Below are 72,089 nucleotides of genomic sequence, written 5' to 3'. Positions count from 1 at the left end.
GGCCGTAATAAAATTACATTCATATTCACATTCACACACTCACACCATGATCATATCAATGGATCCCATGTGCTCATCCCTATTAATTTAGAGCTAGACTTGGGGGCTTGATCCCTACATCATTAGCCTACCTAGCCTAAGAGTCACCATTATTTGACTCTTCTAAACATAATATTTTCCACACACTTAGCCCTTGCGGCCTAACTTTAGTGTCACTTTCACACACATCACAGATACATGACCAAATATACCTTCCATTAGGAACCCTTTGTCATGGAATCTTAACACAACGTTGAAGCATGCCTTGTCATATCAACATTACTCATCAATCATAATTGTCATTGCATCGAAGTATGAAGTGCTTAGCCTCCGTGCCTAAGTTACCCAAATACTTTCATCATGGAGTCAACAATTGAGATAGCCTAGGATAAATTAATCCTTGCACCTTGAGAGATATTATCAAACAACATTTGACTAAGCTCATTCAACATGCATTCGAAAACTTCGATTCTTTTTTCGCGTCTTTCTTTTTCGGGAGAAAGTCGGTACCCTCCACAAAAATGACGGAAATTTTTTGTTTTTTTTTTGCATTTTCGAGTCGCACGATCACATTACAATGCACACACGAGCCATGTTCACATTGAGTCTTGTCGTGTCATATAACCTTGATTTGAGTCTAACACATGTGTCAAAAACTTTGAGTCGAGTCTACCTCGAGTCAATCACAGCGAGTCAAGTTTATACCTTGAGCCCTATCAAGTCAATGAGTCAACGCTAAACCTTAGGTCAACCCTAAGATAATTAAAGAGATTAGAAAAGTTCTATAGTAAAAAATAAATACAGGTGCAGCAGAATAGGGAAGACCCGACTCCAGCACCAGACGACAAGGTTGTCGTCTGGAAACATCATTTAGCGTCTGGCAATAGATTTCAGCGCCTGGCGCTAGATCTCAGCGTCTAGCGACAGAGCCAATTCTTGGCGCCAGAGATATTTCAGCAGCGACAGAGCTCGAAGCCTCTCAGAAAGGTGATTTCGACCTCATACAGAAATTTCGGGTTCCTTGGTACGCTAGTTAGCCCCTATAAGCAATTTGACATGATTAAGTAGTCGGTTTGATTACAATCGCAATAAGTGATCGACCTGACGAAAGATCGTCTCACTTAGCTTAAAGCGCCTAAGCATTGGCTCATCACGGACATAATGGTTCACAAGCAGCAAACCGCCAACATACTGGCATAACGGAAGCAAAGTTCAAGCGAGCTTTAGAGATCGGAAAGCGTTGGTCTTCGGAAATTTTTCTTCAGAATATTATCGCAACAAACATTCAAGCATCGAAGCTCTTTTGTTCAGAGACGCGTGGACATATCATTCAAAAGCTCTATTGTTCAGAGACGCGTGGACATATCATCAAAGATCTTTTGTTCAGAGACGCGTGGACAATCCTTTCAAGCTCTTTTGTTCAGAGACGCATGGACAATCCTTTCAAGCTCTTTTGTTCAGAGACGCGTGGACAATCCTTTCAAGCTCTTTTGTTCAGAGACGCGTGGACAATCCTTTCAAGCTCTTTTGTTCAGAGACGCGTGGACAATCCTTTCAAGCTCTTTTGTTCAGAGACGCGTGGACAATCCTTTCAAGCTCTTTTGTTCAGAGACGCGTGGAAAATCCTTTAAGCTCTTTTGTTAAGAGACGCGTGGACAATCCTTTCAAGCTCTTTTGCTCAGAGACGCGTAGACAATCCTTTCAAGCTTTATTGTTCAGAGACGTGTGGACATATTAAAAAAGGAAGCTCTTTGTTCAGAGGCGCGTGAACATATCCAAAAAAAAAAAAGAAGCTCTTTGTTCAGAGACGAGTGAACATCGAAACAGCAAGATGGCATTCCCTAGATTGTGGAGAGTTGTCACAAACAACTGAAGGTGATTTCAAGCGAAGTTGTCTTCGATCATGTTCCCTTAGACGTGGAAGATGGTCACAAAGTGGAAGAGGATTGTTTCAAGCGGAGCAATATTCGATAGTGTTCTTTTAGACGCGGAATATTATCAAAGCGGAAGAGGATCGTTTCAAGCGAAGCAATCTTCTAAATAGGAAGCAGTTACAAGCGTAGCGGTTTTCAAGCGGGATGGCATTCTCTTGGCAGGAGGTCATCAAAACAACAGTAATGCGGCAGCAAATCGGTTACTTTCATAAACGAGTGCTCGACGGTGCAAGATACGCGTTTCTTAACTCTTTTATCTGTTTTAACTAACGCTAGTTTGTAGGTATCGGCGTTACAAGTGTGATTAAGGATCGCAGAACGTTCTGAATCATTCTCCGTCCCTATCAATACTTTGACTTTTGTTTTCGAAACTTGCGTTTCTCCAAACTCAGTCAAAGTGGGGGCTTCTGTAGACACCCATTTGTGTCTCCCCAAAACCAAACCCGGTGATGAGTACCTTTCACGTCGAATCATAATCGAATGAAGTGAAAGTGTGGAAAGTTTAGTGTTGCGGAAAGTTTTAATTTCTTTTCTCTTCTCTCTGTTTTTGAAAACTTATTTTAAGAAAACAGCCAATCCAGTTTGGTTGGTCCATGATATGGGTCCAATAATGGTGTAGTTGGATGGGTCTTGAAAAGAGTTTTCCAACGATATATTATAAGCCCAATTCCGATGAATATTGAGGAAGTTATGGCCAAATTACTAAACTGGGCCTGGTTTGAGACTTATATGCGGCCCAATGATCTAGGGGAGGGCCTAATATGGATTTATCATTCCTAATGCAATTAGGAATGGTTTTGGTCTTCTAGATTCTTCCAGAAGGTTCTTTTCATTCCTAATTCAATTAGCATTGATAAATTGACTTTGGTTGACTTTTTAGAGTTTTAATCAGAATCAAAGAACGTTGTTTGAGGAAAATACGATTTTATCCTCCTGTAAGGCAATTTCTATCTGATTTTAAGAAAATGCGTGAATTTCTAAGTCAACGCCAAACGCCAGTTGTAGCGCCTGGCGCTACGCTTGGCTCCTGGCGCTAGCATTGGCGCATGGCGCTAATGTTGGCGTCTGGCGCCAATGGCCGGCGTTGGTGCTAACAACGTTTTATTCGCGTCAGAACTCTGTTTTGATGTTTTATCTTTTTGGCAGATTTTCTCTATAAATAATGTGTTAAAAACTCCGTTTTCATTCACCAATTCTCATCAATTCTTATTCTGTCTTTCACTAACTCTCATCAAGATTTTCTTGATTACTCTCTCTCTCTCTTTTTCTAAACTAGCCTTCTCTCAAATATAAAAATTCCGCACTCATTAGATCTAGATACACCTAGCCATATTCGAAGTTGCCTTCGCCCTATACGTGAATGGTTTAATTTCTGAGGGTTTGGTCCCAAATCTCTATTTCAATTATTTAATTTAATTGTTTTATTATTTTCCTTGAAGTTACTAACGTGTGTATTTTGTTATTAGAAAAAAGTTCGAGGCATCAAAGTAAGTATTTTAATGGTTTTTATTGATGTTATGATATAGAGTTCATGCTTAGGTTGTTATTATGATATTCCTAGTATCATGTATAGGGTAAATTTAATACTAAGTATGATTGTTATGATGCCTTCTATTTTCTTTCATAATATTCATGTTAGTATCATGTTAGGGCTAAATATATGATTTTTATTGCTTAGTAACATGCTAGGGTTTGTTATTAATCTTGTTAGTATCATGCCTAGGATCTTGCTATTATTATGCTTTAACATGAACATGTTTATGATTATAATTTTTATTATTTCTATGATGATTATTATAATTATTGTTATGATGATTATTATTATGTTGTTTGATGATATTTATTTTTATTGTTATTGCTTGATCACACCTTTTGTTGCATATTTAAAGGCAATTTGTACTTGTAATCACGCTTAATAAGATAATTGATAATCTTGTTTAGGGTTAATTTGATTATAATACAAGTGATCGCCAATAATAGATTTATTTGTGCATATTAATATTCAACCAACATAGATAAATAGGTTTAGGGTTAATCCTATTGATTGTATGTTAGTCAGAAAGCGCACATGAATACAATAAGAATAAAGTAGAGGCCTATTATTAGGGCAGGTTTAATCTCTTTTAGGTTAGATTTGTACCTTCATCCCCGAACCCTATTTGGTTCAAGACCTTATGGAGTTGACGATATCTTGGATCGTTAAGGGGTGTAACCTTCACATCGTGAACGGTTTACAAGTTCCTAAAAAACTTGTTGGCGACTCTTTTGCTCTATCTTCTTTCCCTTTGGACGCCACCGTACTTTAGTGTATGATCACATACAGCAGGGTTCAAGCTAGGGGATTAACACTTGAAATATTCCCTACAACTAATAAGATTCGATTTTTGGGTACACCAACAATTAAATTGGGGATACCTAAAAGCAAAATTTACATATTCTCTAGGGTTATGATTTTTGTTCTACACAAGGTTAATCCGTTGCAAACAATAGGATTAATAGACGAAATTGTTAGGATTCTTGTGCATATGAATTTCGATAATTGTCCTACGAATAAAACCAAACTTATATGTAGCGTTACATTTTGGGACTAACTAGTAGTCGTGTGGGACCGCCTAGTTGTGTTCTTTGTGTACGTACTACGTATATTAAAGTATATTTTTTCTTGATCCCTAAATAAATTTAACATAAGGGGGTTTCTTAATCTAAACCAGGATCATATCGTTATGTTATAGGCAATGTTTTGGATGAGTAACTATTTTAAGCATCTAAAATTGGTCTTTCAATTTTAATAAGAGTCGTGATTAGTTAATAAGACCTTGGTTAGATAGAGTGACAATAAATCTAGTCATCAAAAGTACTAAAAACGAATGTGATTATCTAAAATAACCTTAAACTTTTGTATTTTTTTTTTAAAAAGAATTGAACCACTTCGTTTTAGGTATGCCCAAATATAACTTAGGTATACCCAAAATAAGAAACATTTTATACACCGTGATCTATGTCTTAGTCAAGTCTTATCTTTGTCAATCGTTCTAATTAACTAAAAAAAAATTGAATATGCCCAAAATTAAATAATTTAGGGTATGCCCAACATTAAATTGGGGATATCTAAAAGCGAAATTTATGTATGTATGCTCTATAGGGATTGATAGTTTTTTCTATGCAAGAGTAATCCTTCGTACGTTGTGAACAAAAGGACTAACAATCAAAATTGCTAGGATTCTTGCGAGTATGAATTTCAATAATTATCCTTCGATTAAAGGCAAATTAAACTAATCTTTAGCGTTTTATTTTGGGACTAACTAGTAGACGTTTGTGACCGCCTAATTTTGTTTATTATTGTTGTGTACTGCATACATTCAAATATATGTTTTCGTGCATCCTTAAATTAATCTAGTATAAGAGGGTTTCCCAATCTAAGGGCATGTTCACATTTACTGAACTGAGCTGAGCTGAAATGAATAGAGATGAAATGAATTTTTTATGAGAGAAAGAAATTAGGAGCTAAACTGAAATGATTAGAGCTGAGCTGAACTGAACTGAACTCAAATTAAGTTGAAGTGAACAGGTTATGTAATAGGTGACGTTACTACTGTTTCATCTACTGTTTCAATTTAATTATATCTCCATTCTATACTGGTCAATATGAATTATAAAAATAACTATGTTGAAACTAAGGTCACAATGTTTAATATAATATTAATTATATCATACTTCAAATTCACAATAATAGTGTCTTAAAAAAAATCACAATAATAGTAAAGGTCACACAATAATGATAAAAGGTTCCTTCCAAAAAAAAAAAAGGTAAAAGGATACTATTAAAATTAGGGTCACCATGCATATTCAATAAAATATCAATTATGTGACTACGCGATTATGGACCCTGCGTTCACAAGTGCACATAAGTTTTTTCGTAATATTTATAGGAAAAAAATACAAAATAGTTTTTGAACAAAAAAATGGTATTGCATTTACATGACCAAACTAATCATTTAACAAATAAAAGATAACACAAAAAAATTCGGATGAAGAATAATATTTGAGAAAAAAATTTGTATACACCCGGTTTACACTAATATTAGTGTACATCGAGCAGTATAAGGGTAACCTTTAGCTAATTTTAGGGTAACTTTTTGCCTTTTTATGTTTAACTTTAAACATAATACATTTTTTTTATATAAATAGCTAACAAGAAAAGTTTTATAAAGGCAATTTAATTACATTCAATCACTAATAATTGATTTTTAATCATTTAAAATGTGACTTTTTACTAATAAAGCGTAGATAATTTTTATTTGTATTGGGGTAACTTTTATTCATTTCAGGGGTAACTTTAACTCATTTTAGGGTAACTTTATAACGGATGTACAATATTTTATTGTACATCAGATTTTTTTTAAAAGTTTGATATGGTATATACTCTTGTCAAAAAAGAAAAAAAAAAAAGATATGATATACATATACTGTATTAAATTTTGCAGTAATCAAGCCATTTCATTGGAATATTTAATGATTGATATAATATCTTTGACATTATTAGATTTTCCTTGACAAAATTAGCGACCAATCCGACCATTCGTATCAGTTTATTTTGTAGAGAATGGAGTAATGAAAATCTAATGAAGGAAATTTGATATTTTGGATATTTTTTTGGTCAATATAAATCAATGGTTATAAATTTATAATATACATAGTGATAATCAATTGTATAGATTTTGTTTTTATGATGGCTACAATAAACAAGAGTAAATTTAAGAGAAAATAAGTTAATTATTTATTTCTGATAAAAAAAAAAGTTAATTATTTACTTTCCTTCAAATAAAAAAGTTAATTATTTATTTTGTCATGCATAACCTCCCTAAATAACTAAATAACGCCCCTGTCTTTTTTTTTTTAACCAAAAAAAAAAAAAAAAAATTGAATAAAATTGTTTTTTTTTTTTGGTTGATGTTGTTGTTGTTAAGAGGCGACATTAAATAAATACGAGTATAAGAGCAACTCCAACAGTGTAAAATTAGGACTAGCTTGCAATTTATGAAACTAATAAATAATTAGCTTAACCATTGGAATTGCATTACCAAATTAGCTGGGCAAAGCTATTCGCTTAGCTAAGCTAATTAGCTTAGCAAATTGTGGGAATTAAAAAAAATTAAATAAAAAAAAAATTATTAAAAATTAGCTTAACCATTGTGGGATTAATTAGCTACAAAGTAGATTAGCTTTGCAATCCTAGGTGGCATGGCAAGCTAATTTCACAATTAGCTTACCATTGGAGTTGCTCTAATTGACATTGATGCAAGACTAATTTGCTAGAAAGTAGATAGACTTGCTATATGGGTCGTTGATCTAGGATATACTAGTATATATTTAAAAAAAAAAAAACAAATTAAAAGAAAAGATCTTTAATCTAGGATATTAGGATATATATTAAAAGAGTCCGAAAAATCTTGCATATATTCCACTTTTTATTGTATTTATCTTTATTTAGTTATATATAGCAAATTATATAGCAAAAGTCCTCCCCAAAAAAATTTTAATTAAGGAACAATAATGCAAATCAGTATTTAGTTATTTTGTTTTATTTTATTTTATTTTCAACAAAAATTCACTTATTCACATGCTCAAGTTTCAACATTCAACAATGGCAGATGATTACTCTGGAATTCATATGACTGATCTAAATTAAACTAAAAATCATTTCAATTCTAAAAGTTAATCCCAAAATATTATAATCCGTAATTTTCCATCGAATTTTTTAATATAGATAGTTAAATTGATACAAGCTCTGAAATAAAAAAAGTTAAAGCATATATATGATGATTAAACATTAATTTTATTGATTCAAAATGTAATTTGATAATTTTTGTATGTGTTTTGGATGATTAATAAATATTGAAGGTTGAAGATGAAATCTTATTTCAATTTTATAGCGTTGGCTGATAGTTGTTCATGGATTATAATATTATAATTTGGAAAAAAAAAATTACCCTCTAAAAGTAACAAATCAAACAGCACTTTGCTGACTGGTCGCTGACTTGTCATGACTTAAATGATGTGTAAATTAATTTTTTTTAATATTTTTATATATGAAATATTCAAAGGCTAAGATTAAGCAATAAATAATATCAACGGTTCATATTTAATCTCTTATTATAGTCGACCATAGTCGTCCGTAGTCGTCCGTAGTTGACGACTACGCTAGAATCATCCTTGCAGGTAACAATTCCTTTCACAGAATTAATTACTCAAGTTCCTGCATATTCTAAATTTATGAAAGAAATTTTGACTAGAAAAAGATCTATTAGTGAGGTAGAGACTGTTGCTTTTACTGCAGAATGTAGTGCTATATTACAGAATAAATCTCCACCTAAACTAAAAGATCCGGGTAGTTTTTCTATTCCATGTCATATTGGTAATTTGATGATTGAAAAAGCATTATGTGGTTTGGGTGCTAGTTTAAGTGTTATGCCATTATCTGTGAGCTCTAAATTAAATATGGGTAAATTAAAAAATACTAATATTTCTCTGCAAATGGCCGATTGTTCTGTGAAATACCCTTTAGGTGTTTTAAAGGATGTTCCTGTTAGAGTAGGTAAATTTTATATACCTGTTGATTTTATTATTCTTGATATGGAGGAAGATTTGCAAATTCCGATTATTTTGGGTAGACCATTCCTTCATACTGCAGGGGCAATAATAGATGTCAAAAGTGGTAAACTTACATTATGTGTAGGGGATGATAATATCACTTTTAATTTAAATAATATCCCTAAAAGTCCCATGTTAGAGGAAAAGTGTTTTAGTATTAGTGTGGTTGATGTACATAATTTTTCTAATAAGCCCCAAGCTCCCGTTAGAGATCCCTTGGAGGCGATATTTTGTGTTGCATCTTCCGCAGGAAAAACTAATGCATAGAAAGATGAAGTCGATGCTATAGAAAGAGCTCTAAATTGTGTAGGACTTGGGTTTGAGGATGAACAAGTGGAGAAAGAGAAGCAAGTTGTAGAGTTTGAGCCTGTAGTGAAAGTCCCACCTGATCGGGAGATAAATGCTCAATCTTGTGGAAAAACGAAGAAAATCAAGTGTAAAAAGAAATTTCGAGCAGCAAGTACCAAGAAGATACCTGGTCGGACGTGGGAGACGGGCCCGATCGGGCCACGCACGCCCGGTCGGGCGCGAGAGCGAGACAGCAAAACTGGCCAACTCCAAAACGCTATAACTTTTGCGTTTCTAAACGAAATTTTACGTGTGACCTATCATTGAAAAGCTCTTCAAGTCTACTTTCCAATTCAATTAGAATCACTGAATTATAATTTGTATAAAAAAAGTTATGAGCAAAATAGTGAACCTGACTCGTTTTTGCCTCTTCTCTTACTAACACTTTGTTTCTTTTTTGTCCAAAATTGCACCAAGGTGATGTATTACAATGTTTAGGATGGTGGTGGATACAAGTACGTTGATGAAGGGTAGTCATTGGGATTACTAACTTCCCTTTAAGCCAATGAGGACATTGTCTGATTTAGCTTGGGGGGAATTTCTTGTATATATAGGCACTCTTTCTTTTCCATTTCTTTTTGGTGTGCTTTCTTAGACTAGATTTATTGCTTTATGGCATAGTTTTACTGCTTTCCTATATGAAAAATACAAAAAAATTGTAAAAAATTGAAAAATTAAAAAATCCAAAAATATGTTCCAATGAATTATGAATCATGCTTCAATGTGCCCCTTGTTTAAATTTTTTGAAATTATTTTGATTCTTGGTTATTGATGATCAATAATGTGGATTAGTTGATCATGATTTGATATTTGATTGTCTTGGAACCTTAACATGCGTCAATTTTGCCCAACTACTTGTGAATATAGTGCTTGACTAGTTGATTTGGTTAGGAATGTGTGTTAGTTCCTGGTATGTCAATGAATTTGAGTATTGGTTTGCAACGATGAGTACTGTTTCATGACTCATTATTATGCACATGTGGAGGACAAAGTCATTTGTTCTTTAGGTGGCCTTCAGATGATTTTAGATACATTTGTTCCCTTCTTGCTAGCTACCCATTTTGTTGCCTTGACTTTTTGTTGTTTATTAACCGCATTACAAGCCATGTTTGCCCCATTGGTTACTAGTCCCAAGCTTGGCTTGAGGGAGCTATTGGTGAGTGGGGTGAGGGAGTTTGTAGTGTGCTTATTATTTGCACAATTTGGGTGGATTTTGAGAAGCCATTTGCTCTTGATCGTATTTTATTTTTGATGAGTTTGAAAGTTGAATTTTCTTGAAAAAAAATAAAGTATGATGGTATGAAAAAAAGAAGTTCGAAAAAAAAATGAAAAAAAAGAGTGAACTTCAAAAGAAAAAAAAAAAGAAGAGCAAAAAGAAAAAAAATTTTATATGTTCAAATGTTCTAAGTGAAGGTTGATCAAAAGAAAGAAAGAAAAAATTGAGTTTCAATGAAAGATCAAGTTTGAAGAGTTAAAGTTTGTTATTCATTCATGTTCTACATTATTATATTTTTATGAGTGAAATTGTAAGTGTTGGGATTGTTTGATATGTTTGGAGTTGTATTTGGTGAATTTTGTTGGAGTTGAATATGTTGGAGTTGTATGGTCATCATTTATTTTTGATCATGGGTTTATTAGGATTTGGCTCCCTTTAAGCATAGCTTTTCTCTTACATTTTTTCCAAATATATCTTACCCTTTTCCCTAGCCTTACGTTACAAGCTTTAAAGACCTTCCAACCTTGTGCATAGAGTTATGTAGATGTGAAAGTGTTGCTTATCAATGCAATTTATGACTTGACATATTTCGAGTCGACTAATAGGTTGAGTGTATGTCTTTTTAAACACACGAGTGTTGTGAGTTTGGGAGGGCATTGTTCACATAAAGGGGTTGGTTGGAGAGCGATCGAGTACATCTTTTACTCGCCACATCAATGAGATTTGAGTGTGTGAGCACTAGTCTTGAATTCTATATGCTCTTGTGGTTTGCTCTACTTGACAATTGTTAGGAAAGTATGACAGTTGGATGAACTTGATTGGTTGACTTTGATACATGTTTGTCAGATTTACCTTGAATTATTTTTATTGATTTTACTGGTATTTGGGGTGAAGTATTGATTTATTTATTCATTGCTTTACTTAGGGACAAGCAAAGGTTTGGCTTGGAGGAGTTTGATGAGTCTATATATATATATATATATATATATATATTCCCCGTCCCACGGTCATATTTGTGCTTATTTGAGCTCTACGGAGCAATTTTTATTATTAATATATGTTTTTTAGTGTTTTTGTAGAGTTGGTATTGTTTTGCAGGAATTTGCATGTTTATGTCAATACCCGAGCTTATGTAGCCACTGCGAAAATATTAGAGTCGAATCTTATTATATGACCGTATATTAAAGCCCAAGACCGAGTTAAAGGAATTTAGTTCGGTGAATAAGGGCTCGATTAGAGAAGTGAGTGGTCTACATTATTATTATGGATTAATGGACCAAGAATAATAGAGAACTTGGACTCAAGTCAAGAAGCCCAAGTCCAAGGAGAAGCAAAGCAGTCCAACTTCAGTTGACCGGGCCCGATCGGGCAAGGCCTGGCCCGATCGGGCGAGTTTGTTGCTATTTGTTGGTTACTCGTTTTTTTGTGGGTTAGATATGTAGTATAAAAAGCCCATTAGTAGGCTAATTTTAGGGAGTCAGACTTTTTCCTTTTAGCTTTTAGTTTTGTTTCCCGCAGCTTTGGATTAGATTTTAGTTATTAGTTTTTGTTAAGATGACTTTGGGTTTTATTTTTTACGCACTTTAATTGCTTCCTTGAGTAATTTAGTTTTGTTTTCTTTAAGCATCTTTATAACATTCATTAGTTTTATTTCGCTTTTCGTCAATTTTGTTTCTTTTCTTCGTCAATCTTGTTTCGTTCTTTAGTAGTAGTTAATTTCATGTTTTATATATGACCATAAGTTGAAGCTTATTATTATTTTCTTTAAGTTCTTGTTCTTGCTTTTAATCATGTTTTCTTTAATTATTTTGATTAGTTTAGATTTTATTATGTGCGAGTAGTTTTTTTTCCAGGGTTTGTGGGGATCCATGATTAATATGAAAGGGTAAATTATTGTTGTTCATTGTCAATGCTTAATTAATTTCCTATTGATTGTTTTAACGCTATGCAACTAGATTTGCGCAGATCTTTTATGTATGAGTTTAACAATATTAATTCGAGATTCGAGAGATGAGAATTGATGTTTAGGCTTAGTTTCAATAGGCAGGCTAATTTATAAATGGTTAAGTCGAGATTCGAGAGATGAGATTTAATACCGGTAAATTAACTCTGTGATTGTAATACGTAGCGAAAGCCCTTTATGATCTGATTAACTGATGCATTGATGATTGATTATTATGTCTTACCCTGGAATATTGTTTATTGGTGAACCTATGCCCTAGGCTTTTATTTCATTGATTTCCCTCTTACTTTTATTCCTTCCTACTCTTACTTTTATAGTTTAGTTACCCTTATAATAATAATTTGGTTACTTGATAATTTAGATTGCTTTTAATTAATTAGAAATATATTGTCTTGTTTCCATGTGGTTTGACCCTTTTCCCTATCTACATAGTTAGTGGATTTAGGTATTATTTTTGATTGGGTGATTACGACTTGAGCCTGTCATTCTCACATATATTTCCATCACCATAACCCTTGCAGCCAGCCTTAGTATCACATTCACACACTTCACTCACACATCCTTATCTATATCAATCATCCTTCCCTTTAAGAGCTCTTTATCATGAAATCTTGTTTAAACACTGTGCATGTTTCATCGTCTTTCAGGACAACATTCATTAAAAGAAACATTGTATACTTGCTTAGCTTCCTGACTTGAGCAATGTTCATTGTTTCATGTGTCGCATAATATGTTGAGCAACATTTATATACAAAGCATATCGTTCTTAGCTCCTTGGCCTAAGCAACGTTCATTATGCAATAATCACTTCATCTATATACGGGCTTAGCTTCCAGACCTAAGTGACGTTCAAGATCGTTTCTTTACACCATATATGATGCTTAGCTCCATGACCTAAGTTCATTCATCGTGTCACATGATGTAATTGTCCTTAGCCTCCTGGCCGAAGGACATGCATCATGCATACATTACTTTCAAGAAAAGCAATTCAATTTGTACGATTCATTTTATCTTGCTCAAGGAGGAAGTTAAAAAATTCTTCCCTTTTTCATGTCTTTTCTTTTAAGGAAGTTCAAAAAAAAATTTCAAAATTTTCTCATCGAGGGAAGTTCGAAAACAAAACTTCATTTTTCACACCTTTCTTTTTCGGGAGAAAGTCGGTACCCTCCACTCGTCTCATGACAAAAATGACGGAAAATTTTTTCTTTTTGCATTGTTGATTGCTTGTGTTTGCTCATACATTTAAATCATACTTATGCATACACAATCACAAGTCATACACATGGCATGTCGTGTCAAGTCAAAGCTTGGTCAAGTCACTTGGTCAAGTCAATCATAGTCTATACGAGTCCCTTGGCAAATTTTATTTTGCAGGTCTCAATTACATCCCGCGTCTGGGGACAAGCGGACCATTTACAGCCCACGTCCGGGGACAAGCGGACCATCTACAACCCACGTTCAGGGACAAGCGAACTAATTACATCCCACATTCAGGGACAAGCGAACCATCTACAGCCCACGTCCGGGGACAAGCGGACCATATACAGCCCACGTTCGGGGACAAGCGAACCAACTACAGCCCACATTCGGGGACAATCGAACCTGCCAAAATCAGACAAGTCTTTCATCAAGCATGGAAAGTGTCACCTGGTGGATTTCTTCAAGCATAAAGCCGCCAAATTCATATGTCGACTTTCCTTAAGCATGGAAAGTATTATCCGGTGGATTTCTTCAAACATATAAAACCACCAAATCCATAGGTCGACTTTCCTCAAGCATGGAAAGTATCATCCAGTAGATTTCTTCAAGCATAGAAAGCTACAAAACTCATCTGTCGGCTTTCCTCAAGCATACAAAGCATTTCAACGAACGTCATCTGGTGGATTCCTTCAAGCATAGGAAGCTGCCAAACTCATTTGTCACCGATACACTGGTGTCAGATACGTATTATATCCCTTTACTCTTTTATTTGTGGAATTAACATTTTTCTGCTGGTATCGGCGTATACAGAGTGATTTAGGATCGCAGAACGTCTTAAATCATTCTCCGTCCCTATCGACTACTTTGACTATCATTTTTTTAAATTCCCAAAACTGACGTTTCTACAAACTCAGTCAAAGTGGGGGCTTCTGTAGACACCCAAAAATGTCTCCCCAAAACAAAACCCGATGATGAACAACCTTTCACCGCCATTATTGGTCGGGTTGAGTATTTATTCTTTGGAGTGCTTAAATCCATATATGCATTTCATAAAAAAACCAATTCCTAGCCCATTTCCCCAAACCTTCACTTATTTTCCTCTTTTCGTGCCTTTAAACCCAAAATAATTCATTTTGTGTCCTTTAAAATCATTCATTTTGTGTCCTTTTTATAAAAACATTTAGTCCAATTTATTTTGGTATATAATCTGGGTCCAATGATTCAATAGTTGGATGGGGCTTTAAAAGAGCTTTCCAACGATATATTATAAGCCCAAATCCGAGTTATAACGAATAAGTTATGGCCAAAATATTAAATTGAGCCCAAACCGAACCTAAGCCCACCTTACCTACTACCCAATGATCATGTGGAGGGTCCAAGTTATTTTATCCCATTCCTAAACCAATTAGGATTAATTGGAATCTTCTATAAGTTTCTAATAGATCTTAATTATCCTTTTTGAAAAGATAAGATTAAAGAGTTTGAAATTGAATAAAACTCCTTTTTTGAAAGTCCTAATTTTATTCGAATTGAAAGACATTCAAAGATAGACAGATATTATTTTCGTGCCTCATATTTTTTATCCAAATTTTATATGGTTAGATATCCCTTGAAATTATCTTTCCAATGATATATTATAATATCAATTCCGAGCTATAACGGAAAAGATATGAATAAAATGTCAAACTCTATCCAAAATTGACACCGTCTCACTATTTCGGCCATGTCTTTTATTATAAAAAATATTTTAATCTGATTCTAATTGGGTTATAAATTATACTTCAAGATCTTTTCAACGACTTATTTTTTATCTTATTCCAATTTTTGGATCAAAAGATATGATAAAAACAAAAACCGGAAAAACTGCTGTATATCGCAAGAGTTTTATCCGATTCGAATTCTTATCTTTTCTCGATTCTTCGACCCTTCTTTTTCCTTATAAATAGAGGTCATATCTCCCCTTTTTCAAGGATCAACAAGGTTGATCATCAAATAATTCTCTTCTCTCTCTTTAGCCTAAACACTAGCCACCCTATTCTCTCAAAATACTTCCCCTAAGCACTCCAACCAAGGCGTGAAAGGTATAATTAACTGAGGGTTTGGACCAAATCAAATCTACATTTATTTAATTTAATTTCCATTTTATTTATTTTTATTGAAGTTACTAACGGTTTATTCATGATGTAGCAATTCAAGGAAACACGGAAAGTGAGTAATTGATTCACTTAATTACTCTTATTTTTATTATTGTTGCTAGTATCATGATTAGGTTTATTTATATTTGATTTGACTAACGCTATTATTGTTGAATTGCTTCCAATATTAATGTTCATCCTATTATTATTTATGATCACCATATTGCATGTTTAAAGGGAATATGTAATTGAAAATCACGCCTATTAAGATAATTTGGACAACCGATTTAGGTTCCTTTTTAATCTTGTTGTTTAATCAAGTGATCACAATAATTTAGAATAATGTGTTGCATTAATATTAAACCAATTTAGCTTAATAATAGTTTGGAGCAAATTGAACATTTGTTTATATGCCTTTGAGATCGCAGGATTCACTTTTCACTATAAGAATCGAGTAGAGGCCAATACGGGCGATACGGGCGAATGTGACTCCATGACTCACTTCGTACCATCATCCCCGATCCTCCTTTTTTGGTTTTGAATCATATGGAGTTTGTAATCTCATGGATTATGAATGGGGTGTAACCTTCACGGGTCAATCATTGTTGCCTATTGTTGTCCCTTATCGTGGTTGCCTTTTTATAATCCGTGAACGATTTACAAGTTCCTTAAAAACTTGTTGGCGGCTCTCTACTTTCCTTGTCCCTAATCGTATTATGTCAATTACCACTTCCTATGAGTGCCAAGCATATTCACAACATGCTTTAACGTAGGCGCACTTCGAATGACGCCTACAAGAACTATTTGACGATTTGGCCCCAAATCAACCTTAATTTAATTTAATGTCAATTATTGTACATTAATTTCTGAAAGTTACTAACAAGTGTATTATTTTGTAGTTGCAAGCAAACAAAATCAAAGTAAGGAATCATGTTCCTTTAATTTCTATTATTTTTCTAACAATTTTTATAATGTTTGTCATATATTAATTGTTGGATTTATTGTTAAAATGCTTCCAATATTAATGTTTATTTTATTATGTTTGTTGATCACCATATTGCATGTTTAAAAGGAATATGTAATTGAAAATCACACCTAATAAAAAAATTTGGACAAGCGGTTTAGGTTTCTTTTAAATCTTGTTGTTAATTGAAGTGATCACGATATTTTAGAATTATATGTTGCATTAATATTCAACCAATTTAGCATAATAATTTTTTGGAGAGAATTGAATATTTTTTTTGTATTCCTTTGAGATCGCAAGAATCACTTTTCACTATAAGAATCAAGTAAAGGCCAATACAAGCGAATGTGACTCCATGACTCAATTCGTACCATCATCCCTGATTCTCCTTTCGTGGTTACGAATCATATGGAGTTAGTAATCTCATGGATTATGAATGGGGTGTAACCTTCACGGGTTAATCGTTGTTGCCTTTCGTTGTCTCTTTATCGCTGTTGCCTTTTATGATCCGTGAACGGTTTACAAGTTCCTTAAAAATTTGTTGACGTCTCCCTACTTTCCTTGTCCCTAATCGTATATGTCAATTCCCACTTCCTATGAGTGTCAAGCATATTTACACATGCATAACGTAGGCGCACTTCAAACGACGCCTACTCCTAGCCTTATGTTATAAACCATGAATTGAAAGACCCTTAAACCCTTGAGCGTTAAGTCAACACCGGTGGAGGAAGATAGACTTCAAACTTATGGAAAGAGTATGAATAGTTAAGATGTCAGGATAACCTTCTCATAATTTTCATTTCATTATATTTTTTCCGGTTCCTTCAAGGAATTATGAGAAGCTAGCTTGAGGGTGATTTGAAGGTAATGGAGAACACGCGGCCCAATTGGTTTGGACGAGGGTGGATTGAGTCCTCATTATTTTTCTATGCTTAGCATATTTTATTTTTCTATCAACCATTGACATCTTGAAACGTGCATACATTTGTCTATTTAGAAAGGTTTGCATTCATTGGTTCTTGTTCCTATCTCTTCTCCAAATATGAACTTGTGTTTTCTTTTTCTTTTTTATTTCTCTTTTCCTTTTCATTCTATTGCCTTGTGTTGGTGTATGTCAAGAGTTGTGGGTTAATCTCTTAGGAAACCGTCACAATAGCACACTCGTCCTCTAAGGCGATGTAGGGGTTTAAAGGGCTTGTCTTTAGTTGCTAAAATTGACCGTGATTCCTACGAAAGTGAGTTAGTGCACATTGTCACCTCCTTTAGGGAATACCTCAAATGAGTCCCATGAAACTTGATCCCTAGACCTCAGGGACACAAGGTGGGAGCAATGCCACTACCCCATCACCTCAACCTTATGGGGATATGGTTAGAGTTAAGGAAAAGGTTACTCGTAGATTTGTACTTGATACACCACCTCTAATCTTTTGCCACCCAAGTAAATCCCACTAAAAGAAAAGGCAACGTTGAAATTACATGGGGCAAAATTGGGAGGAAAAAATTAGCCTTTGTAGCGAGATTACTTGAATGGGCACCAATAACATTATGTAAGGACTAAGGATCTGTTCTTTTGAGCTTCAGGGTAGAGCAGAGCAGAGCAAAGCAGGTGTCACCAGAGTAGAGCGGAGCAGATTTCAGCAGAGCAGAGCAGATTTTTAGTAGAACAGAGTAGATTTTAATAATAATAAGGATATTATTATTATTACTATTATTATTATCGCATTATTATAATTATAATAATAATTATTATTAATTATTAATTAATAACTATAATTATCATTAAATATTTATTAATATTAAATATTAAAACATTATTATTATTATTATTATTATTATTATTATTATTATTATTATTATTATTATTATTATTATTATTATTATTATTATTATTATTATTATTATTATTATTATTATTATTATTATTATATCTCAAAAACAAAAGTCATACAACCTACAATAAATTAGTAGAAGTCGAGATACAATCTGGGCCTCCACTCCTCTAGCAATAGCAAAGCCTACCCTAGTAAAAATATGAGTTGCATCACGTGCTCCAATGTCTTGCGTCGTCGAGAACCTCTGAATTTGCTTAAGACGCAATAGCCTCCTTCTCTAATTCACCAAACGAAGAAAAGGAGAAGGGAATGAACCCATATCCAATCGCCTGACAACGAGCCTCATACTTAACCCGCTTCAGATGAGCTGCATCGGCCAAAATCCATCTAGGAATAAAGTCAGATAGCCCTGACTGTGTCAAAGGAGAAGATCCTGTCAAATCTACACAGACATCGCGACCACGATCCCAGGAATAAAGTAACACATCACCGAGGGCCTCGTCGTTCCCTTCAGACAACCCAATAGCAACCTCTTTCCTTGCCGAAATCCCAGAACGATAGCAAACATCAACTAGGGTATATCAATTAAATTTAAATATCAATTATGATTATCTTTATATATTAGTTATTATTATTATTAAATATTAATTATTATAATTATTGTTAAATATTAATTATTATAATTATTGTTAAATATTAATTATTTATCATTATTAATTATTAAATAATATTATTAATAAATATTATTATTATTATTATGAAATATTATTTATTTATTTATTATTATTAATTATTAATTATTATAAATATAAAATATTAATTATAAGTTATTATAAAATATTAATTATTATTATCTTAAATATTAGTTATTATAAATATAAAATATTAATTATTATTTATTATTAAATATTAATTATTATATTAAATATATTATTATCAAATATTAATTACTATTATTAAATATTACTAATTATTATTATTTATTATTTTTAAGAAGAGCAGAGCACTTCAAAAGAATAGGGCCTAAATGAACAGGGCCTAAATGAAATAAGTTTTTAAGTCCATTATTAGAGTAGTTTCAAGCACTTTCAATTACTCTTCAAGCATCTCCTCTAATATCCAACCTCGAAACGGAGGAAGTTTGGGAAGGGGTAGAAGCATAATGCAAATTGCAAACTATGTTGTCTCTGCCACTGAAACCACCACGCATGTTCTGTATAAATGCGCTAGAGAAAGGTTAGTTTAGAATACAAGAAAATAAAAAAGATGTGGATTTGTTGAAATATCCCAACAAAGATCAACCAACCTCATGGCCTTTCTGGTTTCCCTTTATTCTTTGGGGTACATCAAAGGGAAGAAACAAATGGAAATCCAAGGAGTTGTATAATACCAATTCCTTGTTTAAAGTCAAATGAACCTCCAGATTAACATTTATGTGGATGTCGATCATCGTTGGAATAGTTTCGATCATGGGCATCTTCCTATGCACCAAAGCAACTATGGCTAACGGAAGCTGATCTAGAGGAGGGCTATTATTAATTATCATTCCTAAAGATATTAGGATTGATTATAGTCTTCTAGAATTATCTAGAGGGTTCTCTTAAATCCTAATGGAGTTAGGATTGATAATTGTGTATTTAGAGTTTTACTCGGATTAAAATAAGTGTTTTTATGAAAATACGCTTTTACCCTTAAACACGGATTTTACGACTTAATTATATTGAGAAGTGGATTCCGTGTGGAAAACGTGTTAAATTCCAGAGCATTGCCTGACGACAAAGTTGTCGCCTGGCGCTGCAGTGCAGCGCCTGGCGACATGATGAATTTTATTCCTTTTGAAACTCTATCTCTTTTCTTTCGGATTCCGGACTATTTTCTTATAAATAAGGTCCTTGGACCTCCGTTTTCAATCATCAACTCTCATCAAGAATTTCTTGATTCTCTCTCTCTCTTTCTAAGCCAACCCTTTTACAAACACAATTCCGCACTCATTAGATCTAGACACACCTAGCCAAGTTCAAAGTTACTTTCGCCCTAGACGTGAAAGGTTGATAATTTCTGAGGGTTTGGTCCCAAATCAAGTCTAAACTTTTTGACTTTTTCTTTTAATTATTTGATTTAGTTCTTGATTTTATATTTTCTTGAAGTTTACTAACGTGTGTATTTTTTTATTAGAAAGAGGCAAGAGACGTCAAAGTACGCAATCTTATTGCTCTATTCTTGTAGAAAGCATGCTTATTATTTTATTAATTCCTAGTATCATGTTAGGATGTTATTATTGCTTTCTAGTATCATGTATATGATGCTTTTTACTCTTTCCAATTGTATGTTAGTACCATGTTTGGTTTAAAGCTTTGATCTTTATTGCTTAGTGACATGCTAGGATTTGTTATTTACCTTGTTAGTATCATGCCTAGGATCTTGCTAATATTATTATGCTTTAATGATGATATTATTATGATTGTTATTATGATTGTTGGGAAAACTATAATTGTCATTAATATCATGTTGCTTGATATATATCATTGTTATTGCTTGATCACGCCTTTTATGCAGGTTTAATGGGAATTTGTACTTAAAATCACGCCTAATAAGATAATTAAAATTAGGTTTAGACTAATATGATTTTAATTCAAGTGATCGCCAATAATAGATTTGTTTGTTCATTAATATTCAACCAACATAGATTAACAGGTTTAGGGTTAATCTGATGATTGTATGTTAGTCAGAAAGCGCACATGAATACGAGTAGAATAAAGTAGAGGCCTATTTTATAGAGCGGGTTCTTTCTCTTTTAGATTGGATTCGTACCCTCATCCCCGAACACCAGTCATGTTTTAAGACCTATTGGAGTTGACGATCTCATAGATCGTTAAGGGGTGTAACCTTCACCTTGTGAACGGTTTACAAGTTCCTAAAACTTGTTGGTGACTCTTTTGCTCTCGTTTCCTTCCCTTTGGACGCCACCATGCTTAAGTGTATGATCACAGTGGGGTTCAAGTTTGTAATAATGCTTGAAATATTCCCTACACTAACTATGGGATCAATTTGCCTCTGATGGTACCAATGACTGCTAATAATATGTTGAAAGAGTTTTTTTTTTTTCTAAAATTTTTGTTTTAATTGCAACGTGTCAACACATGAGTGATTCAAAATTATAATTTTTTAAAAAAATATATATTAACCAATAAAAAAAACCCCAAAATTTCAGCCACCCATTCCTTATTCCACGCACCAACACCACCGTTGTTGCTACCACTTGCCACCACAACACAACAACATTATGCCACCACTGATGTTGCTATCATTCGTCATCACTCCATCCATCACTCCCCACCACCGTTGCTATTACCACTCGTTACCACCGCAGCTGCTACAAATCACCATCAATCCACCAACACTACATCCCACCAATAGAAGCCGTACCACTAACCGCAACCCCTATTTTCCACACCATCCACCACAATTTAACAACCACCAAACACAACCCCTCGCATCTCCCCTTCACAATTGTCAACCTACTACAGCTCGTAACACAAAATCAATCATAGGCAACACCACAAGCCGCACCTACCAGCCAAACCGCCCACCAAAAAACAACAACCCCCTAGTAGTTCAGTTCGTCAATAACCGCACACCATCTCAACTACAACCACTCAGCTCCATTCCACATCCATAACAACAATCGCAAGCAACTAGTCAGAGATAAGTGGTAGAGGACTTTTGTGGTTTTGGGAGCCAGGGATGGGTGGTGTAGGGCGGCCGACTGGTTTTGATTGTTAAGGGAGGTGGGCCGACCGGTTTCAAGCGAGGTTAGGGGTGAGGAGAGGCTAGGGTTGTTAAGATTTTGGTTTCCTTTTTTTTATATTTTTTTTATTGACTCATCGTTGTTACCTGATATAACAGGTCATTGACTCATCTGGTATAATAGGTCATTCACTCATCGTTGACTGGTTGGGACTATTGGTGGCAAACTGAACCTATATTTAGGATTATCATATAAATAATATATAAAGCTAAACTCTTAGGCAAGTTGCGAAACAACGATACTTGGCGTTGTAACTTTTCGCCAAGTGTCATGCCACGTGGGCAACAATTAAATATTAGTATGATATTTATTTGAATATATTTAATGTAGAGTAGGATAAAAAGTTATTTTAAATTTTAATAAAACTTTGATTTGAATTTTTTTTTTTTCAATAAAATACAAATATTTTCATACAAAATGGCAGATTCAGGTACAAAAGGAAAACTTAAAATCAATGAGACCTTTTATAATATACAACTGTTCTCTTAAGTATTATAGTAACATGCATGCAACCAATCTTTCCCTAAATATTTAGAGAAAATTAAAATAGATCACATACAGATTCAGACAACCACTGGCGAACCTAGGAAGTAACAATATAGTGCTGATCAAAGAGACCCGCTATTATGTATAGGTGGTCTCTTTGATCAGCCAATAGGCCCAATGCATATTCACTGTACCTCGTAGGGCCCATACCACCAATTTCCTTTGCTTTCAGTTTTATAGTAAAAGAGACCAGTTGTGTCTAACAATCGGTCTCTTAGGTTGTCTTGTTTTTATTTTTATTTTTTCCTTTTTTTTCCAAACTTTTGCTTATGAACTTCTACTTTATGTGAGCATAATTAATTATGCATTCAACCATTTTTTTTCCTGAAATCTTTCATTTAATTTATGAAAAATCAAGTAATAAAATTTATGATTTTAAACTTGTGAAAGATGGATACAAAATACATAAAAAAGGTAATTTATTGAAAATATAGAATACTTTTAATTTAATCATTGTATTATATTGATAACTAAAATATAAATTATTCCATATTTGCAAAATGAAAATTTAACTACCAAAATAAATGTTTAAAATTTAAAGGCCAATTAACGATAATATACCATACGCTTTTTTCTCTCTTATTATTCAATGGCTCAATGCTACCCCTAGTTCAAAATCCTGGATTCACAACTGAAGACAATCATTCTTTTTTGTTTCACATTATTAATTACTTCTAAATATTTTAGACAACCTAATATGAGCATTATTGGGGAATTTGAGAGAAAAGATGTTCCTGTTGAAGAAGTGTTAGGAATATAATTAGGAAATCTTATCATATCTTTGTGATTGTTATCATATACTTAGTTTCCTAGTTTATAGGCTTAGGATATATCTTGAAGATATTATTTTGTTATGCTTTAGGAAACTATGTACTCTATATATTCGAGGATCAATCAATGAACAAGGGCAAGCTTTAAGCCCTACTTTGACATGGTAACAGTCGCCAGAGTATTCTAAAAAAGCCCTACTTTGACATGGTATCAGTTGCCAGAGTATTCTAAAAAAAAAAAAAAAAAACCATTATTCTAAAACATCACCATGGCCGGTGATGATGTTCCACCACCACGAATTGCACTACCTCACCCTATTACCTTGGTCCTCATGACAGACCAGGGGACTTCATAACCCCGACCCGACTTCGTGGAGAAAATTACGATGAATGGGCCAGTGATATTCAAAACACGTTAGAGGCACGCCGTAAATTTGTTTTTCTTGATGGGACTATCACCACTCCATCCTCTCCGTGTACTCAAACGGATTGGAATACAATCCACGCTATGTTGATTTCGTGGCTCATGAACACCATTGAACTCGAGGTAAAGAGCACTCTATCCAAGTACAAGGATGCGAAGCGATTGTGGGATACTCTCAAGATGAGGTTTGCCACCATCAATGGTCCTCGAATTCAACAGTTGAAGACCTCAATTGCAAAGTGTGAGCAGTCGAGAGATATGTCAATTGCCTCCTATTTTGGTAAACTGACTGCATTATGGGAGGAATTAAATAATCATGAGCCTAGTATTACTTGTTCTTGTTGTGAGAAGTGCACAACGGGTTTGGAACAAGAGAAACATTGCGAGACCACTCGTTTACATGAGTTCTTGATGGGTTTGTATACAGATTTCTATGCTTAGACTTTCACTAACATATTGTCCCAATATCCCCTTTCATCTCTAGATCGTGCGTACCAATTGACCTCGCAAGATGAGCGAGTTCGTCTTGCTAAACAGGTCCCTAACGAGCAGCCCCCTGAAGTAGTAGGTTTCGCCCTTCGCACGAGCACAGGGAAGACCAGGACAGCATCTACAGAGGACAAATCTGATAAATGAAGTCTTCAATGTACCCACTGCAAGAAGAACGACCACTTAGTTTCTGGTTGTTTCGAATTAAAGAGCTTCCTCGGAGTGGTGGACGAATCCTTCTAAGCGTGGTAAGTCACAACAGTCAGGCACCAAAGGGAGACCTCAGGGCCGAGCAAATGCAACTGCAGCAGGGTCTTCTAATGCAAGTAATTTAGACTCTTTGGTTGGCTCCTCACAAACATTCACCGCAGAGCAATGGAAAGCAATTGCCGGATTTCTTGGTAATACAAAAATTCCTGATGATCGCTTGAATAATGAGTTTGATAACGAATTCTGGATTGTTGATACAGGGGCATCTAGACATGTCACAAGCAATGACAAATGGTTATTTAATACTCGACCCATCTCTCATTGTCCGGTAGGACTTCCAAATGGCAAAACTGTAAACGTCACAAAGGAAGGCTCGGTTCGATTGTCATAAAAAATTGTTCTTAACCATGTGTTATTTGTTCCTGACTTGTGTTGCAATTTAATTTCCGTATCTCAATTGATTGATGATACAAATTACACTGTCTAATTTAACTCAAATATGTGTGCTATACAAGACCAGTCGAGGGAGCTGATTGGAACGAGTGTTAGGCGGGATGAAATGTTTTATTTCGAAGGATGAGCTTCAGTACAACATGTGGCTGTTTCTGAATCTTCAGCATTATTAGATTTATGGCACAAGCGTATGGGTAATCCGTCGGAACAAGTTGTGAAACTTCTCCCTCTCGTTCATCATTGTAAGGGTAGTTTAAATAAAGCATGTGACATTTGTTTTCATGCTAAACACCCTAGATCTAGTTTTCCTTTAAGTGAGAATAAAGCCTCTAGAATATTTGAAAAAAATCATTGTGATATATGGGGCTCTTATAAAAATACATCGTCTTGTGGTGCTCGTTATTTCTTGACTATAATTGATGATTTTTCTCGTGCTGTTTGGATTTATTTGCTAGTTGATAAAACTGAGGTTTTCCGTATGTTTATGTCTTTTGTGGTAATGGTGGATAGACAGTTTTCTCAAACAATTAAAATAGCTTAAAGTGACAATGGCGCCGAATTTAATTGTTTGCGTTATTTGTTTACTGCAACTGGCATTTTATTTCAAACATCATGTGTAGGTACTCCACAACAAAATAGTTGTGTTGAAAGGAAACACAAATATATTTTAAATGTGGGTAGAACTTTGAGATTTCAAGCTAATTTGCCTATATATTTTTGGGGTGAGAGTATTCTTGCGGCCGCACATTTAATAAACCGAACTCCTTCCCCTCTCTTGAAAAATAAATCCCCCTACGAAATTTTATTCGGCACACACCCATATTATTCTACCATTCGTACTTTTGGATGTCTTTGCTTTGCTCACAATAAAAAAGCTAAGGGTGATAAATTAGCAAGTCGGAGTCATAAATGTGTTTTTGTCGGCTATTCGTTTGGAAAGAAAGGTTGGAGATTATTTGATCTTGATTCAAAGGAATTTTTTATGTCTCGTGATGTTAAATTCTTTGAAGATGTCTTCCCTTTTCTTGATCCAATTTCCACAAATATCATTCCGGAAAAAATTGTTCTAATACATTTGGATGTGCCGTATGACTTTGATGGTGTGAGTATGGGGGAGGTTGGTGAGAGTTGGGGTAAGGTGCCTTAAGTCGTGAGCAACCCTCACCAGCAACAAGCACTCACGGACATTAAGCAGACTAGTCCGCAGTCAGCCCGCGGCTAGATGCTGCTGGCCGCAGAGAGGGTGCGGAGTCTACTGCTAGGCTGCGGCAGCAGGTGCCCAAGACACGTTTCAGCATCATGATGCAAGTAGGGAGGGCACGGAGCCCACTACCATAACTCGACAGCAACAAGAAACCGTACCGCAGCCTATGCACACCGAGCAACAGGGAGAATTAGGCCGAGGTATGAGACAAAAATTTCCAAATGTCAAACACTGAGACTTTGTTACGCATACAATTATTACAAATATCCCATCTCCATCTCACTCTCCTAACACTTCGTCTCCACGGCATCCCTCAGGTACTCCCTACCCTATAGCACATTATATTAATTGTGACAGTTTTTCTCCACATTACAGAAATTATATTACAGCTATTACTTTTGGGAAAGAGCCACGGTCTTTTAAGGAGGCCATGAAAGATGTAGGTTGGAGACGATCAATGCAAAATGAAATTCAAGCTCTAGAAAAAAATGGCACATGGACAATGGAGGATCTCCCTCCCGGCAAACGACCTTTAGGCAGTCAGTGGGTGTATAAAATCAAATATAACTCCGATGAAAGTATTGAACGACTAAAATCCAGATTAGTCATCTTCGGCAATCATCAAAAGGAGGGTATTGATTATACCAAAACATTTCCTCCGGTTACTAAAATGGTCACAGTTAGAGCTTTTCTTGCTTTTGCAGCTTCGAAAAATTGGGAGCTCCATCAAATGGACGTCCACAATGCCTTTCTTCATGGTGATCTTGCGGAGGAAGTATATATGAAACTCCCCCAAGGTTTTGAATCATGTCATCCGAATAAGGTATGTCGCCTTCGGAAATCTTTGTATGGTTTAAAACAGGATCCTAGATGTTGGTTTACCAAACTAACAAAGTCGTTGAAGGCATATGGCTTTCAACAATCGTATTCTGATTATTCATTGTTTATTTATACAAAGGGTGTCGTGCAAATTAATGTCCTTGTATATGTGGATGATCTCATTATTTCTAGTAATAATTCCGCTGCGTTTAAGGGTTTTTAAGGCGTATCTTAGTGATTGTTTTCATATGAAAGATCTTGGTACTCTGAAATATTTTTTGGGAATTGAAGTGGCTTGTAGCTCTTTAGGCTTGTTCCTATGCCAGAGAAAATATACTCTTGACATAATTACAGAAGCAGGATTTTTGGGATCAAAGCCAGCCGTCTTTCCCATGGAGCAGAATCACTAGCTTGGCTTAGCAAGTGGTCCTCTTCTCGATGATCCGGAACTGTATCACAGACTTGTTGGTAGGTTGATTTATCTTGATATCACTCGGCCTGATTTAGCATATTCTGTTCATGTTTTGTCTCAGTTCATGCATGCTCCAAGAACTGAACATTAGGAGGCAGCTCTGCGAGTTGTAAGATATTTGAAAGGAACTCCGGGTCAAGAAACTTTGCTACGCTCAAACAGTGAATTAACCTTGCAGGGTTGGTGCGATTCGGATTGGGCTGCGTGTCCCTTGACACGTAGATCTTTGACAGGGTGGCTAATATTTCTTGGTAAGTCACCTATTTCTTGGAAAACTAAAAGCAGAAGACGGTCTCTACAAGTTCTTCGAAAGCCGAATATCGTTGTATGTGCGCTACCACAATGGGGTTGAAGTGGTTGAAACGGCTACTGTTGAGATTAGGAGTACAACATCCTAAGTCTATCAAGCTATTTTGTGATAGTCAATCCGCTTTGCACATTGCAAAGAATCCGGTTTTCCATGAGCGGATGAAGCACATTGAAGTTGATTGTCACTTCGTCCGAGATGGTATTTCAGAAGGTTTGATTGATCCATCCTATGTTCCTACACGTGAACAACTGGTCGACATCTTTACAAAAGCTCTCGGCAAAGCTCAATTTGATCTACTGCTTGGCAAGTTGGGCATCTTCACTCCACCTGCTCCAACTTGAGGGGGGGTGTTAGGAATATAATTAGGAAATCTTATCATATCTTTGTGATTATTATCATATACTTAGTTTCCTAATTTATAGGCTTAAGATATATCTTGAAGATATTATTTTGTTAAGCTTTAGGAAACTATGTACTCTATATATTTGAGGATCAATCAACGAACAAGGGCAAGCTTTAAGCCCTACTTTGACAAGAAGTCATCCGCAAAGCTATGAGCATTATTGGGGAATTTGAGAAGGCTAATTCCCATTTACCTTCTGAAGTGACTGATAGACTGAATGTCAATTCATATATGGAAGCCTCCATCATCAGGCTACTATAAATTGAACACTTACGCAGCCTGCTTTGCTGATGGTGTTGTTAGCATGGGGACATTTTGGTTGCTACTTGCCACAAATTGCAGGATGGATATGAGGTGGAGATTTCAGAAGTCCTGAGCGCCAGACATTCTCTTAAAATTGCTTTGGAAGCAAGCATAAAAAAAAATCACTTTTGATTCTGACAATTTGAAGCTTATCCAGCATCTCAAGAACAAAAAATATGATTACACGCCCTTTTGTTTAATTGTCAATGACATATTTCAGCTTGCAAATGAATGCCTGCTCATTCATTGAATACTCCCATGTAGGCAGAAAGGGCAATTGAGTTCGTAAAGGCTACATATACACTAGGTGTATGTGGGCCATATATTCACTTGGAGTGTGTCAACTGATGATAGGTGGTTAATTTGGGGCCCAAAATAAAAATTTCAGATTCTTTTTTCAAATTTAAATGAAAATTTTAGTTTGAATTTCAAATTATATTTCTATTTTCAAGATATAATTAATAGTTCCAAATTCTCAACTACCCCCTTCTCTCTCATCTCATTTTTTTCTGTAATTTTTTTTGCTTCCATTTTTGTTCTCACTTCTCTCTCTTCTGTTCATCATGTTCTACTTAGGTTTTTTTTTTTTTTTTTTTTTTTTTTTTTTTTTTTTTTTTAACAGAATTTTTATGTAATTGCTTAACGAAATCTATTTTCAAGTTTGCTTCAATAAAATAAATTGAATTTAGAAATGCTTAAACAAACTAATCTATTTTACAGATTTCTTTATGTTCTTGTTTAACATGTAAATTATTTATTATATACTTTCTCCATCTTTTACTTAAAAATTTGTTTCTTTTTACAAAGATTATGTTGAATATGCAATGTTTTGACAAAAAAAAAAAATTATTTTATAAAATTTTCTTTTGTTTAGACTTGTACGAATCTTATGTTCGAAACTAAAAAATTAAAAATAATTTATTTTTCCAGATTGTCTTAAATTTTTGCTTTCATGTTGTTGATTTCTAATAAGTTTTTTTTTTTTTAATGTTTTGTTTTTCATTAAGCAATTTGTTTTTAGACAAATAGAAATATATTGTCATCCTAACAATGTAAATTAAAATCGATTATAATTTTTCAATAATGTTGTATTATGAAATTGAATTATCGTTAATTCTGATGCTCTTCATTTTTCCCAGATTATAAAACATGAAAGCTTTATATTTCTTCAAAATTAGATTATTGAATACTTGATTCTTCACAAAGACAACACATGAAGCTCCTTGATTTATCATAATAATAGATTAGTAAGAAATTAAATCCATGAAACGTTTAAGTCCATTATTATATGATAATTAAAATTGAAATTAAAACATAAACTGGGCAATAAATTTCAACTATATTATTAACGAAACGATTGTAAATTTGTATTTTTTTAGTAACAATATTTATTTGAATAGTATTCGAAGTTATATTATAGTTTGTAAATAAGAGTGATGTATACTATAATTATTTGGGGCATCAATTTGTTAACATGGTGAATATCCCGCAATCTTAGTTACAACTGCAACATTCAAAATGAGTTCCATGTATTCAAGTCTGGAGTTCGAATCTTATATGTTTACAATTGCCACTTTATTAATTTGTTTAGTAATAGTATATATTTGAATAGTATTCCCTTTATTTGTTTAGTAACTATAGACATTATACAATTGACACAATAGGAGAACATATAGGTGTAATTATAAAACAAAGATAAGGGTATGTTCAATTCACCTTATTTTTACTTATTTCGGGTGTAATAAGTTCAGATAAATTCAGTTAAGTTCAGATAAATTCATATAAGGGTTAATAGTTCAGATAAGTTCAGGGTTAATAAGTTCTAAATTAACGTTCTCCTCACCTTATTTCCACTTTTATATTTATATAGAGTTATTACTAATCAAGATTGCTTTTCACTTTTTTTTTTTTTTTTTTTTTTTTTTTTTTTTTTTTGTAAAATTTTATGTGTTTTATTATCATGATTTCATATAAGAATAAAGTAACATTTGCATAAAAAATAAAATTAAAGTAACGTTATACTCATAAATTATGGTAAGACTAGATAAATTTTGCTTATATAAAAGTTAAGCAAATCAACAAGTTTATTATTTTTGTGAAAAAAAAAAAAACAAAGGAAAATTAATGAGAATGAAAGTTAGATCAACAACAAAACCAAAGGAGAATTTTTACTATTTCTAAACTATAAAATAGTAGAGGATGATACAGAAGAAGGAGATGATGAGAATGATGATGATGAAGCATTAGAAGATTAAAATTTTATTTGGTATTATTGCAACATACACTTTTGCTTATTTCAGTGTTTATTTTTTTTAATATTTGAAATTATCAAAATGCTAATATTTTCATATTTTATTGCTTTTATTTTAATATATTGTTATATATATACTCATATTACCAATATGTTTCAAGAATGACAAATAATGTCTAATAAAGTCTTATAAGTGTTAATAAGGTTTAATAAGGTCAAATAAGTGAAAATAAGTGTTAATAAGGTGTAATAAGTTCAGATAATTTCAAATAAGTTCAGATAAGTTCAGATAAGTAAAAATCAGGTGAATAGAACACACCCTCAGATCAGATTTGATAAGTTCTAATAAGGGTTACCCAAGTACAAATTACAACAAAAATAAGTTTTAATAAGGTTCAGATAAGTTCAGATCAGTGAAAATCAGGTGAATAGAACACACCCTCAGTTAGAGAGCTTTTATGTAAAAATAAAGTATAAAAAAATATAAGTTTTCTTGTGAATATGCTATTTGAAACTTTCTAGTTATTTGTATTTTATTTCACATAATGCCATATTTATTAGTAACCTATATCTATTTTATGAATTTGATATTTTATTATTTTTTAACCCTTCACTATTTGATTTTAATCCTTCACTTTAATCCTTCACTATTTAGTACGTAAAAAAAAATTCAAAATTAATAATTGGCTTGGTGTGCCTTATATTAATCAATTATACTACCTCGGTTTTTTTTTTTTTTTTTTTTTTTAGTTGCAACTTTGGGGTATTATTTGAGAGATATAAATATTCCAAAGTTGCAACTAAAAAAATCGGATGTAATATAATGAGACCATTACTAGTAATTGATGTAAAAAAAAAAAAGTAGTAATATTTCTCCTTACAAAAAGTAAACAAAGTATTGAAAATTAGAAGTTTTATTGTAAATATGATTTAAAACTTTTACTTTTTTTTTTTTTTTTAGGATATTTAAAAATTTTACTTAATTGCATTTGTATTATATCTTTTGAAAAAAAGGATGATAAAACGAAAAATAGTTAGAGATTTTTTTACATAAAACAAAGTATAAAAATATAAGTTTTATTGTGAATGTGTTATTTAATTGGTGCTTGAAGCAATATTGAGTATTTCAGCGGCTACTTCTTATTTTGAAAATATTTAGTTTTGCATACATAATTCAACTTTTGATAAAACAATTGATCGAATAATTAGTTTTTATATATTACAAGATTAATTAAAGTGTCAAATAATAATCTATTATCTAATATTAATATTAAGGAATGAGATCATACTAGCAATGCTAACAAAGATATATAGTTTGAAAATATTTAGTTTTGCATACATAATTTAACTTTTTGGTAAAACAATTGATCGAATAATTAGTTTTTATACATTACAAGATTAATTGAAGTGTCTAATAATAATCAATTATCTAATGTCAATATTAAAGAATACGGTCATATTAGTAATGCTAACAAAGATGTAAAAAGAAGGATTATAGAGCAAAGATTAGTTTAACAAAGTATAATTTTTTTTATTATAAACATATTACAAACTTTAAATTCTTTTTTTATTTATTCGTAACCGATTACTATATTTTATGTATACTCCAATAGTTATTATTTTAACCTTCCACTATTTAATTTTAACCATTTACTTTCTTTCAAAAAAAAAAAAAAAAAAAAAAAAAAAAAAAAACCCTTTACTATTTGATTTTAGCCCTCCAACTTATAAGAGTTATTCCTTACTTTATATATATATTTTTGCATAAATACATTACTTTGTTACTAATTTAATTTGGTGGTTAGTTACTTAGTTACACACTTTGTTACTAATTTAGATACAATAAATACTTAGTGAACCTAGTTCATTCACAATATTATTGTGGACTTGAGAGATCAATGTCTTAACATTTAAATTGTAAGGAAAAAATAGCTTAGGATACAAAAATAATGGTTTTGTCACTACATTTTTTTTTTTTTTGAGGGATTGTAACTAAATTAATACCAAGCTTATTAATATATTATAAACTTAAAAAGGTCATAAGACCAACTAAAACTCATAACGTGTCCTTGTCATGATACTAAAATAATTTGTTCGTTACTAACTTAACATTAATCTTATTAAAACCAACTAGAACTCAATACACGTTCTTATCGAGTTTCTCTGTCATCAAATAATGTTTTGTATAATTCCAGAAGTTTGTCAAAAATAAATTAGTAGATTCAAATAACAAAACAAAACTAATAAATTAAGTGGAATACATATTTAACGATTATTTTTTACACAAATATATATTTAACGATTATAGTTGAACTAATTAGAGATTACCACACTTTGGTGATAAATAACAATTCAAGTTATGTACTGTTGAATGTTTTCTTTAGAAATGAATAAAAAGGACTGAAAATTAGTTTAATTCGGGTATGGAGTGTATTAGTTTAATATGAGTATGAAGTACTCAAAATACTATCGATCTTTAGAGCATTTAAAAAAAAAAAAAAAAAAAACCACATTGCCAAAAAATTTCTCCTTATTAATGGCTTCCATGTTGAAGTTGTCTACTCCGGCCAATTATATTAATACATGGAATAGCCTTTTGGTTTTCAATTGAAAAGAAGTGGATTAGTGGAGGGTAGTTATTTCCACAATTAATGCATGTTTAGCACTAAGGAATTACTCCCGCCTAACTTGCATTGTAGCGCCATTTTTCCCAATTAATTTCCCTCTCATTTTTCCCTCTTTATTTTTTAGTTTATGTTGATGTGGCGGCTTTTTATTGGGGGTGTATGTTTACCCCACATACACCTAGTGTATGTGTATCACTTCTCAATTGAGTTGTACATATTGGCTCAAATCCGCAATAATTAATTATGAGGAAATGTGAGTTTGGTATTAGGAAGTTCTTAATAATTATACTGATGCTGTCTTGTAAAGTTGTAATGTACTTTATTAGTTCTTAATAAAATTCCTACTTTTCTCGTTTCCAACCTCTATTACAACCGCTCAATTACGAAAGAAAAAAAAAATTAAAAATAAATAAAAATAAATAAAAGTATGTATCTTCGAAGACTTGAACTGGCGCCTAGTCCAATTTAACTTTCAAAAAAGAAGTTGCATTAGGTATATAATACTAGCTAGTATGAATGCTCTTCAGCAGAAACTTTGTAACGACATTAATAAACAAGGTGACCTTCAATAAAAATGAAAAATAAATAAAAGCAAGTATTAATGGATTATTCGGAACAAAACGTCCATGAAAATTTAAAGTGAAACAAATATTTTCTGAGCATTATAAGCTGGTACAATCATACACTATGATTGATCATCTGAAGCAATAGCATCTGAGGATGATGGAATCGAAGCTACAGGATGCCCTGCACGTTGGTATTGAAGATTCCAGAACCTTGGTTGAGCAAGGGTCTTGGTCTTTAAGTTGCATCCAACAAGATAAGACCCGTTTTGGCCACCAAGACGAGAGCTAACTTGCAGCTTCAAATAAGCAATATGAGGGTCACGAGGATGCATACCAAGCACGCTACAACTACATTTTGGTCCCCATCTAGGCCCCCCTGTTAGGTCCAAAACGTTGATTTTACATATTGGTTTCCAGTAGCAACCATCAAGATTACGGGTATGCATATCGTATCCTTCAAGTTGCCAAAATCGAAGATCTAGGGATAAGCCTGCATATTGGCTGATCCACGAGGAGCCATCAGATACACTTAAACCTTCCATACTAGGTTTTTGGCAAACTTGTTGTCGTGATGGAGGGTGAATGACACCGAGGAATACCTTTTCGTAAGGATCGTAAACGACAATGTTATTCCCAGAAGGCGACGTCTATTGTGAAGTATAGACTGAAAGTCATTTATACATGAGGACCACCTCATTTCTTGTAACGCGAATACTGTTTCAATAGTCCATTCACCAGAGTGTGATGAGTAGGTCTCCACCTCATATTGGGTACGCGGGTGCATCTGCTGGCACTGATGTTCATGGTGAAACCTTACAACCTCAAACCTGCAATCGCTGCAGAGTGGTTGCTGGCAGTAGTTATTCCCGCAGGGTTCGACAATGAAACCAACATGAACACGATGATGAAGACGAGGGGCAGGAGGGAGGGCTACCCATCGCTTGCTCAAAGGATTGCAGACGTAGTATTGGGATTGGTTGAATCTGCCGGTGGTGCACAACAATAAACCACTAGACGAGCCCGCAGCAATCCAACCACCCTTATAAGGATCTTCCACAGGTGTTTGAAAGCAAGGCAGGAAATCAAGTAACAATTCGAAACCTATCGGAGCATTCTCGGTCATAAGCACTTGAATCATGCTGGTATGGAGATAAACCACCACACTATCTCTCACACGAGTATAATCATCCTCCTCGTCCTTGACTTCAAGGCTCTTTTCCCTGCCACCGGTCAATTTGCAAACTACACAACAGTTTTTATAATTATTGATATCGTGATTATTTCCTGCCATATGGAGATTTTTTGCTTCAATCAAGAACTATTGGTTTATTTTATTAAAACAATCAAGAACTATTGTTTCTTCCTTCCTTTTCTGAAAACCTAACAATATATATACAACTAATACAAGTTGTGTTCTTTTATGCTTAGGATTCTCGGTGACCGTTCACTCAGGGAAAAGAAAAAAAAAAAAAAAAAAATCTATTATTATATACGAAATAAAATAAAAGATAGAAGTTGTGTTTGCGTAGGTTTAGGACGATTTGGTTTAATATTCCTAAAATAACACAAGTGAAAAGGAGTAATGTCTTTCCTCAAAAAAAAAAAAAAAAAGAAAAGTAATGTCGGCAAAATTTACGAACTCATCTACGAATTTTTTTTTTTTTTTTTTTAATCCGTAAAAAAAAGTTGAGATTGCCTTTTGTTGCAATTACAATCGATACTAAAGGTTAAAATAATCGCTACGAAAAGGTTATTTTCTTGTAGTGGTTACCCGAAATGACCTGACCCAAAGTTGACCCGATACCCGAAATGACCCGACCCAAAGTGCACCGACCCGAATTTGATCCGATACCCGAAATTACCCGACCCTAATCGACATGATTACCAAATCAACTTGGCCTGAATTTAACCCGAATTAATTGAATCGAACATACCCAAAACCTAAACTGAATCGAACTAAAACTACCTTATACGCAAAATGACCTAAAACAATGATATTAACACAAACAACTATATTTCCTGTAAAAAAATAAATAAATAAATAAATAAATAAATAAAAACTAATAATTAATCCGTATAAAAATTACTCCATCTGTTTTTAAATACTGCTCCACTTTCCTTTTTCGACCGTTTTTAAATACTTGCGTCATTTCCTCTTTTGGAAAGCTTTTACAATATTTAATTCATTTTTCACACTTAGTAGACCCAACATAATACTCTCTCTCCTCCTATTCTTCCAATACTTTTGCTTTTTACAATTTTTTTATTTTCTCAACTACCCCACTACCTCCATATAATATTACTTTATCTAATTTCTCCTAAAACTCCGCGCATGGAGAAATGCCGCGCATGGAGAATTGGAGCAAGTACTTAAAAACGGAGGGACTACAAATCTACTAATTTAAGCTTAATTGCTTGACTCAAACTATCGACCCAAATTGACCCGACCCAAAGTCGACCAGACCCAAACTTGACCCAACCCGATCTTGTCCCAACCCAAACTTGACCCGATAAATGGACTCATAAACTGACCCGACTTGAAATCGCCCAACCCGAACTTGACCCGATCCAAAGTTGAGCCGAAACCCAACCCGACCCGATAATTTATAGACCCGAACTTGACCCGAAACCCAAAATTACCTGACTCGATCCAAACCCGACCCGATCATTTGCTGACCCGAATTTGACCCGACCCAGAATGACCCAACCGGAATGACCCGTTTGTCAGGTCTAATATGAAATCTCACTTATCTGCCTACTTCACCTGATACATTCCCATTCATTAATAAACCTTTGAAAATAAGTTTTTTTATGAATTACAAATTTTAAAATTAATGCATCTTACAGTATGACGAAAGCTCAATGAACTCAACTATTACTAGTAATTGTGTAAAATATTCACAGGCACAAATGGACCTACGCATCACCAATCACCATAATAACCACTTGCCAATTGCAATAAATTAAGGTTTAAGACAATGCCCATGGATAATGCTGTGCAAATTCACAGGCATACCTATTTGAAGGTATAATTAGCCTACGATTCTTTCTACTCTCCCAATTTACTAGCAATTTCCATTTTCCAATCAACATACAAGAACAGCAGGTCATTAATCACCCTTGCAGGCTTTCGCATGAACTTTAAAAGGAAAAAAAGAAGAAAAAAAAAAGGTAAGGAGAATTAAAAGAACACCTTCTCTTCATCATTCCCACAAAATCAAGATAATGCCAAGTTGATCAAGTAACCGGGCCATCTTTACCACATTTATCATAGATTGCAAGTTGCCAATTCTCAAGAGCTAGAAAAGTCGTGACTCAACCTATACTGCAACCATTGGTGGTGTGGATGGAAGCTGCTTTCAAAGACTTGATACCTACTTGATTTCTTTAACCAGAGCAAAAACAAATCACTGCATAACAATTACAAAGTGTCAGCTATTTTTAAGAAAGGCAATATCTAAACAACTTCAACGATTATCAAGACAATGAGCAAAATCTAAATTTGGCAGTCAATACTCACACCTACTTTGACAATCAACAATACGAAATTATTGTTGGTTTACATAGATTGAAAAATAAAAGGATTAAAATTACTTTCTTGATCACCATCAGAGAATATTTTAGTCAATATTTGACATCTGAACACAAAAAATGAACATTTTTACACTAATAATAGTATATGTCACAGCCACAGTTCAATAATTTTACATCTAATGTTCATGCATAGATGGATCAACCAGAACTCCAGATAACAAGAACCCTATGAATGATGTTACAAGGGGATCCCAACTTTCTACCACAAATTATTTCATTAAACAGGGGCCATGATGTGCGAATGAACATACAGTACAAAGGTAAGAGATTATATATCATCTCATCTTTGTTCATAAAAGAACATACAGTTCAAAATAAAAGAATATACTGACCATAATAAATAAACATACCACTCACAGTAATAGTGAACATGGAAGTATGATAAAAAAAAATTAATGAATAATGAAAAGAACATCAGTCTGTATGGTAACCCAAGCTATTTTTTTCATATGGTAACCTTAATTGCTTAACTCATATGATAACTAAAAATTACATAGGACAAATAGAGGCTTACCTAAAATCACTTGGATGGTTGGAGTTTCTCAAACTTGCTTTCTATGACAACCTTCTTTCGAGTTTCAAAATCCACTTTGTCTAGGTCAGAGGCTAGAGCAAGATATCCATACAGTATTCTTCTCCTTTCACCTGTCCTCTGATCTACCATCACAAGATTTGGATTGTTCTCCTCATTCTTATCAGTAGTAATCGATTGTACACGGGTCCAATCTCTACGCCCATGGTGATCCTTCTCAAAGTGGTCAGCCAATCGCATGGCCTCCTTCAGGCCTGACTGGTCACTTGCAAACTTAATAAGAGTAATGCCAAGATGGCCATCTCTACTGTATAAGGACTTCGATTTGCCACCAGAGAAGCCAAGATCTGTATAGAGGGAGTAAACCATTAACAAATATGACCTAACCATAACAGTGAAAACAGAATCAATCAATCAATCAATCAATCAAAGCCTTAATCCCAAAAGTGGGGTCGGCTAACATGAACCAAATTTGATTATTCCGTGTAGTCATCAACATAAATCTTTCTCCTCCATCCCTTACGATCCAAAACTTCATCCTCACGTAAATCCATGCACTTCATATCCTTCCTCACTCCTTCCAACCAAGTCATCTTTGGTCTCCCTCTTCCTCGTTTAATCCCTCCATGGTCCCACTCTTCCACTCTTCGCACCGGTGCACCCTCGGGTCTCCGTCTTACATGTCCAAACCAACGCAGACGATTTTCCCTTAATTTATCTACAATGCCCGCCACACCTACTTTCTTGCGAATAACCTCATTTCTGATTCTATCTCTTAAAGTGTTTCCACACATCCACCTTAACATGCGCATTTCCGTAACCTCCATCTTTTTAATATGCTCTTTCTTAGAAGCCCAACATTCTGTACCATAGAGCAACACTGGTCTTATGGCAGTCCTGTAGAATTTTCCCTTCAACTTTAAGGGAATGCTGCGGTCGCATAACACTCCCGTGGCCGCTCTCCATTTAAGCCACCCTGACTTAATCCTGTGGGTCACGTCTTGATCAATGTCACCATTCTTCTGGATGATCGACCCTAGGTACTTAAAACATTCACTCATGGTCAAATCCTTTCCATCCAAACTCACCACTTCATTGCTTGTCCCCCTCTGAGTGCCAAAACGACAAACCAAATATTCAGTCTTACTCCGACTTAGCTTAAACCCTCTAGATTCCAACCTTTGCCTCCATTGCTCCAACTTGACATTAACCCCATCCTTAGTCTCATCCACCAAAACGATATCATCTGCGAACAACATACACCATGGAACCTCATCTTGAATTGGTCTAGTTACTTCATCTAGAACCGTTGCAAAAAGAAAAGGGCTTAATGCAGACCCTTGATGCAATCCGATTGTAATAGGGAAATCTTTTGTCAACCCTCCGCATGTCCTCACATTTGTTGACACATCCCGATACATATCCTTAACTAGGTCTACATACCTTCGTGGGATACCTTTCTTCAACATTGCCCACCAAAGTATCTCTCTTGGCACCTTGTCATATGCCTTCTCTAAATCAATAAAGACCATATGAAGATCTTTCTTCTTTACCCTATAAAACTCCATCATTTGTCTTATCAAATGGATTGCCTCCATAGTAGATCTCCCAGGCATAAAACCAAATTGGTTATCTGAAATGCTTGTGCATGCCCTCAACCTTTGTTCAATCACCCTTTCCCACAACTTCATAGTATGGCTCATAAGCTTAATTCCTCGATAGTTAGAACAATCTTGAGCGTCTCCTTTGTTTTTATAAACCGGGACCAAGGTGCTCTTCCTCCAATCTTGTGGGATCCTTGTAGCCGTCCATATCTTGTTGAAAAGGTTTGTTAACCAATCAATACCAATCTTACCCAAACACCTCCACACCTCTATCGGTACCCCATCAGGGCCAACCGCCTTCTTAGGTTTCATCTTCCTCAGTGCAATCTCCACCTCTACTCTCCTAATCCTTCGCACATACTCCATGTTGATTTCTTCATCACTCATAGAGGTATCTCCTATCCCAACTCCATTACTTCCATTAAATAATTCATCGAAGTACCCCTTCCACCTGTCCTTGATGCCCTCCTCTTGCACTAGGACCATTTGGTTCTTATCTTTGACACACTTCACCATGCCAATATCCTTCCTTGCCTCTTGTCTTCTCTTTGCCATCTTATAAATGATCCTTTCTCCCTCCTTGGAATCAAGCTTTTCATAAACCTCCTGATATGCCTTTTCTTTTGCTTGGCGAACAGCTGCCTTTGCCTTACTCTTAGCCTCCTTATACGCTGCAAAGGTTTCATCACTCCTACATTTTCCTAAGGCTTGATAGCATTCCCTTTTTTGCTTAATTACTGCTTTCACCTCTTCATTCCACCACGAAGTATCTCTCTGTACCGAAGTTCTTCCCCTTACTTCCCCTAAGACCTCTTTGGCCACTCTTAGGAAACAGTTCTTCATTCGTAACCAAGTCATGTCCGGATCCACCTCTCCATCCCAATCCGCTTCTTCAATTACCTTTTCTGTAAAAACCTTAGCTTTTGCATCCCTTAGGGTCCACCATCTTATCCTTGGTTCTTCTTGTCTAACTTTTTTCTTCGCCTTCTCTTTCAGACGAATAGTCATTACCAATAGCCGGTGTTGGGTGACCACACTCTCCCCTGGGATAACCTTACAGTTTATGCAACTTTGTCTATCTATGCTCCTTGTGAGCAGGAAGTCTATTTGAGTTGCATTTGCTCCATTCCGAAAAGTTATCAAGTGTGAATCCCTCTTCTTAAACCAAGTATTAGCCAAAATTAAATCATATGATTGGGCAAAATCCATAATAGCTTCACCACCGGCGTCCCTCTGCCCATACCCAAAGCCTCCATGGACACTCTCATAGCCATCTCGGCTCGCCCCAACGTGCCCATTTAGATCCCCTCCAATATATAACTTCTCTGAGTGGTGGACACCCTGCACCACCTCGTCTAGGTCCTCCCAAAATTGTCGTTTCTCTTCTGCATCTAAACCCACTTGGGGAGCATAAGCACTGATAACATTCACAATCTCCTTGCCACATAGCAACTTCAGCCTTATCAACCTATCGTTCTTCCGATAGACCTCGATCACCTCTTTTGCCAACCTCTCATCGAGAACCACACCAACTCCGTTCCTAGCTCCACCATTCCTTGTTCTGTGGCTCGTTTCTTGCCCAACATACCATACCTTATACCCCAAAACCAAGCCTCGAGCTCCTTCTCCTGTCCATCTTGTCTCTTGGAGGCACATGATGTTCACGCGTCGTCTTTTCATTACTTCTACCAATTCTGCTGATTTTCCCGTAAGAGACCCCACATTCCAAGAACCAATCCGCAAACTAAATTCTTTTCTCCCACGCTCCCTCCTGATCCCAACTCCAAGCCCTTGATTATTTGACACCACAATTGGGCAATATGGCGCGTCGCTTCTGGGCGACGACCTAGCAACCCTTACATACTTATCACTGCACCCGGGTCTGGGAAGTGCAGCGCGTCGCTCAGTAGGGAACGCCCCAATGGCACGCCCTTGCTCATTTGACACCACACTCGGGCAATGTGGCGCGTCGCTTCTGGGCGACGACCTAGCAACCCTTGCATACTTATCACTACACCCGGGTCTAGGAAGTGCAGCGCGTCGCTGAGTAGGGAACGCCCCCACGAAAATATCTGTTTGGCTCATGTCATGGGATGTGACGAAGTTTTATACTGGCTGTCACTGGCCTACCGTAACCCTCCTCCTTTATCCAGGCTTGGGACTGGCAGCGGGAAACCCACTGGCGGAGTTAGTGAAAACAGAATGACCACGTGATAATTTCGTATTCTTTTATGTAATACACCAAATGTTGTGTACACATCAAAGTTCAAGCTAACAGATTATAAATTGTGTCAAATGAAAGGTATAGTGTTAGAGGCTTAGAGCAGACAGCATACCACATCGAAACAGTAGGCCATAATCAGAAACACGATCTACATGTTAAGTTCTTAGTAATGATAGGGGTGTGCACTACTTGAATTAACACTAATGCATAGGTAGGATATATGGAGAATAAAAATTAATTATGGGAAGTAACGATATAAGTACCCTACTGTACATATTTGCTTAAACAGAATCCTTCAAAACTTTTTTTAATACCAAAAAACAGCTGTACAAGTTTGTAATTGAAAGCTATCAAAGTCCACAAAAACACTACTTGTGGGGCATTACAAGCAAATGCATGTCATCTTTTGATTTGTATTTGCCTCTGATAAAGTCAAATAGGGCTTAATTATTGGGAAAAAAAATAATAAGGTGCTCTACAAAATGACCACTAAAATTAAACCTAAAGCAGAAACTATACACACCTGCTACTGCACCTAGGAAAAAAAGTTCTTTGTGAGAGCCATGGACACTGGACCAAGTTACCAGAATCATAAAACTGGATCAATATAACATATATCAATCCCTAGCTAACATTGAACATTCACTGATGCCAACAAAATTCAAAATATATGAATGGTCACTTTTTATTAGAGAATGCAGACCTCATTCACCTCAAGCAATTACCAAAGACAACCCTTGTTGCAATCTTTTTTGTTTTACTAAGATTATACCTTGGAAGGAGACAAATCAAAGGCTAAACACAACCTGCAGGAAAGCTAACCCTATACCCAATTCTCACAACTAAGGAGAAACAACCAAAAGTATAGTCACCCTCATGGACATCAAAAATGAATACTCTAACCATACATGGCCCTGTCGTAATAGGAAAAGCTATGTTACTTGGACTCAGATACCCATGTCTGACACGGATACGTGTTTTAAGTGTCCGACTCGCCTATTTTATGAAAAATTTCCATCATTTTGAACTAATATGAAGTGCCTAAGTGTCCTACCCATGTCCGAGTGTTGAGGGTCCGACATGGATACTTGAGGTGAGATGAAGAGTCCGAAGAGTCCGAGGAAAAGGCAACCATCCATGCCTTCAAGTAACATAAATATATCTCCTAACAGCCAATATGATGAATAGATGTAGATTCTATTCTCCCATTTTCTCCAAATGAAGACTCAAATATGAGAGCAATCCATTACTTCATATAATTACAATCAGATTACTCACACACAAAATAAACAGTACATTGAGACCAAAAGATGCCTCAAAAAAATCAGTTTTCTCATGTTGTAAATAAGGAATGCAAATTGTAACAGACCCAAACAACAGAATAACCAAGGTGTGTAAGAACAACAAAGAAAACATGAGGTACAGGACTATTAAAATGAATCAAAATCACCTAATAAAATCAAGAAACATACAAAACTCACAAATCACAATCACAAAAATGTATAATTCACTAATCTAGATAAGACTTCACTTATCCAACTCAAGGCAATACAGAGTAGTTGCAATTAAGACAATCAAAACCCTTAACACACACAAACACACACAAACACCCACTACCCCACCCCTCTCCCCCAACAAAAAAGAGAGAGAGGGGGGATGGATAGGAAAATAGAGAGTAGGCACTAAAGGAAAAGAAGACGGGAGATAAAAACCCATAGTTTTGATAAGTAAATCAGTTAACACTCTTGCCAGTCAGGCAGTCATCAAGAAGGAAATCCAACCTCTAGGTTGAACTTTATTCAAGGCGATATAACTAAGTATTTCAACTTGATTTCATATTCCCTTTATAGAACCATAATTTCTCTCAAGCAATATGTCTCAAGAAAAATGCTATAAATAGCTCACTTTTAACAGAAAGTGTCAGTGATAGGGAGGGAAACAGAGAAGGGTTTCATTCCTGCACCAAGGATCAGAAGGATTCAGAACCTTATTCACCGGAGTTGAAGGACAACAGCGGTAACAAAGAATATGCCCGCTCACTAGAAGTAATAAAGCAAAAGGAGAAAGAGGGGGGGGGGGTTCAGTTAGAGTTTTGGAGGCCTAAAAAAAATAAAGAGCAACCTCTAGTCGTCCTATGATGACTTAAATAACAACACGCAATTTGTTACAAAGAATACATTAGAATAGAAGGAAATCCCTTACATCCTGTAACTAAGAAAGATCCCAAAATACTCCAACGATTGGAAATAGTACAGACAACAATTATTCCTGAGTTTGGTATTAAAAGTACAAGTTGTAAACCAGTGAGAGATACTGCTGACAGATAGAACATGTCATTAATATATCTTGTCACATGTAAAGATTACAAGGAATCTAGTTTCTGTGTTGCAAATTAATAGAATAGTAGACAGAAATTAGAGTTGAATGTAGATATAGCATAAACATAGTGAAATCCTTAAATGAATATTAAAAGGGTTGAGCATATAGCAACCCCTCCACGCGGGGACTAGTAACTGCAATCATTTATCATACACAAGGAAATATAATACTCTATCCCCAAATAAGTCACATTAGCCTAAATCACAAGTTTTTAGGGAGGTGAAGAATAAAAAGATAGTGGGGTTTGATTGATTAAAAAGGGTTTGGAAGATTAAAAGTGTATAAATAGATACAAAGTAATAAATAAATTTAAAAAATAGCGGGGCTTGCTAGATTGAAAGTGAATTAAAAGAAAATGTATAAAGGTGATATTGGAATTTTATTTAGGGACAGGTTTTGGGTAATAGAAACTTTATTTCAGGGCAGAGGGAGTATCAAGTTCTAGAAAACATAAAATCAATGTCAAATTACTGTTATCTTTTTTAATTTAGTATCGGCTAACAAGTAGCTCATTAATTAGTACTTACAAAAAAATTTCAAAAGAAGAAACCTACTCTAGAGCTTCTCGATTTGAACACTTATGAAACTCTATAGACCATCAAATCTAAGGTGTAATAAGAAATTAAGAGCAATATGCCCTGTTGGAGTCATAATAACCATAAATCCCTATAGCACTCTTAGCATATTTAGTAACACTAATATTGCATTCTTTGGCAATTCAAATCCTAAATAAAACCTGATACCATAATTGATTGACTAACTGCTTCAACCAACATAAAGAATGACGAGTCCTCAAGGAGGAGGATGCTAAAAATAGCAAGTAGAAGCAGGAAGAATTAACATCCAACCACATGAATACATGATACATTATCAAAAGAACTAGCTTTAGGTTTTCCAGGTTAGTAATCTCAACTGTAAGACAATAGATGTGCAACAGCGCAATTAGACGCCGAGCATAAATAATCAGCGTCTAATCTATAGAGTTTTCTGCATAGTTAAAGAGTGCTCAATCACCCCTTGTTTTCTCACAACTAGCACTTAAAGTTAAAACTCAAATTCAGACACAAAAAAAATACACATTGGATGACAGTTTCTTCTAAACAGTTCATTAAGTTTATCCATGAGCTCAGAAGTATGTAATATACACTGCAGTCAAGATTATACATACCATCTCTAACCTACAATCTGCTTATGAAATTAAAATTTACACAATAGCATTAGAGGGCTCCACAAAAGAAATGATGGAAGCTCTGGCACATACAGAGGTAGAGCAAGAACGCTTCTAGGAGGTAAAAAAAAAAAAAGTGGTGGCATACACAAAGATGTCTAAATGACTTAAAGAGTATACAGGACTTTTCACAATAATATTCTGGACAATGAGAAGCTTGACGTATCTGTTAAAAAAACGCAAGTTTCAATGTAGATAGCAAAAATTTTGCTTCTCGGTAAAAATGAAAGTGAGAATGCCAGCCATCAACAAAAAAGAGTTTATAACCCACAAAGGTAATATCTGGATGTCAAACGGATAAATCCAGATCTCCAGTATATCACTAGAGTATAGATCTCATGGATTTAGTTATGTAAGATTACTCCACATGTATGTCAATATAGCAAAGAACAAAGTGGATATGTTATAGCATCCATATTCTATATAGTAAGCTGAGGGCAATACCTCTAAGTTTACTATCCATTGCCTTATTTCCCAAACCCTCCATACGGCCATCTTTACCCTTGCCGGTATTTGTGTTATTAATAATCACCATAGGTGGCCACATGATCAAGTCATCCTGGTATGCAGCTGCTTCTTCGGCAGGCATATGTTGATAGGCCCTGGAAGAATCAGGAGGCCTCATAAAACTCCACCCCATTATGGCACAGAGAGCTTTGTGCAAGCCCAGGTGATCCACTCGCAAATCAGCATTATCTGAGTTGTAAGTATGCATAACAAGAGCATGCATATCTGGAAACTCTTTTGAAGACCTGTAATTTCCAATACCAAGAGAGTCGGACAATGCATAGCTCAAATTTTTCTGACATAAAATTAGTTCAGATACATTCAAGGAAAGATAAAGTTCATATACACAGGCATACAGCCCACAACTATCACACTAATTATATATTTAGCTGGTTGGTAGGCCAATACAGGCAAGTAGACACTGAGTCAATAAGAAGTTACTTTTTTTTTCTTTTTTTATTTAAGGCTAAAAATTTGTCAAAAGTCCCACTTTACTACAACTAAAAGTCTACAAGTAGGTTCGTAAAGCCCTACAAGATAAGCTTTGAAAACAATTTATCTAAACTAATATGGATTTTAAAGTTGGATTTTAGACTAGAATAATACTAGATGCTCACATCAATGACTGACATAACAAAAGCAACACATCATAGGTTGCATCTCTAGTATACTGCCATAGTAAACCACTATAATGCAAGAAGCATAAGCATAGCTGTCTCCTCAATGGATACAAAAGAAACCACACTTAACAGAGTTGGAAATATGCTCCTCAAGACAGCAAATTAAAACCAAGCCTCCATTGCCACTTGGCAAGGTTGGTCATCCAAATTACAATGTTACTATTGAATACATAAGATTGAATATGAGCAATAAAAAGAACACACAAAATTAACAGCCAAGTTTCATATCAATGATGAGACCTATAGAACTAAGTAAATTCACATAATTACAGCAACCCAGTGAAATGAGGTTGAAGACAAAAGCACAAAACTCCTTGTCACCATAAAGTTAATGAACCCAAATGGTCCAAATACATCTCTTATCTTGATATGCAGATAAATCAAAGAGAGATGACAGGAACATAAAATCAACAGCCAAGCCTAAGGTAAATGAAAAGACCAGGAGAATGAACCTAGTTCACTTCAACAAACTACAACAATCATCTATGGAAGACCCTCTTTCAAAACCATGATAAAAATAAAAAAATAAAAAATAAAAAACAAAAAAACCTCCTCCGTTCTAGAAATATTGCATCATTCGCAAACTTGACACTTTTCAGACAATCTTCATCAACCAAATATTGTGATTAATACAAAAAGAAATATAGTCATGTGGGGTCTTGTTAGAGATTCGTCTCGGCATGTTTCATAATATCAACTATGGTGATTATTAATAACACAAATACCGGCAAGGGTAAAGATATAAAAGAAAAATATTACAAACGACAAAGGTGGTCATCCGAACATATAATAAAACATAAGATCCTTCAAATAAAGGGCATGCAAAAGTTCTGATTTTGTAACTAGAGCAGATCGAATGAGAGTACAACAAGTATACTTCAGGACCCATCATTATAACAAAACATCATACTCAACAAAATCTGCAGCTGGTCAGTAAAGTTAAGAGCCGCAATTATACAATACACCAAATGCCCACCACCATGCTCACAAACAGTAATGAGAGGCCATAGATTAATCCTCTTTTGCAGTATGATGAATTTAGCAATCCAACATTCCAACCTCTCCATCTCCCCACTTAACGCCAACTGCAGATATTATATGCCTTTTTCACAACCTTTGTTCTTCCATTTTCATCTTTTTGAAAGCCCAAACTCATTCTTATGGAATTTCCATTGTTCTCTGAGAGACCAAGAAGTTGAGAAGGCTGTGAAAATAGCAATCCGTAAACAATGACAATTCACTGCTAATTAAAGACCTCCTTCCTAGTCTCTAAAACTCTAGATGCCTATTTCTCCACCTAAAATTGATAAAATCAGTTTGCATTTGCAATTCCAGATTCTTTGTTGCAGGCTTGCAGGATAAACAACTCACCTGGCACATTGCCAACACAACTATTTTGAATTCCTACTAACATTTGGTACCCCAGTCAATTCACATTAATTTTGGCATCAATATTTCTTGATTTATAATCTAACCTCAATTTGTGTGCCTAAGATTCTAATATTCTTGTCAGCAAGGTGTTATTAGAAAAACCAGCATGAAAAAGATAAACCCAGTGACAAAGGTATTACCTCTGTAACCCTTTATTACAATTAAACCATCCAAAATCAGCCAGCATAATTTTTAGCAAGCATACAGAGAGAAAAAGAACAAATCTTCAATTGGATTAGCAGGAGAAGCAACAAGGCAATAATAAGAGTGTCATACTTGTACAATGGTACAAACCAACACAAATAAAAGATATTATATAGATCTAGCACAGGACCCAACCAACCAAAACATCTAACAGATAATGTTAGTATATGGACATGAATATGACAGATAATGACCACTGATAAAGCTGCAGAAATTATAAGAGGAACAACTTCAATCAACCATAATTGACTGAGTTTGACGTTCAAGCCTTGTTGAAAGCTACAGGAGCTATGCACAAATTACCTAAAATGCAGACAACATTAATCATGAGATCTACTATGACTTCAAAGTCAAACTAGAAATCAAAAAATAAAGGACCTTACTGCTTCAAGATCCTCAAAGTGACGATGAAACAGGGATTTTTCCTAGAACATGTAATCTAAGGGGGATCACAGGTCCATGTCAATCCATGATCCTAAAGTCATATTTACCTACTTCTTTGCTTACCTCAGTGTGCAACTTCTTTATACTTTGTGTTGTTTTGCATTTGCCATCCTTAACTTCTATTTGTTTTCTACCCTTACTAATATTACTATAAAAAATGGCTTACATCTGCTAGGTGATTAAAACATATCGTTGGGTCTAAACAAGGGGATAGGGATGCATATTGCATACAACTTGGATACCTGACAACATTGAATTAAATGTTTGAGAGCCTATAACTTATCTCAACTCTGCAAAATCAAAATTGTTTAAGACCTCTCACAGCACTCAACGGAAGACTTTGGATAACCAGAAACAAAGACATAGCACGTGATTCCATATCTAAGACCATCTTCAATTCAAGACATGTGTGCATCGGTTAGTTAAGGAGCTTTAAAGAGAAACAAACATAGATGCTCAAAGAAGAGTCTCAGCATTAAGCCTAGCACATTGCCACTGATTTCAATGGCACAAAAGGCTCAAGGCATGAGAGATGCCTTTATGCATATGTTAAAATTTGATATTTTGATTGAAAAATCTAAATAATTACATTAGATTATATTATTTTAAAAATATAGCTTCTACTCTAAGGGCCTATGTGTTTCATCTTTTTACAACAAAGCCTTAGTCCCAAGATGATTTGGGGTCAGCTAACAAGAAACATCATAAGGAACCATCCGCCAAAGAAAAAAGGACATACAAGATTACTAGTTGGAAAGTTGGAAAAAAAAGGTGTGTAAAGTGAGAAAAAGAAATAACATCCAAGTAAAATTAAGGAGAGTTTTAAAAGAGTACCGGGAATAAAATTTAATAAAGGTTAAAAAGGAGTGGTAAAACGTGCAAGTAAAAAACATAATGGTTTAATAAAACTTTAGTAAGTCTAGATAAAATAAGTTAAAATGGAAGAAGTCTTTACTCACATTTTCAGATAAGTTCAGTTCAGACATAATAAGTTTGACAAAATAAGTTTTAGATAAGTTCAGATAGAATCACATAAGTTCATACAAAACATAATATAAGTATAAAATACAATAAGGTCACATGATATAACTTCAATATTATATATTAAAAGACACACCAGCAATGACATGTGTCATCTCCTGGTGTGTCCTTAATTATTATTATTTTTTCATATAAAAAAATCTACTTCCTCCGTTTTCTTTTACTTGCAACACACCTTTTAGGCACGCAATTTTAGGAGATGATTAGTGAGGGTAAACGAGCTATTTTATCAATATAATTTTTACACGAAGATTAGAATAGGGTTAAGTATCATTTGTAAAAATTATAATGAATAGTTTATCCGTTTACATTACATAAACCCGACCTCAAAACACGTGCCACAAGGCTGTGTTGCAAGTAAAAAGAAACGGAGGAAGTATTAATTAAGGAAACAAATCAATTTCAAAAATAATATTATTTGTTGTACATATTCCATATTAATGTAGTATATTTAGAATAAAAAGATTCACAAATAATTTTTCTAAAATAGAAAATTGGACAACTATAAACCAAAAATTATATTCTTAAAAATATTTGTGATCTGTTTTACAAGAAAAAAAATAAAACATTGCTCGGATTTTTTGCCTACATTTATTTTTAATTGTGTATTAAAGGCTACAATTAAAATTTAACATATCACATACTTTTATTATTCCTCGACTAATTTATGATTATAATATTTATCTATTAATAATCTATAACGATCACCGTGCATGGCACGGGATCTAAGCTTAAACATTTTAAAACAAAGAACTAATTAAAAAAGATTTTTTTTTTTTTAAAAAAATGTCAAATAAAAAAGGCTTAACCCCACTCAACTTACATAATGAAATTAGATTTCCACTCCCCTACTATTTATGGCAGGTTACTTAGATTTACATTTCTGTTACATCATAAAATCAAAACCAGTAAAAGATGTGAAGTATGTTCTGACAGCCATTCTTTTCACCATAAAAATAAGGGCCAATAGGGATGAATAAGTTCATATAAGAGCTACCAAGTTCACTTTAGCAGATAATAAGTTCAAATATGATAGGAAAGAACAAGGTGAAAACAACCTACTCAACTGAACTCTTTTCTTTTCAATAAAAAGATGATGAAAGAAAAAGAATGAAAAGGAGGGGAGATGAGAAGACAGAATCAGCAAAGAGGCTCTCCTGTGAGAAAAAACCAAAAAGAGACAGAATGAAGGAAAGACAAATTAAAGAGAGATAATTTTAAGCAAAGTGAGGAGGAAAATAAATGAAGAGAGAAAAGCTAACATGGTTCCACACCCACATGGAGCAATATTCCAATGAGAGTATGAAGCTTTCATATGGTAGGATTTTAAACTAAATTTTTCTAGTTTTAGGTGTTTGGGTGGGGAGAGGGGAGATTGTGTCAAGGTGTATCTCCAAAGCTAGGTCAAAACCCTAAGCAACACCTCTTAATTAATATTTCAAACCTTGATAGTAAAGGCAAGATACTTTGCGGTTATACTTTCTCTTTTTTTCTTTTTTTTTACTTGAAACACTTTGACTTTTCAAAAGCGAATGATCGTGCATGCTAAGGGTAAGTCACAAGACTTCAATGAGGGAGGGATAAAAGATGAAAGTAAAACTAGAAGAAGAAAAAAGTGTCTTTGCCAATGTAGTACACAAAAAACAATAAGAGTGTAGTAACACACAGCAGTCACCGATGGAAGCTAAATTAACACCCTTCGATGCCAACTACGAAGCAACTTGAATTGCACAGTTCTTTAATAGAGTGGAATGACTCAAACACATGCATTCGTATTCACTCCACCTCCATAAACCCTAAAGAAAGGTAGCTCCACTCATGCTCAATTTGTGCTTAAAGGCCTACATCGAGCATTAATATTCAACCAAATCATGGCATCAGAATATTCAATAAATTGCTCCCTCCATCCCAATTTCATGTGCCCAATTTTCAGGGCACATAGTATTAGGAGATTCATCAATTGTTATTATAATTAAAAAGGCAGAAGTGATGGGAGATTGTGGGGTAATCTTATACTAAAAATATAGGAGAAAATAGATGTGGTGGATCAAGGGTAGAAGAGAGAAGTTAAAAAAATAAAAGAGAGTCATTGCTACAAAAAAAATGGACAAACTTTATTAGAACGGGTGAAGAAGGGCAGTGGGAAAAAATAAATAGGGACGAATGGAGTGACAGAGTAACAACTAGAGTGAGTCTGCATTTTGTACCAGCAACATTCAACTTTGAAGTCAATAAAAGAACTTGACAATAATAAAGAATATTAACAATAGGAAATAGTACAGTAGAGTGCTCTATAAAAAAAGAAGATAGTGGATTATAAAAGAAAATGGAGGGCTTGGGTGAATGTGGCATGAAATATTATATGGTAAAATAAAGTTATAAAATAACATAGAACATAAAAGAACTAAATATCTCTAAATATAGGTAGCCCTCCGTTAACAACTATCTAGTTTTGGCATGTTGATCATTTGGCATCTAAGCTCCTTCAGTATGACACATTGATTTGTATTAGGTCATAAGTAAAAATATAGATTTAATAGGAAGGAGGGTATACACGATACTAGAAAAATGTCACTTATAGCTGACACTTATAAGACCTCACAAAACTAGTCCTAACCAAACAAATAACAAACCCCAGTGCTTAACAAAGCATGTGGTTCCAACTAACATTTACAAAATACATTTAAACGGCACAGTCAAATGTCTTTTTATGGAATTTAGCCAAAAGCCAAGTTGTCGAGCAACCTCAAATTCATTAGGTCCCAATCAAACAAGTTAAAGTTTTCACTTTTCAGTATGAGATGTTCTAATAAATGCATGCCAATGTCAGACAAAAAAACACCATCTCAGATATACAAGTGGATGCCTTCAATGTAAGCAAACCTCCCCAAAGATTGCATACAAGCTGCAGCATTGGGCAAAGAACAAAATGATGGCAATCAAAGATCAATCAGATGAGAGCTTTGTGCATTATTGCAACCAGTATAAATATACACTTTGCGGCCAAAGTTAATTAGCCAATAAAAGTATGAATTAACGGCACATACCAAGAGCCCTACTAGCAAACAAGTAACACTACTTCTAGTTGAGCAATATTCTATTTGATGACTACCTTGCTTACCTAATTGTCTGGTTCCCCAAAATACAAGAGCTTTACTAACCGGTATATCACATCAAAGAAAGAACACATCTTAGAAAAATCATATCCTCTAATGTGAGACTAAAATGCTTGAAAGTAAACTTCCTCACTGTAATACCTTTAAAATATATCACCTGAATTGCACTTATACAGGTACGGAGAGGGTACAAATACAATAGAGACATGAAAGCAATATATTAAAATAAAAGACAAACACAGCTATATACTACATATATTTGGAAAACCAAATAAATTATAAAACTTATAGATAACCAAAATTAAAGGCACCTATTTTCGCCATTAATTTCCATATATCTATCGTACCACTCTTCTATCCCATTAGTTACAGAATTTCAAGAATCTGAGAAATGATAGAGTCGGGTTCAACACATGTCTAAGCAAATCTCATTCACGTACAAACACATTCAATAGAACCATATTATAACAACAAAAAATAATTAAATTAAAGCATAAAGAGTAGTTTCCAATCAAACCTGCCACAGACGAGGCAGTGATGATGCTTGCCATTCTCTAAGTAATTCTTTTTCTGATTAGGATTCTCGTAAATCAACTTAATAAAATGAAGATATGCCTTCATAATAGGAGGATCAATCCGAACTTCCTGCCTCGCACCCACATTATTACTACCACCACCACTATCAAACCCAGCACCAGCCCTCATAATCTTGGAATTCCGAAACTCATCGTCGCGTCTAAAGGGACTACTAGTACCCGAACTCAAATTGGCACCAGCACCGGCATTGCCATACTGCAGGAGCTGCTGCTTCTGCCTGGCAAACTCATCCCCATCTCTATCTCTCTCCTCCCCAAAACCAAACTTCCTCTTCATTGACATAGAATTAGACCCAAAGGGATGATCCTCCCTACCGCGAAAACCATCCGGGCTCATCGGCCCAACCCGAACCAACTCATGAGGCGGCCCAAAACGCCCAATTGGGGGTCTAGGAGGTGGGGTGAAATCTTGGTAATCAGGGGGCAAAGCGAAGTAGGATCGAACACTACCATCAGCAAGAACAATGGTGCGACGATCAAGCATATGGAACCCATAAGTAGGAGGCGGCGGAGGAGGTGGAGGGCCAACGGAAGACGGGAAAGGTGAGCTGCGTTTTGGGGTGGGTTTATCAGAGGAAGACCTTGTTGCAGCGTTGTTAGTGTTGGAGTTGGTGGGGGGTTTAGCGGTGCTTGGGGAGGGCTTTGATGGGGTTCCGGAGGTGGGATTTGCGGCGGAGGGTGCGGCGGAGGTGGTGGTGGGGGTGGCGGAGGAGGAAGATTGCCAGCGAGATTTGCGTTCGGAGGTAGGAGGAGGACGGTTGTTGGTGATGGTGATGGTGGTGGTGGTGGAGGATGATTTGGGGTTGTTACCCGCCATGTTTGTTAGGGTTTCAACGATGAAGCCTAATTTTGTTCAGGCTAGGCTCTCTAATGTGACTTCTATTTGTTATATTTCTGCCTACTTCATGCTTCCATATACGGAATACCGAATGAGGAATGAGGAATGAGGAATGAGGAATGAGGTATTAGGAGATGTCAAATGTGTCAATTAAGATGATTGGATCGTATTTGATGAGGAGGTCAAGTCGAGTCGAGTCGAGTCGGTTCAATATTTAAAGTTGAGCCTATAAAAACATATGGAATATCGAAGTTACTATGTAACAATCGAGAAAAATACATGTTACTCCCTCCGTTCATAATCTTAGTCTCATTTAGAATTTTTTGACTAATAAAAAATAGGGGAAGTCTTCTAAATTTCTATGAATATATAAGAACAAATATACTCATATGAGATCTAGTTTTATTAGTCTCGATAAGTATTTTTATTAATATGTAATTTTAATAATTTCAGCTAGTGTGAGATTAAAGATATTTACGATAAAAATTTGCATCGATAACGTAAATGGGACTAACATTATGAGTCGGAGGGAATAACAAGAATGAATAACAAGTGAGTGAAATCAGGACCCACTAGAGACACTTTTGAGAGTGATAATCTTTTATCCTTCCTCCTCACTCTCAAAGTGTATGACCATCAAATACAGAATCAAAAAAACCGTGAGGGTTGAGTTAAGGTGAGGGTTCTCCTTAGCGCTAAAAAAATACTCCCTCCGTTTCTTATTTCTTGCAACATTTGCCTTATTTGGGTGGTTCACATTTCTTGCAACAAGTTTTTTTTCCTTATTTAGTATGTTTTTTAAGGTAAAATTACATTTTACCCTTATTTTTGTATCATTAAAGTGCTGATTCACCCTAATCTAATTGTAATCTAAATGATAAATTATCATCAACTGATAATCATTCCCACCAAAAAAATCATCACCCCTTACTCTCCCCTCTCTATTTATGCATCAGATACATGAACAAAATTGTTCATCTTCCCAACCACTCCATTCAATGCCATCTCCACCAACCTGCATTTACTCCATGGATTACTCGTCTCTCTCTTCTCCATTTAAAAGAGAGGGTTTCTCTCTCTTCTTCTTTTGGAACCCTAACTCTTCTTCTCTGAATCGCCGCTTCCTCCCTCTTCCAACCTTTTCACCTTACTCCCCTTCTAGATTTGTGCTGGAACCTTCAACAAAATATGAGTACCTCTGAAAAAACCGATGCTTCCCTATTTTGTTATGAGAATCTTCCACCTGAAAAACCCATAGATGACCTTCTTCTTAGTGCGACTAGGTACATCTGTGAGAGGGGATCTGGGAAGATCAAACCCCTGCGCCGCGCTAGAATGAGGCCGCTCTCCTACAGGGTTCGTTGTGGTGCAAAGCTTGATGTCTCTTAAGATGATGAAAGTGAGGTGCAGTCAGATCAGGCTGGAAAAAACCTTAACCATCCAATTGAGGTGACAGATCTGGAAGGGGAGAGTGAGGGCGAAGGAAGTGGGAAGGGGGACGTTGCTGGGTCTACCAAAGGGGGCCTTAATGAGTCCCTTAATTCTAGGATGGTCGGCGGTGTTGGAACTGGGTTGTCTTATGGTTCTCGCTCTAAGGCGGTGGTTGAAGATGTTGAGTCCCTCACTGCGAAACAGCAGAAGACAGGGTCCCTCTCAGGGATGAAAAGGGTGAGATTTGGGTTGCCTGTTGACCGGAGCTGTGCGATGAAGATTACATGGATTTTCCGAGGGATGTCCACCCGGAGTGGTTCGCTGACAATTAATCCTGCAGCGTATAACCTTTCTTCACCCTTAATCATGTTTATTTGCTTTTATAGTTGTTAATATGTTGTTGTTGTCATTACCTTATGAGTCCCTGCATCAATGTTGTGTTTTTTTTTTTTTTGCTTATGGTATTCTCTGTGTTGGGTGGTTTCTCATTTGATGGTGTTGGTTGTTACTTGCTGCCTTTTATGTTGGTTTGACAATGGCCAGGGGAATGTTATCTTGATTAGTAATGATGGATGTTATTTTGACTTGGTGATTGTGTTTTGTCTATTGCCTTATGGTATTATGAGTCCCTACAATGTTCTCAATGACATGTTAATAAGAGAACACTCTGTTTTCCTGTTTGGTATGCAACCCCCCTTATGAGTGATGTATTTTCTGGTTTTGGTTAGCTGTGTGACTGAGTCCTACCTAGTTATTATGATTGTGTTCAATCTGTTGCCTTATGGTATTATGATTCCCTACTGTGTTCTAAATGACATGTTAGTTACAGAGGTCTATGTTTGTATTTTGGTTTGCAAACCCCATTGACCCTTATTTTCTGGTTTTGGTTAGCGGTGTGACTGAGTCCCCCCTAGTTATTGTCCTTTTTGTGCCTGACTTGATTAAGCCATATGATGAAGGGACTCTTTTGAATCATAGTTGCTAGTGCTAGATTTGCTCCATCAATGGTCATATGGCCTTGGTGTTGAGGTAACTACATTAAGGAACTGCTTGATATATGCATACCCTTGCTGATAGTTCAACAATACTTCTTCTTTACATAACAAACATTCATATGATAATACCAAATAGTTAAATAGTACACCCATGATTTCAAAATAAGAAGCCCCTAACATTACATGACTGCCTTACATGTATTGAATGTGAATGATCAAAATACACATAACCTAAGCATTAAGTACATAACTACTACAACATAACAAAGTCACATTATAATAAGAAACCATACTTCTTACCAGAGTCAGCAAAATACTTTGAAGGTTATGTGTGGCAGTCATATATATACTTGTTAGGCTCTTGTATTGCTATTTCTTCAGTTAGCATCTACTTCCATGCGTGCTTCTTCCTCTACTGCATGTGTTGTTGGGATGAACATGGTGTCTAGATAAGTCACAGCTTGATGTATCAGCTCCCTTGGAACATGTAGGTGATTGGGAAGTACCCCTAATATGTCCATCTTCTTCTTCTTCATATGAGGTGGAGAGAAGTTATTGCCTCCTTGCTTTTCCAGTACCTTTATCATCACTGACTGTAGTGTTAGCCATATGTACTTGTTGGCCTTAGCCTCAAATGCATTGTATGCATTGATGACCTCTTTGATTAAGTCATCCAAAGTTGTTGGGGAGGATTGGTATTGGAGGGATTGAATGACTTTGAACAACCCTAGGTCTAAGACATTCAAGTCTGGAGACTATGCTGGTTGATACACCATTTCAATATTGAAACCATTTGCATGACAGGCAACAATAAATTCCTCATATTTAGGAATTTGATGAGGCCTTGCATTATCCCATTGTATTTTGACATTTTTAGGTACATTATGTGCCCATTGTTGATGTATTGTTGGGATGATGTGTTCCATTAGCATTTCTCGGATTGCATCTTTATTGACATTCTGTACAGCCTTAATCTCCAATGTTCCAGCTTCTCTATTTTTGTTCTTTTTCTTTGCCATCTGTTTCTTAACAAATGGAAATATACCATACATTATGTAGGGAATATTTCAAGCATTACCCCAAACTTGAACCCCACTGTGATCATACACTAAAGCATGGTGGCGTCCAAAGGGAAGGAAGCTAGAGCAAAATAGTCGCCAACAAGTTTTAGGAACTTGTAAACCGTTCACAGGGTGAAGGTTACATCCCTTAACGATCAAGGAGATTGTTAACTCCAATAGGTCTGGAACCAAGACTGGAAGTTCGGGGATGAAGGTACAAATCCAACCTAAAAGAGATTGAACCTGCTCTAATAATAGGCCTCTACTTTATTCTGATCGTATTCATGTGCGCTTTCTGACTAACATGCAATCAATAGGTTTACCCTAAACCTGTTTATCAATGTTGGTTGAATTTAATGCACAAATAAATCTATTATTGGCGATCACTTGAATTATAATCAAATTAACCCTAAACAAGATTATTAATTATGTTATTAAGCGTGATTACAAGTACCAATTCCCTTTAAACATGCATAAAAGGCGTGATCAAGCAATAAATAATAAACATCAAGCAACATAATAACAAAAATAATTATAATCATAGAATTATAATAATTATAATCGTGTTCATGTTAAAAATAAAGCATAATAATAATAGCAAGATCCTAGGCATGATACTAACAAGATTAATAACAAGCCCTAGCATGTCACTAAACAATAATGATCAAAGCTTTAACCCTAACATAATACTAACATGATATTAGGAAAGAAAAATAGGAAGCATCATAACAATCATACTTGATTTAAGGAACTTATTCTTTATCCTAAACATGATACTAGGAAGCAATAAAACATCCTTACATGATACTAGGAATAAGCATCCTAACATGATACTAGGAATCAAAATAACAACCTAAACATGATTTCTATATCATAATATCAATTAAACAATTAAAGCACTTACTTGGATGCCTCGTATCTCTTTCTAATAACAAAATACACACATTAGTAACTTCAAGGAAAATAATAAAATCAAAGAATTAAATTAAATAGTTGAAAGAAAGAATTAAGAAAGTTTAGACTACATTTGGGACCAAACCCTTAGAAATCAAACCTTTCACGTCTAGGGAGAAGGAAACTTCGAACAATGCTAGGTATGTCTAGTGTTAATGTATGAGGAATTGTGTTTGTAAAAGGGTTGGCTTAGAAAAGAGGGAGAGAGAGGATAAGCTTTAGCTTCGAAAGAGAAGAGAATTAGAGAGTTTTTGGTTGAGAGTTGATGAGAAGAATTGAGAATTGATGAGAATTGATGATTAGAAAAGGGGAGATATGACCTCTATTTATAGAGAAAAAAGAGGGTCGAAGAATAAGAAAAGAATCCGAATTCGAATCGAATTAAAACTCGATGGACAGCAGTTTTTGCGGATTTGTTTTTATCATATCTTTTGATCCAGAAGTCCAAATAAGTCATATAATATGTCGTTGAAAAGCTCTTGAAGTCTAATTTCCATCCCAATTAAAATAAGATTAAAATATTTTGTAGATAAAAAGATATGGACGAAATAGTAGGACGGTGTCAGTTTTGGATAGAGTTTCATATTCCATTCATATCTTTTTTGTCATAGCTCGGAATTAATATTATAATATATCATTGGAAAGATAATTTCAAGATCTATCCAACCATATAAAATTTTGATAAAGATTATGAGGCACAAAAATAAAATCTGACTGTCTTTGAACATCTTTAAATTCGAATAGGATTAGGATTAAAAAAAAAAGGAAAGTTTTTATAAAAGGAAAGTTTTTATTTAACTCAAATTCTTTAATCTTATCTTTTTAAAAAGGAAAATTAAGATCTTTTAGAAATTTATAGAAGCTTCTAATTAATCCTAATTAGTTTGAGAATAGGATTAGACCTTTGGACCCTCCACATGATTATTGGGTCGTAGGTAAAATCCGGTTTGGGCCCTGTTTAGTATTTTGGTCATAACTTCCTCATTATTCATCGGAATTGGGCTTATAATATATCGTTGGAAATCTCTTTTCGAACCCCATTCAACTACACTATTATTGGACCCATATTATGGACCAAACTAAACTGGAATGCATGTTTTTCAAAAATAGAGTAAGAAAAGAAATATTTTCAAAAACAGAAAGAAGAGATATTTTAATAAAAAACTTCCTCATCACTAGACTTTTCACACTTTCGCTATGTTCGATAATCAAATGACGTGAAAGGAATTTATTACTGGGTTTGGTTTTGGGGAGACACAAATGGTTGTCTACAGAAGCCCCCACTTTGACTGAGTTTTGAGAAACGCAAGTTTCGAAAACAAAAGTCAAAGTAGCGATAGGGACGGAGAATGATTCAGAACGTTCTGCAATCCTAAATCATTCTTGTAACGCCGATACTTGCAAAACTAGCATTAGTTTAAAACAGATAAAAGAGTTAAGAAACACGTATCTTGCACCGTCGAGCACACGTCTCTGAGGATAACCAATTTGTTGTGTTTGTCGTTGTGACAATCTTCCACAAGCTAGGGAACACCATCTTGCTGTTTTGATGTTCACTTGTCTCTGAACAATAGAGTTTTTTTTTATACGCCCACGCGTCTCTGAGCAAAAGAGCTTTTTTTCTTGAATCGTAGTGACAACCTCCCCAATCATAGCAAAAGTCGTCGAAGACCGCCTCATCATGATCCGTTCTTCTCAAATCTCGGTGACAACCTCCACAATCTTAGCAAATACCATTAAAGACCACCCATCTTGTGCTATCTTCTCAAATCTTGGTGACAACCTCCACAATCTTAGCGAGTGCTGTCGAAGACCGCCCATCTCGTGCTATCTTCTCAAATCTTGGTGACAACCTCCTCAATCTTAGCAAATGCTGTCGAAGACCGCCCATCTCGTGTTGTCTTCTCAAATCTTGGTGACAACCTCCACAATCTTAGCGAATGCCGTCGAAGACCGCCCATCTCGTGCTATATTCTCAAATCTTGGTGACAACCTCCACAATCTTAGCGAATGTTGTCGAATATAACCTCTCTTGAAGTCATCCTCAGTTGTTGTGATAATATTCCGAAGAAAACTACCGAAGACCAACGCTTGCCGATCCTTAATGCTGCTTGAATTTTGCTTTAGCCAGTGCGTCGGTGCTTCTGCTGCTTGTGAACCAGTACGTCGGTGCTTTGTTGTTTATGAACCATTGTGTTGGTGCCTTTGCGATGAGCCAATGTTTAGGCGCTCTTAAGCTAAGAGAGATGATCTTTTGTCAGGTCGATCACTTATTGCAATTGTAATCAAGCCGACTACTCAATCATGTCAAATTTCTTATAAGGGCTAACTGGTGTACCAAGAAACCCAGAAATTGCTGCACTCGGTTCGCATAATCTAATATGGGGGCCACGTATTGCGACGCTGCACCAGTGATCGCTGGAACTACCTGGCGCCGTGCTTTTCTTCTGTCGCCAGGTGACTGATGTTGTCGCCAGGCGACAGCCTTGTCGTTTGGCGCTAGAGTCGGGTCTTCCCTATTTTGCCCTTGCTGCTGTTGTTCGTTGCTCGGTTTCGCTTCAAACTTTGAACTTGGTCGTTTCCTTTCAACCAAATCCACTCAAATCTTCTCCAATTTACTAATCCACGTAATTTTGCTCAAACTCCTTTCATCTTGGAAGAGTCTCATGCGGCGTATTCGCGGTTTTTCGAAAAAATCTGGGAATGTTCTTGCTTGCTGGGATGCACCTGCATTTATATTTTGAATATAGGACTTTGCTTATCTTTTTTAGGGTTGACCTAAGACTTAGTGTTGCTTGACTTACTGATTTGACATGACTCGAGATATAAACTTGACTTAATGATAACTCACTTCGTGTGACTCGTGTGTGCATAGTGTTGACTCAATGTAATAATACGACATGACTCAATGTGTACATGACTCATGTGTGCATTGTAATGTGATCGCGCGACTCAAAAATGCAAAAAAGCAAAAAAATTTTAAAAAAATTTCCGTCATTTTTGTGGAGGGTACTGACTTTCTCCCGAAAAAGAAAGGCGCGAAAAAAGAAAGAAGCGAAGTTTTTGAAAGTGCATGTTGAATAAGCTTAATCTGTTAACGCTGTCTCTCATAGTATAAGGATTGTAGCATCTTAGACTATCCTAGTTGACTCAAGTATTTAGGTAACTTAGGCGCGGAGACTAAGTACTTCATACTTTGTGATGCAATGATGATTAATGTTGATATGACAAGGCATGCTTCAACGTTGTGTTAAGATTTCATGACAAAGGGTTCCTAAGGAAGTATATTTGGTCATGTATCTGTGCAGTGTGTGATGGTGATACTAAAGTTAGGCCGCAAGGGCTAAGTGTGTGGAAAAACATATTATTTCAAGAAGAGTCAAATGATGGTGACTCTTAAGCAAGGTAAGCTAATGATGTAGGGATCAAGCCCCCAAGTCTAGCTCTAAGTAGATAGGGATGAGCATAGGAGATCCATTGATATGATCATGATGTGTGAATGTGAATGTGAATGCATTTTTATTACGGTCGCACCTCGATGTGAGGTTACCTACGTATCCATTAGGAATAAGGCCGGACGTAGCTCTAGCCGAACCTCGCACAATTGTGTGTATACCTCAAAGAGGTCTTTTAAGAGTTGTAACGTGGTTAGGCTAAAGGTTGAAGAAGAAGAAGGGGATAAAAGGCTCAAGACCCTAGATAAGCCCCCAAGGTGTGCAACTTCGCTTTTGAATATTTGTATTTTCATGCTTGAGGTTTTCTACTCTTTTTTTAGCTCATTTTTTTTGCTTTATTTATTTTATTTTTATAAGTGTCGGCAATCCCGATCATGCGGTCTATCACTCACTTGGCATTCGTGTTTCTCAGGCACGGTACCGAGCACTTGATAAGAGACGCAATCTAAGAAGTGTTCATATCAAAGACATGTTCATGTCAAAGACATTGGAACACTTGCCCTTTTGTACACTTTTATTTATTTTTCTTCTTAATTTGTGCTATTTTAATTTTTTGAAGTCACTCAAGCTTTTTATAAAATTGAAAATTGCATAAGTTGCACACCATCCCATCCCAAGGTTAGGTAGATATGGGTTGAAAAATGAAAGGTCTATCATTAAACGAGGCTCAAAGTGGTTTATCAAAAAAGGATTGTATATTTGAAGGGTGAAAGGTAATATGATGTGGCTACAAGGGGTGCCTCAAATCATTGGTATACCTTGTGCTTAGCTCGGCGTATATATATATATATATATATATATATATATATATATATATATATATATATATATATATATATATATATATATATATATATTTTGCAATGTAATGAAATGATCATATGCAAGAAAATAATAGCTCATTTTTATTAAAGGAGAAGAAATAATGATCCTACAAAATAAATCTAAGGAGAATAAAAAGGTGCTTATGCTAGACTTATTGGGGAAAGGGTAAAATAAAAGAAATAGAAGAGTGGAGGTCACGAGATCTCGTCGTTGAAGCTCGCCTCTTGTCTTGTGTCGTTTGCTTTATCATCACTCGCTCTTCTTGCTAGCTAGAGGCATGGGAAGCTTGTCATTATCGATTAAATGTTGGATAGCTTCCTTTAGCTTCCAACAGCTCTCAGTTTTATGACCCCTACACTACCACAAAATAGGGAATAAGTAACACACAATACATAACTGTTAAGTTACAAAGGCGATCTCTAGAATAATACAAATCGCCTATGTAAGATAAGCGTTTTGTATATTATAACTTATAGAGCGCCTATCAGTGGTAATCGCTCTATATAATATATCCAACTTTTACACTTAACAATATAAATTGCCTCTTTTACTTAACAGTTCTATAAGTATTTAAAAAATAATAATAATAATGAACGTGAATATTTCCAACCCACCTTAACCCTAATTAATACAAGGAACAACTTATAGCCGCCCCCTTCTATCCTCTTCTCTTTCTCACTCCTTTTCTCTTTCTTTTTAGATCAAAATCATCATCATCCTCCTTTCTTTCTCACTTCTTTTCTCTTTCTTTTAGATCAAAATCATCATCACCCTTAAATCCTAGCTCACCGTGGTGCTGCTCTTCACGCCCACCAGTCCACCACCTTACAAGCTTCTCACGCCCACCGTTGAGCCACTAGAGTAAGTTTCTCTTTGTAATCATCGAATACCGAATTGCAAGTTATTTGAGTTTAACTGTTATAAATGATGATTGCTTAAGTTGATTTAGCTCTATGTTTTACATTATATGTTGATTTAAGTTTTGGATATTGGATTTTTTATGATTTTTTTTTCGATCTAAAGATTTTAATTTAAGCTAATTCCAATTTTTTAAATACATTATAGATTTTCGTTAATTTTCAATTATATTACCTCTCTAATTTGAGTAATTTCTGATTTTGGATTTGTTGTTAATATCCAATTATTTTAGATCTAAAATTTTTGAATTTTCATTTTAAAATTACTTTAGATCTTAAGTTTCTGTTTAGTGCGATAAGTTCTGATTTTTTGCGCCGATGATCCGATTATGGGTGTTTTGTGCGTTTGTTCTGATTTTGTGCGCTGATGGTGGAAGGTAGAAGCGTTGTTGTTATGGTGGAGTTTTTGTTAATTTTTTTTTATTAATTTGTTTGATTGGATTGTTTAAGTTGTTGAGTATATATGAGTGATTTTTTTGAACTGATGAGTTAAACATTAGTACTAGGTGTTGTATGAAATTGTTGTATTTTGATTATATGAATGTTTATTTAGTGTTTTTGTTGGGTATTTTGATGATTGAGGCGATTTAAGGGCTCACAAGTTGGTTTAATCCTTTTTTGTTGCATGTTTTTACAGATATTAGAGTGGAATTTTGCTTGACAATCGCAGGCTTGACACAATCGACATTGATTTTCTTCAATAAATTTGCTAAATAAGTTGTATCAGAGAACTTGTAATTGTAGACACCCATTTGTGTCTCCCCAAAACCAAACCCAGTGATGAATACCTTTCATGTCATTTTATTATCGAACAAAGCGAAAGTGTGAAAAGTCTAGTGATGAGGATGTTTTTATTAAAATATCTCTTCATTCTGTTTTTGAAAATATTTCTTTTCTTACCCTAGTTTTAAAAAACGTGCATTCCAATTTAGTTTTGTCCATGATATGGGTACAATAATGGTGTAGTTGGATGTGGTTTGAAAAGACCTTTCCAACGATATATTATAAGCCCAATTCCGATGAATAATGAGGAAGTTATGGCAAAAATACTAAACTAGGCCCAAACCGGATTTTACCTACGACCCAATGATCATGTGGAGGATCCAAAGGTTTAATCCTATTCCTAAACTAATTAGGATTAATTAGAACATTCCATAAGTTTCTAAAAGATCTTAATTATCCTTTTTGAAAAGATAAGATTAAAGAATTTGAGTTAAATAAAAACTTTCCTTTTCTTAAATCCTAATTCTATTTGAATTTAAAGATGTTCAAAGACAGTCAGATTTTATTTTCGTGCCTTATAATATTTATCCAAATTTGTTATGGTTGGATAGATCTTGAAATTATCTTTCCAATGATATATTATAATATTAATTCCGAGCTATAACGAAAGAGATATGAATGTGATACAAAACTCTATCCAAAACTGACACCATCCTACTATTTAGGCCATATCTTTTTATCTACAAAAGATTTTAATCTGATTCTAATTGGGTTGGAAATTAGACTTCAAAAGCTTTCCAACGACATATTATATGCTTTATTTGGACTTCTGGATCAAAAGATATGATAAAAACAAAATCCTCAAAAACTGCTGTCCATCGAGTTTTTATTTCGATTCGAATTCGGATTCTTTTCTTATTCTTCGACTCTCTTTTTTCTCTGTAAATAGAGGACATATATCTCCTTTTTCAATCACCAACTCTCATCAAGAAATTCTTGATTCTCTCTCTCTTTCTAAGCCTAGCTTTTTACAAACATAATTCTGCATTCATTAGCACTAGACACAACTAGCCAAGTTCGAAGTTGTCTTCGCCCTAGACGTGAAAGGTTTAATTTCTGAGGGTTTGGTCCCAAATCTCTCTTTCGATTATTTAATTTAATTATTTGATTTATTATTTTCCTTGAAGTTACTAACGCGTGTATTTTGTTATTAGAAAGAGATACGAGACATCCAAGTAAGTGCTTTAATTGATTTTAATTGATATTATGATTTAGAAGTCATGTCTAGGTTGTTATTATGATTCCTATAGTGTCATGTTAGGGCGTTTTGATCTTCCTAGTATCATGTTTAGGGTAACTTTAATATCAAATATGACAATTATGATTTTTATGATGCTTCCTAGTTTATTTCCTAATATTCATGTTAATATCATGTTAGGATTAAAGCTTTGATTTTTAATGTTTAGTAACATGTTAGGGTTTGTTATTAATCGATCTTGTTAGTATCGTGCCTAGGATCTTGCTATTATTATGCTTTAACATGATTATTTTAATTATTATGTTAAGTCTGGGAAGGTAAAAGAGTCTAGTGCACCTAGTAAGCCACCTCAGTCTAGTGGACCTACAACCAAGGCTGGAACCAGTAGCGGTGCGGGTGGTGCCTCAAAGGGTCGTGTGTTCGTGATGAATAGTCGGCAGGATGAGTCTGCTAATGATGTGGTAATTGGTGTTTTCTTTATAAGTTCTTCTCCTGTGAAAGTCTTGTTTGATTCAGGGGCGTCGCATTCTTTTATTTCTAAGGAAGTAGTTGGGAGTCTCGGGTTAGAGAGTCCTGAGTCAGTTTCTCTACATGTGTCTATTCCGTCTGGGGAAGTGAGGAGTTGTTCGAGATTGTTTTTGAGTGTGCCTATTTCCATCTCTGAGGTTGAGTTTCTGGCTGATTTGATCGAGTTTGACTTGAATGACTTTGATGTGATTCTGGGTATGGATTGGTTGGGAAAGTATGAAGCAAAGATTGTGCGACTGAAAAGGTCACCTTGACTAGCCCAAGTAAGACCAAAGTGGTGTATAAAAGGAAGGGAAAAGCTCGGGGTTGAGAATTGTGTCTGCAATGCAACTACAGAAGCTGGTTAAGAAGGGTTGTCCTTTGTTTTTGTGTAGTGTTCAAGAGGTTGAAAGTGAGGAAAAGAAAGGTGAAGAGGGTATTCCTGTTGTAAAAGAGTTTCCAGATGTGTTTCCGGATGAGATTCCTGGTAGGCCACCAGTGAGGGATGTTGAGTTCACTATCGATCTAGTGCCTGGAACTGGACCTATTTCTAAGGCTCCATATAGAATGGATCTAGCTGAGTTGAGGGAGTTGAAGACCCAGTTGGATGATTTGTTGGAGAAAGGTTATATTAGGCCCAGTTCATCACCCTGGGGAGCTCCAGTATTGTTTGTGAAGAAGAAAGATGGAAGTATGAGGTTGTGTATAGATTATCGAGAGTTGAACAAGGTGAAAGTGAAGAATAAGTATCCATTACTAAGGATCGATGATTTGTTTGACCAGTTGAAAGGAGCAGGGGTATTCTCAAAGATAGATTTGAGATCGGGTTATCACCAATTGAGAATTGCGGAGCAAGATATTGCAAAGAGTGCTTTCAGGACCCGTTATGGTCATTATAAGTTCACAATTATGCCATTTGGTTTGACCAATGCACCTGCAGTGTTCATGGACTTGATGCATAGGACTTTCAGGCCATACTTGGACAAGTTTGTAGTGGTGTTTATTGATGATATTTTGATATATTCAAAGGATGAAGAAGAGCATAAGGAGCATTTGAGACAAGTTTTGTCATGTTTTAGAGAGCATCAGTTGTATGCCAAGTTGTCTAAGTGTGATTTTTGGTTGGAGAAAGTAGCATTTTTGGGCCATGTGATTTCCAAGGACGGAGTTTCAGTGGACCCAAGCAAGAGTCGAGCTGTGAGTGATTGGCCAACCCCAAAGAATGTGTCGGATGTAAGGAGTTTTTTGGGTTTAGCAGGCCATTACAGAAGGTTTGTGAAGGATTTTTCAAGGATCGCGAAGCCCATGATAAGTTTGATGAAGAAGGAGCATGAGTTCTCATGGACCCAAGAGTGTGAGGAGGCATTTAAGATCTTGAAAGAAAGGTTAACCACAACACCTGTGCTGGCTTTGCCGGATGGGAGTGATCTATATGACGTGTATAGTGATGCATCGAGGTTGAGATTGGGATGTGTGTTGATGCAGAATTGAAGGGTGATTGCGTATGCCTCGAGGCAGTTGAAGGTTCACGAAGGGAATTACCCAACCCATGATTTGGAGTTAGCTGCAGTAGTGTTTTCCTTGAAGATTTGGAGACATTACTTGTATGGGGTGACTTGTAGGATTTTCACGGATCATAAGAGTTTGAAGTACATTTTCACCCAGACGCACTTGAATGGGAGACAGAGACGATGGTTGGAGTATATGAGTGATTATACATTGGATATTCAATATCATGAAGGAAAGACTAATGTGGTGGCAGATGCTTTGAGCAGAAAGTCAGAACATACGGTGAATGTGATGGTAGTCCCAGATCAGTTGTGTGTAAAATTTCAGAAGTTGAACTTGGAGGTGATGGAACATGGTGGAGTGGCAAGGATGTTGAATGCCTTGGTGGTTCAACCATCCATTTATGATGAGATAAGGGATAGCAAATTAGAAGATGAGAAGTTGAAAGCAATCAAGAAGAAGATTGATGAAGGAGAAGTGTTAGATTTCACCATTGGTGATGAGGGAAGTATTCGTTTTAAGGGAAGATGGTGTATACCGCAGAATCGTGGTGATTTGAAGCAAAGATTGATGGAAGAAGCCCATAATTCTCCCTATTCAATGCATCCTGGAGGGGATAAGTTGTATAAGGACATGAAGAAGACATTTTGGTGGCCCAATATGAAGAGAGAAGTGGCTAAATTTGTGGCTAAGTGTTTGACATGCCAGAAGGTGAAGATTGAGCATCGCAGGCCTCAAGGAAAGGTCCAATCCTTGGAGGTGCCCAAGTGGAAATGGGATTCGATTTCTATGGATTTTGTGGGAGCTTTGCCAAAGACCAAGGCAGGAAATGACACTATTTGGGTGATAGTGGACAGGTTGACAAAGTCAGCAGCGTTCATACCCATGAGAAGTACTTGGACCATGGATCAGTTAGGAAGAGCTTATGTGAAGTTTGTGGTGAAGTACCTTGGGGTACCCACGGATATCATTTCGGATAGAGATTCAAGGTTTTTGTCTAACTTTTGGCAAAGTTTGCAAAAGGCGATGGGAACTAAGCTGTTAATGAGCACAACATTTCATCCTGCGACAGATGGTCAGACAGAAAGAACGATTCAGACATTAGAGGACATGTTAAAAGCTTGTGTGATGGAGTATCAAGGGTCCTGGGAAGACCACTTGGATTTGATAGAGTTCACTTATAACAACAGTTACCATGCAAGCATTGGGATGGCACGGTTTAAAGCTTTGTATGGTCGAAATTGTAGAAGCCCAGTATGTTGGAATGATATAAGTGAAACTATGGTACTTGGACCAGAAATGATTAAGGATATGGTGAAGCAGGTCAAGTTGATCCAAGAAAAGATTAAAGCAGCCCAAGATCGACAGAATAGTTATGCTGATTTGAAAAGGAGGGAAGAGGAATATGAAGTAGGAGAGAAAGTTTTGTTGAAGATTTCACCCATGAAAGGTGTGATGAGGTTCGGGTAGAAAGGGAAATTAATCCCAAAAAACATAGGGCCTTATGAGATCATTCAGAAAGTGGGAAAAGTGGCTTATAAGTTGGATTTGCCTAACGAGCTTGAAAGGGTTCACAATGTGTTCCATGTAAGCCAAATCCGAAAGTATATTCCTGATGTGACACATGTGTTACAACCAGAAACCACTGAGATGGATGAGAATTTGACTTATGAGGAAAGACCAGTAAAGATTCTTGACTCTAAGGTCAGGAGCACAAGGAACAAGGATATGAGCATTGTGAAAGTATTGTGGTCAAATCAGAAAACTGAAGAGGCTACATGGGAAGCTGAGGCTGATATGAGGAAACGTTACCCAGAACTGTTTGCCTAAGGTTAGTGGTCGAGTTACGGGGGCGTAACTCCTTTTAAGGGGGTAGAGGACGATAGAGTTTCGCGCGTCTACTTTTCGAGTAATTTTTGAGTGATTTCGAGTCTTAGTTAAGTTTAGTTGGAGTCTTGAGTCAAGTTAGGATGTGCATGAACCAATAATTTCAAAATGATTTTCGTTTCTTTTGGCCAAGTTTCGGGTCGAAACTTATTTTAAGGGGGGTACACTATAATACCCCGTATTTTCATACGTATTTTCCTAATTGATTAATTAATTATTATTTTCTAAAAAGGGTATTTTAGTAATTCAACTTACTATTTAAAACTTGGAGCCAAAATGATATTTGAATTTTGGCGCCAAAAGTATTTTGAAAACTAATCATTATTTTGGATAAGATTTATTATCCATTTATCCTTGTAGGTTGCCGGTTCATCTCCATCCATAATCAGGATGTCCTCCGAGATCTCGGTTAATACTAAACCAAGATATCTATCAGGTTGAGATCTCGGCCTCTGAGACCTACGTAGGGTAATAGATTGAGCATTTGCATTGTCGGTTTGACTTTGCACATTTTGATCATTTTGACCTGCGTCAACAGATGTTGTTTGAACACTTTAACTGTCATTCTGATTTTGTTGCACATCCTCACGAACTTCGTCGAGTTCAATTTTCCTCCCACTTGTCATTTTGGAAAGGCGTTCCTTCTCCAAAAAGACACCATCGCGAGCAACAAACACTTTGTTCTCCGATTTTTTGTAGAAGTAATACCCTTATGTTTCTTTTGGGTAGCCCACAAAGTAAACATTGTCAGATTTGGGATAAAGTTTGTCATAAATCAATTTCTTGACATATGATTCGCATCCCCGTATCTTTCGAAAAGACAACCTAGGAGGTTTCTTTGTCCATAATTCATATGGAGTCTTTTCTACAACTTTTGATGGTGCACGGTTCAGTGTTAGTGCCGCAGTTAGAAGTGCGTGTCCCCAAAAAGAGATAGGAAGATCACTAAGACCCATTGTTGATCGTACCATGTCTATCAAGGTGCGGTTTCTCCTTTCGGATACTCCGTTCTATTGTGGATTTCCTGGAGGTGTCAATTCTGAAAGTATACCTTTTTTTTTTCAGATGGTCATCGAATTCTTGGCTCAAGTATTCACCACCTCGATCCGATCGAAGGGCTTTGATTTTCTTGCCAAGCTAATTTTCAACTTCACTCTGAAATTCTTTTAACTTTTCAAACGATTCATATTTATGCGACATTAGGTAAACATAACCATATCTACTATAGTTATCTGTGAAGGTGATAAAATATCGGTGTCCATTTCTTGTGTTTGAGCTCATTGGTCCATATACATCAGTGTGTATTAGACCTAATAAGCCTCCTGCCCTTTCTCCTAGCTTGGAGAATGGCTTCTTAATCATCTTGCCTAATAAACATCCCTCGCAGTTCTCAAACGATTCTAAATCGAAAGAGTCAAGAACACCTTCTTGTAGAAGTCTCGTGATGCGTTTGATGTTAATGTGGCCAAGACGACAATGCCACAAGTAAGTTAGGTTTGACTCCATGGTCTTAGCTCTTTTGGTATTATCATAAACAATTTTGTCTAAACACACAAAAGGTGTAATTTCTATAAATATAAACAAGACTTTTAAACAAAAGGTCTAGTGATCAAGGTTTAAAATGACGTCCAACGTCGCAAGATCAAAGTATGGTAGATAAAACTTAACAAGTTTTAGAATTTAGACAAAATACATGAGATTACAAGCTTTCTTTGGATAGATTTTCTTCATCTTCCACTTGTGTACTCATGACCACTTGAAAAACATCGCTCATTTCGTTCCTGAAATAAGAGCATAAAATAAGTCAATTTTCCGGTATCTAATACCTTATAAATTGCTTATTTTCAAGTGTATGGATGATACCTGAGATTGAGGCTATCTTTCCTCTTGCCTCATCTTCCAGATACTCGCTACATTCTCTTTTGTAGTGGCCTTGCTTACTACAATAGAAGCAGCGCATCTTTGCCCTATTTTTGAACTCCTTTTTCTTGAGCCTCAGAGCAAACGTAGCCGCCTTGCAAGAATAGGTTTTCTAGAGCTCTTGGACAACTTCCTTGTAGGACAGTTTGTTCCGATTGTTGGTAATTCGCATCTTAATTGCAACATACCCTGAGTGGAGTGAGCTTAAAAGCATATGAGCCGCTTGCTCATCCTCCACTGGTTTACCAATCAGTTCCAGATGGTTAAATAACCTTGTCATCTTTTGCACATA

General features: G+C 35.4%; 3 protein-coding genes across 3 annotated transcripts in view; 2 read left to right on the top strand and 1 right to left on the bottom strand.

The window, feature by feature from the left end:
- The first annotated feature begins 23,914 nt into the window (after positions 1-23,914).
- LOC145632752 (uncharacterized) lies at positions 23,915-24,271 on the top strand. The gene has a single exon (XM_081685091.1). It carries the CDS (start codon positions 23,915-23,917, stop codon positions 24,269-24,271), a length of 357 nt encoding a protein of 118 aa, XP_081541217.1.
- A 12,596-nt stretch (positions 24,272-36,867) lies between these two features.
- Positions 36,868-54,415, bottom strand: LOC145632034 (uncharacterized). Its single transcript, XM_081684291.1, has 4 exons — positions 53,439-54,415; positions 45,943-46,250; positions 38,046-38,410; positions 36,868-37,347 (listed from the first exon to the last, which is right to left on the bottom strand). The coding sequence occupies exons 1-3, from the start codon at positions 54,332-54,334 to the stop codon at positions 38,052-38,054; spliced, it is 1,563 nt and encodes a 520-aa protein (XP_081540417.1). The 5' UTR covers positions 54,335-54,415; the 3' UTR covers positions 36,868-37,347; positions 38,046-38,051.
- Positions 54,416-69,016: 14,601 nt separating this feature from the next.
- LOC145632751 (uncharacterized) overlaps positions 69,017-72,089 on the top strand; it is a 25,558-nt gene continuing 22,485 nt past the window's right edge. The window contains exon 1 of the mRNA XM_081685090.1: positions 69,017-69,313. Within this exon, the coding sequence (XP_081541216.1) occupies positions 69,017-69,313 (297 nt within the window). The remainder of the gene's footprint in view (positions 69,314-72,089) is intronic.

The sequence above is a fragment of the Chenopodium album genome, chromosome 5 (assembly GCF_948465745.1).
Source record: "Chenopodium album chromosome 5, dcCheAlbu1.1, whole genome shotgun sequence".
In the NCBI taxonomy this organism is placed as follows: domain Eukaryota; kingdom Viridiplantae; phylum Streptophyta; class Magnoliopsida; order Caryophyllales; family Amaranthaceae; genus Chenopodium; species Chenopodium album.
Note: the sequence above shows the minus strand (reverse complement) of the source record. Positions and strands in the feature narration are given on the sequence as shown.

Bases quoted from the DNA above. Each gene is read 5' to 3' on its own strand.
- LOC145632034 (XM_081684291.1), bottom strand. From the start codon at position 54,334: ATGGCGGGTAACAACCCCAAATCATCCTCCACCACCACCACCATCACC. The intron at 46,251-53,438 runs GTTTGATTGGAA...TGGAAATTACAG, and splicing joins CACTGCCTCGTCTGTGGCAG to GTCTTCAAAAGAGTTTCCAG. The intron at 38,411-45,942 runs GTATTGCCCTCA...CCCTCTATACAG, and splicing joins AATGGATAGTAAACTTAGAG to ATCTTGGCTTCTCTGGTGGC.
- LOC145632752 (XM_081685091.1), top strand. From the start codon at position 23,915: ATGTTGATTTCGTGGCTCATGAACACCATTGAACTCGAGGTAAAGAGC.